Source organism: Oncorhynchus tshawytscha, linkage group LG10, assembly GCF_018296145.1.
Source record: "Oncorhynchus tshawytscha isolate Ot180627B linkage group LG10, Otsh_v2.0, whole genome shotgun sequence".
Classification (NCBI taxonomy): domain Eukaryota; kingdom Metazoa; phylum Chordata; class Actinopteri; order Salmoniformes; family Salmonidae; genus Oncorhynchus; species Oncorhynchus tshawytscha.
In genome coordinates, this window is record NC_056438.1 from 13,792,314 (window position 1) to 13,852,223 (window position 59,910).

General features: G+C 42.6%; 2 protein-coding genes and 2 non-coding genes across 5 annotated transcripts; 2 read left to right on the forward strand and 2 right to left on the reverse strand.

Moving 5' to 3' along the window:
• Positions 1-34,840: 34,840 nt before the first annotated feature.
• Positions 34,841-34,922, reverse strand: trnas-uga. The gene has a single exon. It is a non-coding gene; the product is annotated as a tRNA-Ser (tRNA).
• A 6,684-nt stretch (positions 34,923-41,606) lies between these two features.
• On the forward strand, positions 41,607-44,569 carry tm4sf21b (transmembrane 4 L six family member 21b). 2 transcript variants are annotated; one of them, XM_024434392.2, is made up of 5 exons: positions 41,607-41,990; positions 42,787-42,852; positions 43,594-43,745; positions 43,917-44,103; positions 44,222-44,569. In XM_024434392.2, exons 1-5 carry the CDS (start codon positions 41,796-41,798, stop codon positions 44,222-44,224), a joined length of 603 nt encoding a protein of 200 aa, XP_024290160.1. In that variant the 5' UTR covers positions 41,607-41,795; the 3' UTR covers positions 44,225-44,569. The 2 variants fall into 2 exon arrangements, with proteins under 2 accessions (XP_024290160.1, XP_024290158.1); XM_024434390.2 differs by having other exon boundaries at positions 44,225-44,569.
• Positions 44,570-45,496: 927 nt separating this feature from the next.
• trnaw-cca lies at positions 45,497-45,568 on the reverse strand. Its single transcript has one exon. It is a non-coding gene; the product is annotated as a tRNA-Trp (tRNA).
• Positions 45,569-46,285: 717 nt separating this feature from the next.
• On the forward strand, positions 46,286-57,571 carry LOC112259749 (lysophosphatidic acid receptor 6-like). Its single transcript, XM_042328170.1, has 5 exons — positions 46,286-46,434; positions 52,423-52,548; positions 52,786-52,950; positions 54,581-54,779; positions 56,037-57,571. Exons 2-5 carry the CDS (start codon positions 52,443-52,445, stop codon positions 56,524-56,526), a joined length of 960 nt encoding a protein of 319 aa, XP_042184104.1. The 5' UTR covers positions 46,286-46,434; positions 52,423-52,442; the 3' UTR covers positions 56,527-57,571.
• The last annotated feature ends 2,339 nt before the right edge of the window (positions 57,572-59,910 follow it).

Genomic DNA, 59,910 nt, shown 5'->3' on the forward strand with positions numbered 1-59,910 from the left:
ACACACACCCCTCGCCCCCCTTCATTTGGTACATTCCTTATTAGGTTGTCAATGGAAATCTGGTTTGACGGCCCACTCCATTTCCTTTGAAGAGGGATGAGATGAGCATGGGAATGGGAACTCACTCTGGAACATTGGTAGTCACGCACTGTTCTGTTACTACAGGCAACAGACCAGGGGTTCTCTGTAAAAGGAATTAGGCCTAACCCAAAACACATTTTGGATGAAAGACAAATAGCTTTTATGCAACATATAAACTCCCCTTTCTGAACCACTTTCCCCCCAAAATTTGTTGAACATTTGTTTCAATTCTACTTAGGTTAATCAGGCCTGAAGGTAAACCAAAAAGATGCGGTTTTAAGGAACTGTTTTAGGCCTACCGATTGAGCAATTGGGAAAGAGATGAAAGATAAACTGTCATATATTTGAAATATGTATTGAGAAATCATCAGTGAAATTTTGGGTGTTTCTACAATTCCACAGGGAAAGAGGAACCGGTAAGCTTCTGCGGTTTTAGGGAACAGTTTTAGGCCTACTCATAGAGCGAAGTAGAAAGAGAGAAACATATGATATACACTGCATTGAGAAATCATTAGCGTCAGTACAAATGCACTCATGCAGTTTGACAAGATACATTGTTTGATCATCATATGATCATCACAGTCACACACATTTGTCACGCACATTTCATCACACATTCTTATCTGCAGTGGCTCATATCTAGATTCACTGGAACATTTTGGGGCGTAATTTTACATGATGGGGGTCTAATATAAATCAGGAGTAATCACTGTAATCCATCTGTTATCACTATCAAACTCCACGTGAAATCAGTAGAGCTGGTCTAAAATCCATTTTGAGATAAATTGCCTGAATTGATGCTATAACGATAAATAGAATGATAAGTTTACAACATTGTGTGTAATATGAATTTGTTTATTATGCTTTAAAGTACTACTACTATTTTGATTGGTAGCCATCAATTGTCCCATTAACAATCTTCCATAATAGTAAACTTCTTTCATTTCAAACTTCTCATTTCTCTAGTTTAGACTACTTATCGTAATGAAAGATATCGGCAAAATACCCGGCAATAACTCGGTATGGTCGGTGTCGATCATTTTCAGTTTATCTTCCAAGCTCTAATATACAGTGCAACTCATAGACAGATGAACTGCTACATTAAAACTGAGCTCTCTCACATTCACAGAGAAAGGTATTCAACATGTGTTGATTTCTACTGCATGATGTGTAGATACATACGACTGATATACTACCTACCATTTAGCAGACACTTTCATCCAGAATGACTTACAGTCATACCTTTTAAGTATGGGTGGTCAAGGGAATCAAACCTATTATCACGACCGTGCACCAAACATGCTCTACCAACTGAGCTATAGAGGTCAGCTCTAGACGGGATATTTTCGGCCCTGAGTCAGCTGGCCTGCAATCACTGCAATTATTTGTCGTCTCTATAAAATGATATATGTGCGCTGTGTATTACAACTCATAGACATCTGGTATGATTGTTTGAGTAGAGAATAAAATCTTGTTAAAGTCAGGTAGCCTAGCGGTTAAGGGTGTTGGGCCAGGAAACCGAAAGATTACTGGTTTGAATCCCGAGCTGACTAGGTGAAAAATCTGTCAATGTGCCCTGAGCAAGGCACTTAACCCTAATTTCTCTGGATAAATCCTATTCTTAATGTAATCTCATAAGGCATGTTATTCTTAATGTAATTTTACAGGGCATATTATTCTTAATGTAATCCCTTAAAACATATTATTCTTAATGTAATCTAATAAGGCATATTATTCCTAAAAATGCATTTGTCATCATCAAACTCCATACATAGGCCGTTCAAATCAAATCAAATCAAATGTTATTGGTCACAGACACATGGTTAGCAGATGTTAATGCGAGTGTAGTGAAATGCTTGTGCTTCTAGTTCCGACAGTGCAGTAATATCTAACAAGTAATCTAACAATTTCACAACAACTACCTTATACAACACAAATGTAAAGGGATGAATAAGAATATGTACATATAAATAAATGGATGAGATATGGTGGTGCGGCATAGGCAAGATGCAGTAGATGGTATAGAGTAGAGTATATACATATGAGATGAGTAATGTAGGATATGTAAACATTATTAAAGTGACATTGTTTAGGTGACTAGTGATACATTTATTATGTCCATTTATTTAAGTGGCCAGAGATTTGAGTCTGTATGATGGCAGTAGCCTCTCTATGTTAGTGATGGCTGTTTAACAGTCTGATGGCCTTGAGATAGAAGCTGTTTTTCACTCTCTCGGTCCCAGCTTTGATGCACCTGTACTGACCTCACCTTCTGGATGATAGCGTGGTGAACAGGCAGTGCGACATCTTGTGGTGTAGGTGTCCTGGAGGGCAGGTAGTTTGCCCCCGGTAATGCATTGTGCAGTTGCTGTACCAGGCGGTGATACAGCCCGACAGGATGCTCTCGATTGTGCATCTGTAAAAGTTTGTGAGTGTGTTAGGTGACAAGCCAAATTTCTTCAGCCTGCTGAGGTTGAAGAGGCGCTGTTGCACCTTCTTCACCTCGCTGTCAGTGTGGGTGGAACATTTTAGCATGTCTGTGATGTGTACGCCGAGGAACTTAAAACTTTCTACCCTCTCCCCTATTGTCCCGTCGATGTGGATAGGGCAGTGCTCCCTCTGCTGTTTCCTGAAGTCCACAATCATCTCCTTTGTTTTGTTGACGTTGAGTGTGAGGTTATTTTCCTGACACCGCACTCCGAGGGCCCTCACCTCCTCCCTGTAGGCCGTCTCGTCGTTGTTGGTAATCAAGCCTACTGTAACAGATTTCCTCCTCTTCGTCTGAGGAGGAGTAAGGATCGGACCAAAGCGCAGCGTGCTAAGTGTCCATAATGTTTTTTTAAAGACATGAACTGAACACTACAAAACAATAAACGTGAAACGAACGAAACCGAAACAGTACCGTGTGGCAACAAACACTCACATGGAAACAAACTCAAAACTCAACAGTGAAACCCAGGCTACCTAAGTGAAACCCAGGCTACCTAAGTGAAACCCAGGCTACCTAAGTATGATTCTCAATCAGAGACAACTAACGACACCTGATTGAGAACCATACTAGGCTGAACTCAAAACCCCAACATAGAAAAACACACAGACTCACGCCCTGGCCATACTAAATAAAGACAAAACAAAGGAAATGAAGGTCAGAACGTGACACCTACTACTGTTGTGTCGTCTGCAAACTTTATGATTGAGTTGGAGGCGTGCTTGGCCACGCAGTCATGGGTGAACAAGGAGTACAGGAGAGGGCTTAGAACAGTGTGATGGAGATTGCATCGTCTGTGTATCTATTGGGGCGGTAAGCAAATGGAGGTGGACCTAGGGTGACAAGTAAGGTAGAGGTGATGTGATCCTTGACTCGTCTCTCAAAGCACTTCATGATGACAGAAGTGAGTGCTACTAGGCGATAGTCATTTAGTTCAGTTACTTCTGCTTTCTTGGGAACAGGAACAATGGTGACCATCTTGAAGCATGTGGGGACAGCAGACTGGGAATGGCGAGAGATTTAATATGTCCTTAAACACTCCAGCCAGCTGGTCTGCGCATGCTCTGAGGACGTGGCTAGGGATGCAGTCTGGGCCATCAGCCTTGCGAGTGTTAACACGTTTGAATGTTTATACCATGTGTGTGTGAGGGATACTATTCCTATTAACTTCTATGCTCAACCTCTTCCAATCAGCCCACTTCACCGTACTACTACAATGGAACTGCTATTAGGCCAGGATTCAAACTGGACCGTGGAAGACACTTTTTGTAGTGCCGTTGACATGTATAGATCATTTCCTATCGAGCAAACACCTGCAGTGTTTACATTGAATGCGATCTCCGTGACGACGCTAACATTGGCCATAAATGGTGCAGAGACGAAAAGGGTCGAATGGATTGAATCTAGGCCTTAATGTATTTCAATACATCAGCTCCTGTACCTTTACAGTATCTCTCGAATAAAAAATAAATAATGATAAATAAAGTTGGCAGTGGTATGTGAAAACAACATTGACTCAAGACTGTGGAGAAGAGCTAAGGCCATTTCCCTTCAGCATACTGTGAAGGGAAATGACAAAACGGGATGTTTTTCTTCTTCTTCTCATCTTCCTGCTGTTATGATCCATGTTTCAGTAGTTGACCTGTTCAAACTGTTTTCTGAATGTAGTGTTATATTGCGTTTGTGTTACTCTTGTCTGTAACTGTTCTGTACTGGGTCATGTGGTTGATGTTTTGTGTGGACCCCAGGAGCAGTAGCTGCTGCAGGATGAACAACTTAATAAATAAACCAAATTAAACTGAACATACTTTACAGCCAAGGTATGAGAAAACCACAACCACACAATGACTCAACACTATACAATAGTTCATCCAAATATAGACTAAAATAGACTACTGGTTCCTATTTCCTTCTCGGTGCTTATTTAGGCTAGTTGTCAAGATAACACATACACACTTAAAGTATTTTGCAATGTAACCAAGAGGACAGCTGGATACTATTATTATTAATGTGGTCGTGATAGCAAACAAATAGACAACTGTGAAAAAGAGGAGAAGAATGGAGAGATTGTGGGTGAAAGGTCATAGGTCGTGGGACCAGATGGTCTGGGAGAATGAGGGATGGAGGATGGAGGATGTGATGTGTGAGGGAGGAATAACTGGATGAGGGAAGGAGGGCAGGTAATATTAAAAGGGTGATGACAGAGGGCTGAGAGGGGAACACATGTTGAGTAGGTGGAAAAGGGATTCCCTGGAAGAGAGGCCAGCCCAGCCATACATGCAGACCTCTGCATTTCCCTGACTCCCACTCAGCCTTCGTATTTGGCATTGAGTAAGCAATGATACGTTTTCCACCAGCAGCGAAGACATACCCAAAGAGGCCAAAGGGCTTTTTACATTACTGAGCATCACCAAGCTGTTCTGAGCTGGCCTCGTTACGCATCCATCGCAGTTAGGATGGTGCAGTATATCATCGTTGTGTTTATTCAGTCCACTAATAATGTTCTGTGGACTGGGGACTCCCTCACGGAGAGATCTGCTGAACCACATCTTCCTCGTCTCTTACTGGTTGAGTAATACAGTGGATTAAGTTTTCCTTCCACAGCGATGTGACCGAAGGTTGCAGTAGTACTAGACAGTAATATCATTGAGTTCACCCACAATATCCTATGAATCGAAATGACAAAGAATGACCAACTGAGAGTGTTACTGAGCAGCATGTTAAAAATGAGAGTGATCTGTTCTACTATATGTTAAAGGTCATGGCGGGGGGGGGAAAGGTCAACTTGCTTACGATGATCTGACCTCGCTATGTTAATTCTGCTTTTCAATGATGACCCTTTAATAACACTTTCATGTAAAGTTCAAGGTTCTTCTGACGTTGTTATTTCTTTTTTGACGCATGTCTTGTCAGATAATGGCGGTTGGTTGCCCAACGAACAGTACTCAACAACAGGAAGTGAATAAGAAGGTGAAACAGTCAAGGGGGAAAACAACATTTCCTGAACACATCCCAGAGTGAGAATAGATATGATAAGTAATATCCTTTGACATTATTACACGCACGCACACACACACACACACACACACACACACACACACACACACACACACACACACTACACACACACACACACACACACACACACACACACACACACACACACACACACACACACACACACACACACACACACACACACACACACACACACACACACACACACACACACACACACACACACACACACACACACACACACACATAACTAGAAATGTGTGGAATTCTACAGGAGGGTCAACAAAGCATGAATGGTCATGCAGACACCATTGTCTGTTGGAGATTTCAAGCAAAGATGTCTCAGAACTACTGGAAGGGAACATGTTTTTCTAATCAATGGCTGAGACCCAAATGGGACTCTATTCCCTATATAGTGCTCTACTTTTGACCAAGCCGCTGTGTAGGGTATAGAGTGCCATTTGGGACTCAGCCAATGATGATACAAAGAAGAGGAGGGAAGACATTGTTTTGATGCTGATAATTGTGGACTGCGGACAGAGTCTAACGCCTGAAGAATTCAGCGAGACAACGCACTCACTCTCAAAGAAAGTTCCAGACCAATGACTGGAATAATTTCTAAATGGTTGACGCCGTGCAATTAGCTCAATCATGGAGAAATACTAGGGCCCTTCTGAGCACATGACCAGACCAGGAAAACTCCAAGCCCTATTACAGTTTTTTTCGATTGCTAAACGACAGTGGACACAACTGGAGTCACATGTGCAAAACTCTAACTACAGTCTGCACAGCAGCAGTTCATGTGGACCAAACTCTAGTTTGTTTTTCATTGCTTGAACACAGTTTTCAAAACTCTACACACTTATCCCATGACTTTAACCACAACCTGCACAACACTGTGGATTTACAGCACTTTGTTCAAATGCTAACACACTGCTGTCAAAACTGTGAACCACACATTCAAAATGGAATAGATTTCAGCCTTGTGCCTTTCAAACACTGCTGATTGCAATTTCAGCTGAAAGGCTAAGCAGGTGTCTTGTTTTAGACTTGTTAGTGAACACACACACATATTACAGTATATATAGGTAGAGCTCAGAAAAGACTCATTTTGGAAATGGAACAAGGAAGATGGGTTCGTGGAGGGAGAAGGGTGGCAGGGAGAGGGCGGATGGAGGAAGACAAAGAAGACAAAGAGCTGTTATTTCAGATGAAATAAGGGCTACAATTATAGACCATGTCGTGAACCATGGTCTCTCATTGAGAGAGGCAGGGTTGAGGGTGCAACCCAATCTGCAAAGATCCACAGTGGCATCTGTAATGCGAATTTTCTATCATGCAAACAGGTGAGAGTTACATCCTTACAGTAAATGAAAACATTACAGGAATCTATTTTGTATTGCAATTATAGAATATTTACACAGATATATATTACAGTAAGTTTAACTGTAAAATATATTTTTACAACAGGACCCAAAGGCTGCCCCCAACAGGGGGAAGAGGAAAAATATTTTCAGATGCGCAGGAAAATGCTATTGTTGACATGGTTGTTGTCAACAATGCAATAAAACTGCGGGAGATTCAAGATAGAGTGCTGGCTGATAATGATATATTTGAAAATGTTCATTCTGTCAGCACAACTACTATCCTAAAGAAACACCAAGTTACAATGAAACAGTTATACACTGTACCGTTCGAGAGAAACAGTGAACGGGTAAAAGAGCAAAGATACCAATATGTCCAGGTAAGACGTCTGAGGTTACGTACACAGCTATACAAAATATTTACAGTAAAAAAACACTAGCATTTCTCCAGTAAAACTGTGCACTTACTGTTTTTCAGAGAGTAATGGAGGTGGAAGCACTGGAAAGACCACATTCATTTGTATTTATTGATGAAGCTGGATTTAACCTTGCCAAAACACGGCGCAGAGGAAGGAATGTTATAGGTCAAAGGGCCACTGTGGAGGTTCCAGGCCAAAGGGGGAAATATCACCATGTGTGCTGCAATGGCCAATGATGGTTTGCTTCTCAACACACCACTCATTGGCCCATACAACACAGAAAGGCTTATAGCTTTCCTAACAGCTCTATGCTCAGCTAGTGCCAGCAGAACAGGGGGAGCCAGTAAGAAACCCCCAAGTTTTTGTCATAGTTTGCGATAACGTTGCTTTTCACCACTCTGCAGCTGTCACAGATTGGTTTGCAGCACATCACAGATTTATGGTTTTGTGAGGACACGGGTCCAGAGGACTGCCAGGGATGGATAAGGCACTCCAGAAGGTTCTTCCCCAGGTGCATGGCAAGAGAAAACATTAGATGTGATGTTGAAGAAAACCTGTGGCCTGATGCTAGAGAAAGGCAGGATTAGCCCCTCAATTATTTGTTTGAATTACAGTATGTACTTTTAGTTTCTACCTTTTTTTCTCATTACTGTAATTCCGTAAATTACTACAGACTATTGAAGCAAACTGCTAATTTTCATTTATCTTAAAGAATTGTTATGTTCTAAATATTTTAATAAATCATGTGAAAGAATGTCACTCTTTTCTTTGAAGAAAATATTACTTTGTATGAAGTCACTGAAATTGTTCAAACTGTAAAGATGAAAAGTTTGTATTTTCTGTATTGGTGTTTGATGCTAATGTTTTTACTCTCAGTGTGTTCTGAGTGACAGTGTGTGTTATCTCAGTGAGGGTTGTGCATTGTGTTTGGCTGCACTGAGCGTGTTTTGAGCCATGTGTTAAGAGTTGTGTTGCTTGGAATGAGTTTTGCAGGTGATGTGAACTGTTTAGCTCAGGTGACTGTTGGTAGTGCAGACTGTAGTTAGAGTTTTGCACATGTGACTCCAGTTGTGCCCACTGTCGTTTAGCAATCGAAAAAAACTGTAAAGGCTACAACTCTTTCAGTGTATATTACAGGCTGCAACTAGGACCCCAAGACTTTCCTAATCATGTCGCCACTTCATGTCTAGGTGCAGGCAAAATGGAGTAGAGGCTCAACTCGAACTGGTAGATTCAACATTTATTGTAATTTGCTTTGTCATATTTGGCCTGTCCCACATGAAAAGGTACTATACTATGGTATAAATACTGTGGTATTGCTATATTTATTTACTACAGTATTTACTGTAGTGTTTTAGCAGGCATTACTGTAGTATACTGTAGTATTTACTGTAGTGTTTTAGCAGACATTACTGTAGTATACTGTAGTATTTACTGTAGTGTTTTAGCAGACTTTACTGTAGTATACTGTAGTATTTACTGTAGTGTTTTAGCGGACTTTACTGTAGTATTTACTGTAGTGTTTTAACAGACATTACTGTAGCATTTACTGTAGTGTTTTAGCGGACTTTACTGTAGTATTTACTGTAGTGTTTTAACAGACATTACTGTAGCATTTACTGTAGTGTTTTAGCGGACTTTAGTATAGTGTAGTATTAACTGTAGTTTTAAGCAGACATTACAACTATCACAGCAAAATATCAACTTAATTCTTATCAAAACATCATTAGACATGTCAATAATATTTACTTTATTTTTTATAAAAATAGATTGTTATTTTAGCAAAATTACAGTTAATTTTCGAATTCTGTAAAATTAAAATGTACTTTTCCCCTTATATATTCTGAAGCTTTTTTCCAAAGCACAATCCACATTTACCATTATTTTGGTTGTGGTATCATTTGGCTTTTAAAATTTTGAAGTAGATATTTAGTAGAAAATAGTTCCTTTTAAATGAGTTGTACACCAACATTTGAAATATACTTAATTTTATTGACAAAAAGTGATTCATCCATTGACCCTGAGATTAAATGACCAAAAATACGGCTTAACTTTATTTACTCATTACCACGCTGCTAGTGAAACAAGGGAATGGTAGGGCCTATGGCAGGATGCTTAAAAAAGCATACCTGTAACGGTTTTCCTCCTGGGAAGGAGAAGCGGACCAAAACGCAGCGTGGTCAGGGTTAAACATCTTTAATCAAGACGAAAAACACTACAAATATACAAAACAATAAATGTGAAAACCGAAACAGTCCTGTGTGGTGAAACAAACACAGACACGGAAACAACCACCCACAAAACCCAACACAAAACAGGCTACCTAAATATGGTTCCCAATCAGAGACAATGACTAATACCTGCCTCTGATTGAGAACCATATCAGGCCAAACATAGAAATAGACAAACTAGACATACAACATAGAATGCCCACCCAGCTCACGTCCTGACCAACACTAAAACAAGGAAAACACACACGAACTATGGTCAGAACGTGACACTACCCAAATCCTCAAAGTCACTTCAAACCAAATGTTATAGCAACCAAAGTACCATAACAAGTTGCCCATATAGAATATTGGAGAGTATTATAGGAATTCTGGTATTTATATAACATTTTCTGTAGAATAACTATTTTTAAGAGAATACACACCAATGCAGTACTATGGGTTCATTCAGACTGTAGCTGGTTTCTGTATTACAGTTCTGCCAAGTATTCATACCACTGACTTTTATGAACTGTTTAGACTGCTACTAACCATATATCTAAGGCCATTTAGATTTTGTGCACGATCAAACCTAGTTATAACCGTTAATAACCATAGACGAGGTCAGGGTACTCCATCTCTGCAGGTGATCTGTCTATCAGGTCAAGATCCCTTCAACAGGTCCCCCTGAGGATATGAATAGCTTCATATTATGCCTCCAGAGAAACCAGGATTCAAATAAATACAAGTTTTATATTTTCCTAGAAAATCGACTTATCGGAGATTATACACCAATACAGCTCTCTGTGTAGACTCAGTGTAGCTGAGTTCTTCTGTATTGCAGATCTATCAAGTATTTATATCACTGGCAGATATTTTATATGCACAAAAACGAGGTAGTTTTGGTTTTGTAAACAGTCATACGATATTTGGTATAGAAAAGTACAATCTCAGGCGAGTACATGGGGAGCTATATCTCTGCAGATGATTTGATACAGGTTCACCTTCAACTATCTGGTGGTATGGATGTCTCCAGAGAAACCTGTATTCAAGTAAGGGTCCTATCTATCAAATTACTATACGTGGAATTTGGTGTGTTAGGCTGGGGTGAAAATGCTGATACAGAAACACTAAACAATGTTTTGGATTTATTAAGAACGAGTTGATTGACAAAGTCATACAACATTGGAAGAATTGAATGAACCACCTTTGTGCTGTGATAAAAAAAAATGCCTCTGGGGTCTTTAGTTTGAGGGTTAAGTTACTATGCTTGTATTAGCTCTATTGAGACAGCATACTAAGAGTCTGTTTCTGGTCTAACTTGCTCTTTACTAAATGTCTTTATTAGGACTAATAATGAGGTTATTAAGGATTGGCCAGTAATGCATTACTTTTAATGTCTGAATATGAACCCTTAATTAAGGCCTTAATTAAGGCCCATCATATGGTGGCAGGGTAGCCTAGTGGTTAGAGCGTTGGACTAGTAACCGGAAGGTTGCAAGTTCAAATCCCCGAGCTGATAAGGTACAAATCTGGCATTCTGCCCCTGAACAGGCAGTTAACCCACTGTTCCTAGGCTGTCATTGAAAATAAGAATTGGTTCTTAACTGACTTGCCTAGTCAAATGAATAAGACATAATAAAGGCCTTGTATACATACTTATGAACTACAAGTTAGTACCTAATATGTGTTTCTCATAATATTATACAGTAAAGCACTTCACAATCAAGGGATCACTACAGTGTATAGTATTCTACAATTCTATAGTAGGTGCTACAGGACCAAGGAATACAACATACAACATACACCAATACATTGTGTAGTATGTTATTCTACAGCAGGATTCCCCAAACTCTGTGAAGGAGTTCAACTAACATAAATCAGGATTGACTGAAGAATTGCAATATTTACCTAGAGCTAACTCCGCAAATAGCACTGCTGGGTGATTTGAAGTCATAGTCAATCAATCAATGTAATAATACTCTTAGCAAAAATGTTTATCTTTAATTTACAATCTGCAGAAACTATGAGAATAGAAAGGTTCCAAACTTTTGTGAAACATCACAGCACAGTTGAAAAATATATGGCAAACAGAAATCAAAACTGGATGGTGTTCAGAGATAGATGGGAGGGGTTGAGTGGAGCTGAAGGATGGAACTGGATGGTATTCAGAGATAGATGGGAGGGGTTGAGTGGAGCTGAAGGATGGAATTGGATGGTATTCAGAGATAGATGGGATTGAGTGGAGCTGAAGGATGGAATTGGATGGTATTCAGAGATAGATGGGAGGGGTTGAGTGGAGCTGAAGGATGGAATTGGATGGTATTCAGAGATGGATGGGATTGAGTGGAGCTGAAGGATGGGACTAAAAACAAATCAGAGATAACAATTGTAAAATATGCTGTGTCTGTAAAATGTATACAGTATGTATGTATAAACTGGAAGTAGAAGCCTAAGTGTTGTTGTACATTACTTTACTCCAATTAGGGGAGGGGTGGTAGGGTTAGTTGAAAATAATTAAGTTAAATATATCTATATATATACAGTGGGGAGAACAAGTATTTGATACACTGCCAATTTTGCAGGTTTTCCTACTTACAAAGCATGTAGAGGTCTGTAATTTTTTATCATAGGTACACTTCAACTGTGAGAGACGGAATCTAAAACAAAAATCCAGAAAATCACATTGTATGATTTTTAAGTCATTAATTTGCATTTCATTGCATGACATAAGTATTTGATACATCAGAAAAGCAGAACTTAATGTTTGGTACAGAAACCTTTGTTTGCAATTACAGAGATCATACGTTTCCTGTAGTTCTTGACCAGGTTTGCACACACTGCAGCAGGGATTTTGGCCCACTCCTCCATACAGACCTTCTCCAGACCCTTCAGGTTTCGGGGCTGTCGCTGGGCAATACGGACTTTCTGCTCCCTCCAAAGATTTTCTATTGGGTTCAGGTCTGGAGACTGGCTAGGCCACTCCAGGACCTTGAGATGCTTCTTACGGAGCCACTCCGTAGTTGCCCTGGCTGTGTGTTTCAGGTCGTCTTCAATGCTCTTACTGAGGGAAGGAGGTTGTTAGCCAAGATCTCGCGATATATGGCCCCATCCATCCTCCCCTCAATACGGTGCAGTCGTCCTGTCTCCTTTGCAGAAAAGCATCCCCAAAGAATGATATTTCCACCTCCATGCTTCATGGTTGGGATGGTGTTCTTGGGGTTGTACTCATCCTTCTTCTTCCTCCAAACACGGCGAGTGGAGTTTAGACCAAAAAGCTCTATTTTTGTCTCATCAGACCACATGACCTTCTCCCATTCCTCCTCTGGATCATCCAGATGGTCATTGGCAAACTTCAGACGGGCCTGGACATGCGCTGGCTTGAGCAGGGGGACCTTGCGTGCGCTGCAGGATTTTAATCCATGACGGCGTAGTGTGTCTGTGGTCCCAGCTCTCTTCAGGTCATTGACCAGGCCCTGCCGTGTAGTTCTGGGCTGATCCCTCACCTTCCTCATGATCATTGATGCCCCACAAGGTGAGATCTTGCATGGAGCCCCAGACCGAGGGTGATTGACCGTCATCTTGAACTTCTTCCATTTTCTAATAATTGCGCCAACATTTGTTGCCTTCTCACCAAGCTGCTTGCCTATTGTCCTGTAGCCCATCCCAGCCTTGTGCAGGTCTACAATTTTAACCCTAATGTCCTTACACAGCTCTCTGGTCTTGGCCATTGTGGAGAGGTTGGAGTCTGTTTGATTGAGTGTGTGGACAGGTGTCTTTTATACAGGTAACGACTTCAAACAGGTGCAGTTAATACAGGTAATGAGTGGAGAACAGGTGGGCTTCTTAAAGAAAAACTAACATGTCTGTGAGAGCCGGAATTCTTACTGGTTGGTAAGTGATCAAATATTTATGTCATGCAATAAAATGCAAATGAATTACTTAAAAATCATACAATGTGATTTTCTGGATGTTTGCTTTAGATTCCGTCTCTCACAGTTGAAGTGTACCTATGATAAAGATGACAGACCTCTACATGCTTTGTACGTAGGAAAACCTGCAAAATCGGCAGTGTATCAAATACTTGTTCTCCCCACTGTATATATATATAAATATATATTTAAAAATATATATATATGGGGGATTGGAAATGATGCAGACAATTACATTGGTGGAAGCAACAATCTATCTGCAATATGATAGATGGTCTACCCCCCCAAAATGTTCACGTAATGATGCTGTCTCTACTTACTCCTGAGAATGGGTGAAAAGAACATCCCCGCAGGGGATATTTTCATTGTGGACCACAACTGGCAACAATTCAAGTGTTTATTTGCTAAACGAGTGGAAGAAAATGTTCTATTTGGTGGCTGGCTGACTTGTGTGAGCCTGCATGCTGGTTCTGGTGAGTTATTGGGAGAGGGTGTGGTGGTGATAACCATAACAAGTACAGACGGAGGACGAGTGATGTACACACACACACACACACACACACACACACAGGATGGACGGAACACACCCACCCGGAACACACCCACTCTTACATAACGTGTCTAAGTCAAATCGGACATGACACACACACCTGGACACACACACCTAGGCGGGAGAAACAGTGGCCCTCGTCAGTCTAGGACAGGGGCCTGGAAACCCCATACAGTCTGGGTCCTTGGTGACGACCACATTATACTGTATTCACCCACCCAACAGCAGACTCAGTCTAGACTTGCCCTGTAGAGATTCAGGAGATAGACTGGCATTAGAATGGTCTCCTGGCATTTCTAGTCAACACAACAAATGTTTTTTCCACAACATGAAACACGTGGGTGACTCTTCAAGTGGGTTTTGAGAAATTAAAGTGATAGTGAAGAGCTAAACCAATGGACCAGTGTGTGCCTCTGAGTTGTCTCACTGAGGGAAAACTTAAACAGTTTTTTAAATATTATTTTTCTACAAATCCCTTTATTCCCCTCTCCCTAACTCTCTCTGCCACCATCTCTCTCTATCTATGTGTCTGTCTGTCTGTCTGTCTGTCTGTCTGTCTGTCTGTCTGTCTGTCTGTCTGTCTGTCTGTCTGTCTGTCTGTCTGTCTGTCTGTCTGTCTGTCTGTCTGTCTGTCTGTCTGTCTGTCTGTCTGTCTGTCTGTCTGTCTGTCTGTCTCTCCCTCCCTCTCTCTCTCCTTCACTCTCTCTCTCTCTCTCTCTCTTTCTCTCAATTCAATTATATTACATTTAAGGGGCTTTATTGGCATGGGAAACACATGTTTACATTGCCAAAGCAAGTGAAATAGATAATAAATAAAAGTGAAATAAACAATAAAAAATTAACAGTAAACATTACACATTACAAGTTATCTCTCTCTGTCTCTCTCTGATTAAGGGGTGTGTTTTGTGGGTACTACAAGTGTGAGTCATTAACCCTCTGACATTACACTACCCAGCAGGACTGCTGAGTCACAGTGTCCACGGGCGCGTGTGTGTATAAGCGTATCTTTCCACATGGTTTGTCCGTGCCGCCCATTTCATCTCTCAGCACCTCGATAAGGGTTTGGCAATCTCATGTTTGTAGGTCTGCAGGAAAACAACAGTCTGTCTGGACCAATAGAAAAAACACAAACACCATCCAACCAATGACGCCTCCCAGCACTCCATTAACCTTTGACTTAATCAAAGCATCCAATGGCAAGTAGCCAAATCATAATGTTTGAGACTGGAAGACATGGGTTGTAAAATGGGATGTAAAAACAATTATCCTCTTCGTCAATACAGTCTGTCTGTCTGTCTGCCTGTATGTCTGTCTTTCTGGATCTATCAGCCCTGACTGACAAACCCTGATTTTCTTTCTTAACCTATACCCAACCCATTCCCCAAAACAACATCACACATCCCGGTGACTCATTTATCGTACCTCTGTGGAAATGCGCGTCAGTCAACCTGAAGGCCCCTTAGCTCTGTACATTTCCAGGCAGTCATTCCGCAAAGTAAAGTTTATTTAAAGATCTCTATCTTTCCATCTGTCAAGACGAGCAAAAACACGACCTGCTGAAATGTTTCCTGTCACTTGTTTTACGTGCTCCTCTGAAAAAGCTAAAAAAAAAAAAAACATCCACACTTCTACTGTTATGATACTCCTTTTACGACCAGATGAAAATTCCCAAAAGCTGCTTTTGTGTGCTGCTATAATTTTCTCCCAGACTCTTATTCGGTAACAGCTACAATATTCACATTACAGTAACTTACTGACAAGAAAAAAACTCCCCACCTTCAGCCAATACCGCCTCCTTCTAAATCAAATAACATTTTATCAAATCTAATTGTATTTTTTACACTCTGCGAGTACAACAGGCCTAGGCCTTACAGTGAAACGCTTACTTACAAGCTCTTTCCCAACAAAGTTAAATAGGAAAAATGTAAAACACTTTCCACACTGCGAGCAGGCTAACTCAACCCTACACCCAACCCACTGCACTAAACTGATGTGATAGAGTGTGCTTCTTCAATTAGACCTAGTGTAATAGAGGGGAGACCTCAATCAATCATTCACACTACAGTGTTGCATTTGTTTTTCCCATCTCTCCCCTCTCTCCTTTGAGGTACTTCCCAGGGAGTGTGTGTGTGTGTCTCCATGATTCAGAGAGATGTGGGTTTTGGTGTGTGTCAGAACGGAGACAGGGAGTTATAGTATCCCAGTGAGACCAGAGACCTTTGACCAATGAGTACACAGTCTCTCAGTCTGACTCAAACTCAATGGAGGCCTCACTACGGTTATAACTCTCCTCTCTCTCTTTCTCTTTTAAAACACTCTTTCTCACTCTCTCCTTCTCACACTCTATCTCTCTCTCTCTTTCACTCACTCACTCACTCACTCACTCACTCTCTCTCACTTTCTCTCTTTCTCTCTTTATATCTCTCTCTCTTTCATCTCACTTCCTTTCTCTCTCTCTCCTCACACTCATTCACTTTCTCCCACTTCTCCTTTCTCTTTCTCACTCTCTCTCCCTCTCTCTCTCTGGCTCTCTTTCCAGCTCTCTCCCCATCTCTATCTCTCTCTGTCTCTCTACCCATCTCTCTCTCTCTCTCTCTCTCTCAACCCATCTCACTCTCTCAATTCAATGACTGTCTATTAATTTCATTACAATGATCTAACTATCAATTGATACAACTGATCAAAATGATAAGTAACTGTTGCATTACTCTTAATGCATAGTTTTATGGAAACTGACAAACAATATTCCATGTTTAGATCATGAATGTTTCAGGATAACGAGATCCATTGACTCCAATTAGTGAAACATGAACCAATTGGACTACATTATCTATGGATGTAATATTTAATCATCATTCTTTATCAGACATTTATCAGACATTGTCCCATGTACCACTTTTCCAGACCATGTTTTCAGATTTGACATTACTGTACACTCACCGGCCACTTTATTAGGTACACCTATCTAGTACTGGGTAGGACCCCTTTTGCCTCTACAACAGCCTGAATTATTCATGGTGTTGTACGTTAAGATTTGCCCATCTGCACACCACTGTTTTAAACAGCTGTTATTTGAGCATTTGTGGCCTTTCTGTTAGCTTGAATGAGTCTGGACATTCTCCTCTGACCCCTGTCATTAACAAGGTGTTTTTGCCCACAGAACTGCCGCTCACTGAATGTGTTTTGTTTATCGCACCATTCTCTGTAAACTCTCGAGACTGTAGTGTGTAAAAATCCCAGGAAGGCAGCTGTTTCTGAGATGCTAGAATCACCATGTGTGGCATCAACAATCATACCACGCTCAAAGTTGCTTAGATTATGCATCTTGCCCATTCTAATGTTTGGTCGAACAACATCTAAAGCTCTCTATTTTATATACAATATATATTGAGTTGTAGGCAGCCACATGATTCGCTGTTTGAATGTAACCCTCTTTGATGAGCTAAATCAGGTCTGTAGAGCTGATGGCATGACCTACGTCATTGTGTAGGATAATGTCAGGTTCCACCATGCTCAAATGGTGCAAGCATGGTTTCAGGCCCATCCACAATTTACCAGCATGTACTTACCCCCATACTCTCCTTTCCTTAACCCGATTGAGGAATTTTTCTCCACATGGAGGTGGAAGGTATATGATAGGCGCCCTCACGAACAAGCCACCCTTCTCCAGGCCATGGATGACGCATGCAATGACATCACGGCAGACCAGTGTCTGGAAAAAAATCCATTGTGATGTGGATGAGTACCTGTGGCCATATCCACAAGACAGGGTTGATGGAAATATAGAAGTACAGTAATCAATCTTTTGTTTAGCTTTTTACAGTAAGCCAGGAGAGGAACACTGCAGTGATGTTTTACAGTAAGCCAGGAGAGGAACACTGCAGTGATGTTTTACAGTAAGCCAGGTGAGGAACACTGCAGTGATGTTTTACAGTAAGCCAGGAGAGGAACACTGCAGTGATGTTTTACAGTAAGCCAGGAGAGGAACACTACAGTGATGTTTTACAGGAAGCCAGGTGAGGAACACTGCAGTGATGTTTTACAGGAAGCCAGGTGAGGAACACTGCAGTGATGTTTTACAGTAAGCCAGAGAGGAACACTGCAGTGATGTTTTACAGTAAGCCAGGTGAGGAACACTGCAGTGATGTTTTACAGTAAGCCAGGAGAGGAACACTGCAGTGATGTTTTACAGTAAGCCAGGTGAGGAACACTGCAGTGATGTTTTACAGTAAGCCAGGTGAGGAACACTGCAGTGATGTTTTACAGTAAGCCAGGAGAGGAACACTGCAGTGATGTTTTACAGTAAGCCAGGAGAGGAACACTGCAGTGATGTTTTACAGTAAGCCAGGAGAGGAACACTGCAGTGATGTTTTACAGTAAGCCAGGTGAGGAACACTGCAGTGATGTTTTACAGTAAGCCAGGTGAGGAACACTGCAGTGATGTTTTACAGTAAGCCAGGAGAGGAACACTGCAGTGATGTTTTACAGTAAGCCAGGTGAGGAACACTGCAGTGATGTTTTACAGTAAGCCAGGAGAGGAACACTGCAGTGATGTTTTACAGTAAGCCAGGAGAGGAACACTGCAGTTGACCTTTAACTGTTTTTTCTTTTTTTGTAGCAAATTATTTTTGCTTTGATTCAAAGAAACCTATGTTCTGATTTATTGCATTTCATCAATACATTTCATCTTTTTTTTCACTGATTCCACTGTGTCTGTAGTATTCTCTCCACTAGTCCTTTTACAGTGATGTATTTACGTGTAGTAACATAATGAAACATGTATCACATATTTTGTACTACAATATTTAATGATTGTATGAACAACTACACAGTGAAACTATCGGTATCTTGTGTGTGGGTGATCTAAACGAATGTTCAAATCAAATCAAATCAAAATGTATTTGTCACACACACATGGTTAGCAGATGTTATCGCCAGCGTAGCGAAATGCTTGTGCTTCTAGTTCCGACCATGCAGTAATATCTAACAAGTAACCTAACAATTTCACAACAACTACCTTATACACACAAGTGTAAAGGAATGAATAAGAATATGTACATACAAATATATGAATGAGTGATGGCTGAACAGCATAGGCAAGATGCAGTAGATGGTATAGAGTACAGTATATACATATGAGATGAGTAATGTAGGGTATGTAAATATTATATAAAGTGGCATTGTGTAAAGTGGCTAGTGATACATTTATTACATCAAGATGGCAAGATGCAGTAGATGGTATAGAGGACAGGTTTCCCCCGGTGATGCGTTCTGCAGACCTCACTACCTTCTGGAGAGCCTTACGGTTATGGTAGGAGCAGTTGCCATACCAGGCGGTGATACAGCTCGACAGGATGCTCTCGATTGTGCTTCTGTAAAAGTTTGTGAGTGTTTTTGGTAACAAGCCAAATTTCTTCACCCTCCTGAGGTTGAAGAGGTGCTGCTGCGCCTTCTTCACCACACTGTCTGTGTGGGTGGACCATTTCAGTTTGTCCGTGATGTGTATGCCGAGGAACTTAAAACTTTCCACCCTCTCCACTACTGTCCCGTCGATGTGGATAGGGGGCTGCTCCCTCTGCTGTTTCCTTAATTCCACAATCATCTCCTTTGTTTTATTGACATTGAGAGTGAGGTTATTTTCCTGACACCACACTCCGAGGGCCCTCAGTTCCTCCCTGTAGGCCGTCTTGTCGTTGTTGGTAATCAAGCCTACCACTGTAGAGTCGTCTGCAAACTTGATAATTGAGTTGGAGGCGTGCATGGCCACGCAGTCGTGGGTGAACAGGGAGTACAGGAGATGGCTGAGAACGCACCCTTGTGGGGCGGGGCACCTGTGTTGAGGATCAGCGGGGTGGAGATATTGTTACCTACCCTCACCACCTGGGGGCAGCCCGTCAGGAAGTCCAGGACCCAGTTGCACAGGGCAGGGTCGAGACCCAGGGTCTCGAGCTTAATGACGAGTTTGGAGGGTACTATGGTGTTGAATGCTGAGCTGTAGTCAATGAACAGCATTCTTACATAGGTATTCCTCTTGTCCAGATGGGTTAGGGCAGAGTGCAGTGTGATTGCGATTGGAGTGGGTCTAGGGTGTCAGGTAGGGTGGAGGCGATATGGCCCTTGACTAGTCTCTCAAAGCACTTCATGATGACAGAAGTGAGTGCTACGGGGCGGTAGTCATTTAGCTCAGTTACCTTAGCTTTCTTGGGAACAGGAACAATGGTGGCCCGCTTGAAGCATGTGGGAACAGCAGGCTGGGGTAAGGATTGATTGAATATTTCCGTAAACACACCAGCCAGCTGGTCTGCGCATGCTCTGAGGAAGTGGCTGGGGATGCCGTCTGGGCCTGCAGCCTTGCGAGGGTTAACACGTTTAAATGTTTTCCTCAAGTCGGCTGCAGGGAAGGAGAGCCCGCAGGTTTTCATAGCGTCCTCAAAGCGAGAAAATAAGTTGTTTTGTCTGTCTGGGAGCAAGACATGTTGGTCCGTGACGGGGCTGGTTTTTCTTTTGGAGTCCGTGATTGACTGTAGACCCTGCCACATACCTTTCGTGTCTCAGCCGTTGAATTGCGACTCTACTTTGTCTCTATACTGATGCTTAGCTTGTTTGATTGCCTTGAGGAGGGAACAGCTACACTGTTTGTATTTGGTCATGTTTCCGGTCACCTTGCCCTGATTAAAAGCAGTAGTTAGCGCTTTCAGTTTTGCGCAAATGCTGCCATCAATCCACAGTTTCTGGTTGGGGAATGTTTTAATAGACGCTGTGGGTACAAAATCACCGATGCACTTGCTAATAAACTCGCTCACCGAATCAGCATATTCATCAATGCTGTTGTTTGACGCTATGCGGAACATATCCCAGTCCACGTGATCAAAGCAATCTTGAAGCATGGAATCCGATTGGTTGGACCAGTGTTGAACAGACCTGAACGTGGGTGCTTCCTGTTTTAGTTTCTGTCTATAGGCTGGGAGCAACAAAATGGAGTCGTGGTCAGCTTTTCCGAAAGGAGGGGAGGGGAGGGCCTTATATGCATCGCGGAAGTTAGAATAACAATGATCCAGGGTTTTGCCAGCCCGGGTTGCGCAATCGACATGCTGATAGAATTTAGGGAGCCTTTTTTTCAGGTTAGCCTTGTTAAAATCCCCAGCTACAATAAATGCAGCCTCAGGATATGCTGTTTCCAGTTTACATAGAGTCGAATGAAGTTCTTTCAGGGCCGTCGATGTGTCTGCTTGGGGGGGAATATACACGACTGTGATTATGATCGAAGAGAATTCTCTTGGTAGATAATGTGGTCGGCATTTGATTGTGAGGAATTCTAAGTCAGGTGAACAAAAGGACTTGAGTTCCTGTATGTTGTTATGATCACACCACGTCTCGTTAATCATAAGGCATACCCCCGCCCCTCTTCTTACCAGAGAGCTTGTTTCTGTCGGCGCGATGCGGGAAGAGTCCAGGTGTCTCGAGTGAGCCATGTATCCGTAAAAACAAAGAACGTTACAGTCTCTGATGTCTCTCTGGAAGGCAACCCTTGCTTGGATTTCGTCTACCTTGTTGTCAAGAGACTGGACATTGGCGAGTAGTATGCTCGGGAGCGGTGCGTGATGTGCCCGTCTACGGAGCCTGACCAGAAGACCGCTCCGTCTGCCCCTTCTGCGGCGCCGTTGTTTTGGGTCGCCGGCTGGGATCCGATCCATTGTCCTGGGTGGTGGGCCAAACAGAGGATCCGCTTCGGGAAAGTCGTATTCCTGGTTGTAATGTTGGTGAGTTGACGTTGCTCTTATATCCAATAGTTCCTCCCGACTGTATGTAATACAAAGATTTCCTGGGGTACCAATGTAAGAAAGAACACATAAAAAACAAAATACTGCATAGTTTCCTAGGAATGTGAAGCGAGGCGGCCATCTCTGTCGGCGCCTGAAGTCCTATGGTATTTCATGATAAATGAGTTACTTGAACCAACAATTCTGCAAGTGCAAGGTTTCTTTAAAGATATGAATGCACAATGCAATGTTTTGAACATTGGACAGTCTGTGTTACAAGTGACGACCGTTTTGAGTTTTGTGTCTAGTTTTGAAAAATGACCAAAAGGTCCTGAAATTAGTGCCAAAGTGATTGTTAAAAACTGTATGTAAAAGCGCTGCTCTTACTAACACATCATGATTTAGTATTGTTAAGAATATTCAGGTTTACAATGGATAGGAAGTGACATGAAACAGCTGTTATCTACATAGAAATGTAAGTGTATATTTTAGGCTTTGCTAGATCATGTTACTGTGTGTGCATGTATGTATGTGTGTGCATGTATGTATGTGTGTGCGTGTGCGTGCATGTGAGTGTGTGTGTGTGTGCATGCATCTGAGTGTGTGTGTGTGTATGTCTGTGTGTGTGTGTGTGTGCGTGCGTGTGTATTTTCTGTGGGTGCATGTGAGTGTGTGTGTGTGTGCATGCATCTGAGTGTGTGTGTGTATGTCTGTGTGTGTGTGTGTGTGCGTGCGTGTGTATTTTCTGTGGGTGCATGTGAGTGTGTGTGTGTGCGCGTGTGTGTGCGTGCATGTGAGTGCATGTGTGTGTGCATGTGCATGTGTGCATGTGTGTGTGTGCATGCATCTGAGTGTGTGTGTTTATGTCTGTGTGTGTGTGTGTGTGTGTGTGTGTGTGTGTGTGTGTGTGTGTATGTTTGTGGGTGCATGTGAGTGCGTGTATGTGTGTGTGATGCTACCATCATAAGCCTGCGTCATTTCAACGGAAAGAGTTCTTTAAAACACCTGCAATGATGCGGTGCAATTACTGACTGATTTTCTCTCTCAGTCTCTCTTTATTTCTCTCTCTATAGCCTCTCTCTCTCTCTCTCTCTCTCTCTCTCTCTCTCTTTGTCACAGCTTTTAAATGGATCGCCACCCCGGTAAATTGTATAATTTCATATAATTTTGTATGACGTTCTTTTAAGAAGTCAAGTTTTATTCCATTTCCTGTTTGAATTAAATAATAAAAAATGGCCCCCTATATTACATAGAGAGAGTAGTCAAGGATGATATCACCTCTACCTTACCTGTCACTCTAGACGCACTTCAATTTGCTTACCGCCCCAATAGATCCACAGACGATGCAATCACCATCACACTGCACATTGCCCTATCCAATCTGGACAAGAATGCTGTTCATTGACTATAGCTCAGGATTCAACACCATAGTACCCTCCAAGCTCATCATTAAGCTTGGGGTCCTGGGTCTGAACCGCCTTGTGCAACCAGGTCCTGGACTTCCTGACGGGCCGCCCCCAGGTGGTGAAGGTAGGAAACAACACCTCCACTTCGCTGATCCTGAAGACAGGGGCCCCACAAGGGTGCGTGCTCAGCCCCCTCCTGTATTCCCTGTTCACCTATGACTGTGTGGCCTTGCATGCTTCCAACTCAATCATCAAGTTTGCAGATGACACTACAGTAGTAGGTGTGATTACCTACAATGACGAGACAGCCTACAGGGAGGAGGTGAGGGCCCTCGGAGTGTGGTGTCAGGAAAATAACCTCTCACTCAACATCAACAAAACAAAGGAGATAATCGTGGACTTCAGGAAACAGCAGGGGGAGCACCACCAATCCACATCGACGGGACAATAGTGGAGAAGGTGGAAAGCTTCAAGATCCTCAGAGTACATATCACTGATGATTTGAAATGGTCCAACCACACAGACAGTGTTGTGAAGAGGGCGCAACAGCGCCTCTTCAACCTCAGCAGGCTGAAGAAATTCAGCTTGGTCCCTAAGACCTTCACAAACTTTTACAGATGCACAATTGAGAGCATCCTGTCGGGCTGTATCACCGCCTGGTACGGCAACTGCACCGCCCTCAACCGCAAGGCTCTCCAGACGGTAGTGGTGTCTGCACAATGCATCACCGGGGGCAACCTGTCCTCCAGGACACCTACAGCACCCGATGTCACAGGAAGGCCAAAAAGATCATCAAGGACATCAACGACCTGAGCCACAGCCTGTTCACCCCGCTACCATACAGAAGGTGAGGTCAGTACAGGTGCATCAAAGCTGGGACAGAGAGACTGAAAAACAACTTTTATCTCAAGGCCATCAGACTGTTAAATAGCCATCACAGTATATACTGTATTCTACTGTATTTTAATCAATGCCACTCTGACATTGCTCGTCCTAATATTTATATATTTCTTAATTCCATTCTTTTACTTTAAGATGTGTGTATTGTTGTGAATTGTTAGATACTACTGCACTGTTGAAGCTAAGAACACAAGCATTCCGCAATAACATCTGCTACATACTGTATGTGTATATGATTTGATTTGATCTGAATAAATCAAATCAAATGTTATTTGTCACATGCGCCGAATACCTTACAGTGAAGCGCTTACTTACATGCCCAATGCAGTTTTAAGAAAACACCTAAAAAAGAAAGAGATAAAAATAGCTAATAATTAAAGTGCAGCAGTAAAATAACAGTAACGAGGCTATATACAGGGGGTACTGGTACAAGGTCAATGTGTGGGGGTACAGGTGTCAAGGTAATTGAGGTAATATGAACAGTTGAAGTCGGACGTTTACATACACTTAGGTTGGAGTCATTAAAACTTGTTTTTCAACAACTCCGCAAATTTCTTGTTAGCAAACTATAGTTTTGACAAGTCGGTTAGGACATCTACTTTGTGCATGACACAAGTCATTTTTCCAACAATTGTTTACAGACAGATTATTTCACTTATAATTCACTGTATCACAATTCCAGTGGGTCAGAGGTTTACATACAATAGGTTGACTGTAACTTAAAACAGCTTGGAAAATTCCAGAAAAGGATGTCATGGCTTTAGAAGCTTCTGATAGGCTAATTGACATCATTTGAGTCAACTGGAGGTGTACCTGTGGATGTATTTCAAGGCCTACCTTCAAACTCAGTGCATCTTTTCTTGACATCATGGGAAAATCAAAAGAAATCAGCCAAGACCTCAGAAAAAAATTGTAGACCTCCACAAGTCTGGTTCATCCTTGGGAGCAATTTCCAAACACCTGAAGGTACCACATTCATCTGTACAAACAATAGTACGCAAGTACCACGCAGCCGTCATAACGCTCAGGAAGGAGATGCGTTCTGTCTCCTGGAGATTAACGTACTTTGATGGGAAAAGTGCAAATCAATCCCAGATCAACAGCAAAGGACCTTGTGAAGATGCTGGAGGAAACAGGTACAAAAGTATCTATAACCACAGTAAAACGAGTCCTATATCGACATAACCTGAATGGCTGCTCAGCAAGGAAGAAGCCACTGCTCCAAAACCGCCATAAAAAAGCCAGACTACGGTTTGCAACTGCACATGGGGACAAAGATCGTAGTTTTTGGAGAAATGTCGTCTGGTCTGATGAAACAAAAATAGAACTGTTTAGGGCCTCCCGGGTGGTGCAGTGTTTAAGGGTGCTGTACTGCAGCGCCAGCTGTGGCATCAGAGTCCCTGGGTTCGCGCCCAGGCTCTGTCGTAACCGGCCGTGACCGGGAGGTCCATGGGGTGACGCACAATTGGCCTAGCGTCGTCCGGGTTAGGGAGGGCTTAGTCGGTAGGGGTGTCCTTGTCTCATCGCGCACCAGCGACTCCTGTGGCGGGCCGAGCGCTGTGTGCGCTAAAGAAGGTGGCCAGGTGCACGGTGTTTCCTCTGACACATTGGTGCGGCTGGCTTCCGGGTTGGATGCGTGCTGTGTTAAGAAGCAGTGCGGCTTGGTTGGGTTGTATATCGGAGGACGCATGACTTTCAACCTTCGTCTCTCCGGAGCCCGTACGGGAGTTGTAGCGATGAGACAAGATAGTAGCTACTACAACAATTGGATACCACGAAATTGGGGAGAAAAAGGGGTAAAATTCAGAAATATATATTTAAAAAATAAAATTAAAAAATATAACTGTTTGGCCATAATGACCATCGTTATGTTTGGAGGAAAAAGAGCCGAAGAACACCATCGCAACCGTGACGCAGAGGGGTGGCAGCATCATGTTGTGGGGGTGCTTTGCTGTAGGAGGGACTGGTGCACTTCGCAAAATAGATGGCGTCATGAGGGAGGAAAATTATGTGGATATATTGAAAAAGCAACTCAAGACATCAGTCATGAAGTTAAAGCTTGGTCACAAATGGGTCTTCCAAAGTTGTGGCAAAATGTATCATGGACAACAAAGTCAAAGTATTGGAGTGGCCATCACAAAGCCCTGAACTCAATCCTATAGAAAATGTGTGGGCAGAACTGAAAAAGCGTGTGCGAGCAAGGAGGCCTACAAACCTGACTCAGTTACACCAGCTCTGTCAGGAGGAATGGGCCAAAATTACCCCAACTCATTGTGGGAAGCTTGTGGCAGGCTACCTGAAACGTTTGACCCAAGTTAAACAATTTAAAGGTAATGCTACCAAATATTAATTGAGTTTATTTAAACTTCTGACCCACTGGGAATGTTGTGAAAGACATAAAAGCTGAAATAAATCATTCTCTCTTCTATTATTCTGACATTTCACATTCTTAAAATAAAGTGGTGATCCTACCTGACCTAAAACAGGGATTTGTACTAGGATTAAATATCAGGAAAACGGAGATGAAATGTATTTGGCTAAGGTGTTTGTAAACTTCCGACTTCAACTGTACATGTAGAGTTATTAAAGTCAATAATTTCTCACATTGTAAATAGTCTGTCATTGTTTCGAAGAAAAAGTCTTGACAGTGAGAAAAGGATGCATCATTTCAGGAAATGCAATATAGTATTAGAGTTAAATGAGGGGGAGAGAGAGAGAGAGAGTAATGCAAGATTTCATATTTAAGTTATGAGTCGATAACGAGTAAACTCAAGTGCTCATCTCATAAGGTACAGCTGTGGAAGTCATTTTGTGAGTTATATTTAATTTGTACAGATGGAGAGGTGTATTAGTGAATGATAAAGACATCTACAGTGCCTGAGGTATAAAGGAATTTTTTTAACTCACATTTAAAAAAATCTTAAATTAGCTTAAAACCTGGTGAATTAGGTATTTTGTAAAATAGAGAGATGAGGACATAGAGAGAGAGAGAGAGAGAGAGAGAGAGAGAGAGAGAGAGAGAGAGAGAGAGAGAGAGAGAGAGAGAGAGCGATGGGAGAGAGAACGGAAAAACATTCAAAAGAAAAAAAAAACATAATTTTGCTGGAGGGGCTTCAGTCAAGGGTCCTTCATGTAGAATGAGTCAGTCCCTCCACTAATGTCTTCCCCATGGCAATACGTTCTATGAACCCCACGGTTTTCTCAGCCAAATAGCACTGTACAGTAGATCATGATATATGACACCCACGCACATAAACACACACACATGAACATAAACATAGACACACTCACCCACATGTCATAATATCTTTGGCACTCTGGGAAATGACAACAGGAAATTACATCATGGTAGTTCTAGAATGAGAAGAGCATATGCATGCGACAGATTAGACACATATCCTGAGACAAGACAAAAAAGCAGGAACACACATAGAAGCATAGACACACACACACACACACATAGAAGCATAGACACACACACACACACACACACACACATAGAAGCATAGACACACACACACATAGAAGAATAGACACACACACACATAGAAGAATAGACACACACACACACATAGATACACACACATACACACACACACACACACACACAGAGATAGAAGCATAGACACACAAAAAAAAACATTTGTATTTCACCACTTTTCCCAGCAATATGTCCCTTGATTACCAGTAAAAGATCCTTATCCTTACTAAAGCACCATTTATATGATGTTATGAAAAGTACACTAATCCAGGCATCATTACAAAAACCTTTGAAACAACACAATAGATTGCATCATAAAGAGAATGTTTTTCCTCAGAACATACAGTAGGCCTATAGGACCAACAAATATGCCAAGGTCGTTAGGCCTATGGGACTGCGGTAAAATCGAACAGAAAATTACCAGTAAAATAACATTATTCTTACTAATATCCAATTGACAATAGGCCTACTGTATTCAATTAGTATTACTGTCATGTGTCACGCCTGATCCCGCTCCCCCTCTCTGGTGCTTGAGGGCGCCAGGCTGCCCATCATTACACACACCTTTCACCATCGTTACGCGCATCAGCACTTCATGGGACCCACCTGGACTCTATTACTTTATTGATTACCCCCCCTCATATCTGTCACTTCCTCAGTTTCTTCCCTGTGTCTGCATTAATGTTGTTATATTCCGCTGTCCAGACACTGTCCGTGTTCTGTTTCATGTCCGTTGTTTATTAAATGTTCACTGCCTGTACTTGCTTCTCGTCTCCCAGCATCAGTCCTTACAGATTGCAGACGATATTGGAAGCACCAGCAAATGTTTATTTATTTTTTTGGGGGGGGTTGGTGACGTCGGGTCTCAGGGCTGAGCTGGAGGCAGCGAAAGCCGAGAGGCGGTGGTATGAGGAGGCAGCACGGCAGCGCGGCTGGAAGCCCGAGAAGCAGCCCCAAACATTTCTTGGGGGGGGGACACGGAGAGTGTGGCGAAGTCGGGTAGGAGACCTGCGACAACTCCCCGTGCTTACCGTGGAGAGAGAGGGACCGGGCAGGCACCGTGTTATGCCTTGAGGCGCACGGTGTCCATCGGTGCGCAGGCATAGCCTGGTGCGGTACTTAGCAGCGCCTCGTATCGGCCGGACTAGAGTGGGCATCGAGCCAGGTGCCATGAAGCCGGCTCAGCGCATCTGGTCTCCAGTGTGTCTCCTCTGGCCAGGGTACATGGCACCAGCCTTACGCATGATGTCCCCGGTTCGCCAGCACAGCCCAGTGCGGGCTATTCCACCTCGCTGCACTGGACTGGCTACGGGGAGCATTCAACCAGGTAAGGTTGGGCAGGCTCGGTGCTCGAGAGCTCCAGAGAGCCTTCACGGTCCGGTCTCCCGCACCAGGCTGTCTCTCCGTCTCCTCCCTACAGGTGCTCCCGCATGTCCAGTGCTGCTAGAGTCTCCCGTCTGTCCTGAGCTGTCAGAGTCTCCCGTCTGTTCTGAGCTGCCAGAGTCTCCCGTCTGTCCTGAGCTGCCAGAGTCTCCTGTCTGTCATGAGCTGCCAGAGTCGCCCGTCTGTCCTGAGCTGCCAGAGTCACCGGTCAGTCAGGAGCTGCCGGAGCCGCCGGTCAGCCAGGAGCTGCCGGAGCCGCCTGTCATGCCGGCGCTGCCGGAGTCGCCCTTCACTCCGGAGCTGCCGGAGTCTCCCGCCTGTCCGGTGCTGCCGGAATCTCCTGTCCGTCCGGTGCTGCCGGAATCTCCCGACCATTCGGGACCCGTGGCTTGGGTCCCCAGTCCGAGGTCGGCAGCGAGGGTTGCCGCGTTAGAGGCCACGGAGGTGGGTAAAGAGGCGGAGAAGGACTATGGTCGAGTGGGGTCCACGTCCCGCACCAGAGACGCCCACCCAGACCCTCCCCTATAGGTTTAGGTTTTGCGGCCGGAGTCCGCACCTTTGGGAGGGGGTACTGTCACGTTCTGACCTTAGTTCTATTATTATGTCTTTGTTTTAGTATGGTCAGGGTGTGAGTTGGGTGGGTTGTCTATGTTCCTTTTTCTATGTTTTGGGATTTCTGTGGCCTGGTATGGTTCTCAATCAGAGGCAGCTGTTTATCGTTGTCCCTGATTGAGAACCATATTTAGGTAGCCTGGTGTCACTTTTGAGTTGTGGGTGATTATTCTCCGTGTTTGTGTTTGTTACCACACGGGACCGTTTCATTTGTTTTACTTGGTTATTTTTGTAGTGTTCAGGTTGTCTGATTAAAATGGACACTTACCACGCTGCAAATTGGTCCGACCTCTCTTACTCCTCATCAGAGGAAGACGACGAACGTTACACTAAGCTTTAAACAACATGCTAGACCTCTAAGCTTTATACAACAACATGCTAGACCTCTAAGCTTTATACAACAACATGCTAGACCTCTAAGCTTTAAACAACATGCTAGACCTCTAAACTTTATACAACAACATGCTAGACATTATAACTTTATATAACAACATGCTAGACCTCTAAGCTTTAAACAACATGCTAGACCTCTAAACTTTATACAACAACATGCTAGACATTATAACTTTATATAACAACATGCTAGACCTCTAAGCTTTAAACAACATGCTAGACCTCTAAGCTTTATACAACAACATGCTAGACCTCTAAGCTTTAAACAACATGCTAGACATTATAACTTTATATAACAACATGCTAGACCTCTAAGCTTTAAACAACATGCTAGACCTCTAAGCTTTATACAACAACATGCTAGACCTCTAAGCTTTAAACAACATGCTAGACATTATAACTTTATATAACAACATGCTAGACCTCTAAGCTTTAAACAACATGCTAGACATTATAACTTTATATAACAACATGCTAGAAGTCTAAGCTTAATACAACAACATGCTAGACATTATAACTTTATATAACAACATGCTAGACATTATAACTTTATATAACAACATGCTAGACATTATAACTTTATATAACAACATGCTAGACCTCTAAGCTTTATACAACATGCTAGACATTATAACTTTATACAACAACATGCTAGACATTATAACTGTATATAACAACATGCTAGACCTCTAAGCTTTATACAACATGCTAGACATTATAACTGTATATAACAACATGCTAGACCTCTAAGCTTAATACAACAACATGCTAGACCTCTAAGCTTTAAACAACAACATGCTAGACATTATAACTTTATACAACAACATGCTAGACATTATAACTTTATATAACAACATGCGGGAACTCTAAACTTTATACAACATGCTAGACCTCTAAGCTTTATACAACAACATGCTAGACCTCTAAGCTTTATACAACAACATGCTAGACCTCTAAGCTTTATACAACAACATGCTAGACATTATAACTTTATACAACATGCTAGACCTCTAAGCTTTATACAACAACATGCTAGACCTCTAAGCTTTATACAACAACATGCTAGACATTATAACTTTATACAACATGCTAGACATTATAACTTTATACAACATGCTAGACCTCTAAGCTTTATACAACATGCTAGACCTCTAAGCTTTATACAACATGCTAGAAGTCTAAGCTTAATACAACAACATGCTAGACATTATAACTTTATATAACAACATGCGGGAACTCTAAACTTTATACAACACTGTATTTCACTGATTCTGTTCAGGGTGAAATAAGATTAGGAATGGTGATTGTCGGTGATGACGGCGTTGAGGCTGCTGTTAGCCAAGCGGTTAAGAGTGTTGGGCCGGTAACTGAAAGTTGGCTGGTTTGAAACGCCTAGCCGACCAGATTAAAAATCTGTTGGTGTCCACTTGAGCAAGGCACTTAACCTTAATTGCTACTGTAAATTGCTCGGGATAAGTGCGTCTGCTAAAATCACACAGCAGAAGATATTACCCAGATGATGAAACTTTTGTTCTAAATTACTAAAATGAACGTAGAGGAAATTCCTGAATGACTACTCTGGCTACAGTAGAGGTTTAAAGTGAGTGTTTGGTTAGAGCAGAGGTTAGCTTGATGGTCTCTGTAATGGATTAGTAAGAGACCTCCAGGGGAAAGTAAGAGAGGGTTACTGATTTGGAAAGAATTAGAAAAATGAGTCTAACTGAAACTACATAGTGGCACCAGGCATGATTTGTAGTTTATGTGTGGGGTGGGGTCAGGGGGAGCGAGAGAGAGAGAGAGAAAGAGAGGAGGAGAGAGAGACACGGTGAACCTTACTCTCAGACCTCTAAGCTTTATACAACAACATGCTAGACCTCTAAGCTTTATATAACAACATGCTAGACCTCTAAGCTTTATACAACATGCTAGACCTCTAAGCTTTATACAACAACATGCTAGACCTCTAAGCTTTATACAACAGCATTCTAGACATTATAACTTTATATAACAACATGATAGACCTCTAAGCTTTATACAACAACATGCTAGACCTCTAAGCTTTATACAACAACATGCTAGACCTCTAAGCTTTATACAACAACATGCTAGACCTCTAAGCTTTATACAACATGCTAGACCTCTAAGCTTTATACAACAACATGCTAGACCTCTAAGCTTTATACAACATGCTAGACCTCTAAGCTTTATATAACAACATGCTAGACCTCTAAGCTTTATACAACAACATGCTATAGACCACTAAACTTTATACAACAACATGCTATAGACCTCTAAACTTTATACAACAACATGCTAGACCTCTAAGCTTTATACAACAACATGCTAGACCTCTAAACTTTATACAACAACATGCTAGACCTCTAAACTTTATACAACAACATGCTATAGACCTCTAAGCTTTATACAACAACATGCTATAGACCTCTAAACTTTATACAACAACATGCTAGACCTCTAAGCTTTATACAACATGCTAGACCTCTAAGCTTTATATAACAACATGCTAGACCTCTAAGCTTTATACAACAACATGCTAGACCTCTAAACTTTATACAACAACATGCTAGACCTCTAAACGTTATACAACAACATGCTATAGACCTCTAAGCTTTATACAACAACATGCTATAGACCTCTAAACTTTATACAACAACATGCTAGACCTCTAAGCTTTATACAACATGCTAGACCTCTAAGCTTTATATAACAACATGCTAGACCTCTAAACTTTATACAACAACATGCTAGACCTCTAAGCTTTATACAACATGCTAGACCTCTAAGCTTTATATAACAACATGCTAGACCTCTAAGCTTTATACAACAACATGCTAGAAGTCTAAGCTTAATACAACAACATGCTAGACCTCTAAGCTTTATACAACATGCTAGACCTCTAAGCTTTATATAACAACATGCTAGACCTCTAAGCTTTATACAACAACATGCTAGACGTCTAAGCTTTATACAACAACATGCTAGAAGTCTAAGCTTAATACAACAACATGCTAGACCTCTAAGCTTTATACAACATGCTAGACCTCTAAGCTTTATATAACAACATGCTAGACCTCTAAGCTTTATACAACAACATGCTAGAAGTCTAAGCTTAATACAACAACATGCTAGACCTCTAAGCTTTATACAACATGCTAGAAGTCTAAGCTTTATATAACAACATGCTAGACCTCTAAGCTTTATATACATGTCGCCACAAGAAAAGGGCAACCAGTGAAGATAAAACACAACACATAATTATGTTTATTTATTTTCCCATTTGCACATCGTTACAACACTGTATACAGACATAATGTGACATTTAAAATGTCTTTATTCTTTTGGAAGTGTAATGTTTACTGTTCGTTTTTTATTTCACTTTCATTTCACTTGCTTTGGCAATGTTAAATTGAATTGAGTTGGTTTGAAAGTCTCTTTGACTACACTACCCCCGTCTGGAACAATCGTGATATTACATGACACGAGGAGATCAGACTCACTGCTCTAATGAAACCCGTCTTTAGAAAACGTTAAGAACAAATTCTTATTTACAATGACTGCCTAACACGCCCGGATGTAATACAGTCTGGATTCGAACCAGGGGCTGCAGCGACACCTTTTTGTGCTGAAGTGAAGTGCATTAGATGGCTGCGACACTCAGGAGTCCAAATTTCAATCGAGTTTACGTTAGCTATTCGCAAAAAACATTGACGACTTTGTGGAAGTGTACAATTGTAAATACATTTCGTGTTTGCGGCACCCAAATGCGCCGTGGCTAAGCGCCTGTCTAATAAACAGAAGATCATGGCTCGAATCCCAGAGGTGCCTTTTGCTTTTGGTTCACCACCTTTCGCTGACCTCGTTGCGTCGAATTCTGGATTTTGATTCCAAAATGTGTTACCGTTAGTTTTTCGTACTCCACATACGGCATGAGGGTGGTGTAAAAATCCAAACAACGTAAAAATACTCACAATTCAAAAGCGCCGAGAGTTCAATCAAAGAGAAAAGCTTACCCTTTTGAAAAGAAAATCGTGGTCAGATTGCAGTATAACTGCAGTAACCTGTAGTATAACTTTTGAATCAAAATTGCAGTCAGATTGCACTTTAACTGCGGTGAACTGTAATATAACTGTAGTTAGAGTGCATTATAACTGCAGTGTACTACAACTCTGCGTCCAAAATAACACCGTTTTTTATGCAGTGTTAAAGCAGTTACAGTGCAGTATAACTGCAGTTCAACAGCAATACACTGCAATTACTGCGTCCAAAATATCACAGCGGAGTGCTTTTACGGCAGTTTCAAAACTACAATCTTTTTTGTAAGGGTGTGCATGTTTCAAAATACTGTGGTTAAAAAATCCTGAAGGGAATAGGCAAAGCCAATCAGTAGCCTATGTCCCAAAATCTTTTAAATATCTCAACTTTTTCTGCGGACTGCAAAACGGAGGGCCCTGGACTAGTCTTTTACTTTTAAAACAATACAACTGTATGTGATTTTGTTCTCAGGATATGTTTAGCAATATCACATATAGTCTACCCCAGAAGTTAATACATTCAAAGTTATATATTTATTCGGAATACAGTTTGGACGTGAGCTGTTAATCACATGAACTAACTCACTTTCGCTTCGAGTTTTCACAACATCCCTGTCTGAATTTTTTGGGTGATCAATGTGAATTGACCTTGATATTCTCTCGTTGGACCGTCTTCATTGGAGTAGCTGGTGCAGGTACCCATATAAACTGCTGTAAACAGAGAACCCATGTATACGAACGAAGTGTAGTTACACGATGAGGCATTTCACTTGCGCAAAATGTTAACCAACAATCGCTGCGAGCAGGGTTCGAACCTGCGCGGGAAGATCCCATTGGATTTCAAGTCCAACGCCTTAACCACTCGGCCATCGCAGCTGCTGTTGTAGTTGAGTAGGAGTTGTATATAAAAGAATGTCTTACCTGTCAGTGAACAATTTGTTACACTGTTATTTCCAGTAACTGTTGGAATTATGTAGCTACGTGTACGTCTATCTGTTTGTACCTGTCTACTTTTACAAATTGCCATGTGGTACAGCGCGCATAAATACACACTCACTGCGTGCACAGGCACAATATAGCCTACACAACGAGAATCATGCGCCATTTTGTTCGAATCTGTATTTAGGTGGCAGTAGTGAGCTATGCATAAACGTTCATTACTTTAGATAGTGTTCTGGCCTGTGCATGAACCATTGACATAGATAAACTATCTCTGGTTTAACCTAACCCCGTTACACAATGTATATGCAAAGTCAGTATCTCTCTCTCTCTCTCTCTCTCTGTCTCTCTCTCTCTACAACCCACACAAGCATCTTGGGACTCATCTCATGTTGGTACAGCCAATCTGCCAATTTTTATTTCCAGGTGATGCTGGTTGCCAAGAGTGTGCAAAACTGTCATCAAGGCAAAGGGTGGCAACTTTGAAGAATCTGAATGGTTGGTTACTACATGATTCAATATGTGTTATTTCAGTGTTGATGTCTTCACTATTATTCTACAATGAAGAAAATAGTATTGAAATCATCAGATCAGAGTAAGGTTATTATAGTCAAGGAAAACGAAAATGAAAACTAATCATGATAAAACAATTTAGAGAAATACACTAATTAACAAATACGTTTGAAAAAACAATAACTATACTGAAACTATTATCTTTGACTCCAAAACCGAAATAAAATAAAATAAACACCATTAATTATGTTCACTTTCAGTTTTTCTAAACTTTGGCAGAAATGTAAATGCGTTTTCAAGCTTTTAGGGGTTTACTGAACCTGGACGGTCAATGTGGCCAAGAGATGGTGATGTTTCAAATAGGCCTAGCTTGTACATCATTATCACTAAGTATCAATAGAAAAACGGAATAGAAATATACACCAAAAAACAACATTTTTTTAAATAATTAAAAAATATATATAAATAAAAATGAATATAAAAACACTATAATGAATACCCTTGGATCAGAGGAACACCTCTCTTTCCATCTACGTCAATGGTTTTATTCATATATTACCAGGCTTTTATTATTACCATATTATCACACATATGACACACTTATTACCTAGTGTGTGTGTGTGGTTGTGTGTGAGTGTGTGTGTGTGCCTGTGTGCGTGGTAGGGCTTGTACCAGGCACAAGCTGGTAGATAGGGTGCGGCGTTCATGCAACAGGGGCCATAAACCTTATTGGCATCCGCTTCAGAACTGACTGTAACCTGTTATGTTATCTGTCTCCTACAGTCACCAAACAATAAACTGTCCATTGATATTTAAAACATGTTTTAATGATGCAATTGCCGTTTGAATTTGAGGAAATTCCACTTCTGTAGTCAAAACACTTCTGTAAAAGAATTTAGTGTAGAGAAGTTGATGGAAAACAAGCATGACAAAATGATTGCTTTCTGTTGTCTCGCCAAACATACAGTAGGCTATAGCTTGTCTGTCACGACTTCTGCCGACGTCGATGCCTCTCCTTGTTCGGGCGGTGCTCGGCGGTCAACGTCGCGGTCTTCTAGCCATCGCCGATCCATTTTTCATTTTCCATTTGTCTTGTCTTGTTTTCCCACACACCTGGTTCTCATTTCCCTCATTATGTGTTGTGTATTTAACCCTCTGTTTCCCTCATGTCTTTGTGTGGTATTATTTATTCTGTTTCATGTATTGCACACATTAGTCTGGGTTATGGGTTATGTTAACCCATATTGTTATTTCGTGTTCACTTTGCAGTTCACTTTGCATTATGTCATTGGCTACACCATATCTGCTCTCCTGCACCTGACTCCTTTACAACCATTTACGCATAGCTGACATTGTCAAAGGATGAATGAGAATAAGATGTTGATTGAACATTTCTCACTGCTCTAACTCAAGTGTAGTATGTGGTTTAAAACCAGTAGTCAAATCCAGACTAGTCTATAACCTTAATCCCTATTTGCCAGTCATTCTGTTGCTGCTAATTGTACACCGATTTACGAAGATAATGAAAACAAAATATTTTCTTTCTCTGTGGACATTTCAATGTGTCTGTGAACATATTATTCATAATCAAATGAGACCTATAACCTTTAACCTTTAGCCATGAGGTCTTTTATAATCAGTGGTGGAAAACGTACTAAATTGTCATACTTCAGTAAAAGTACAGGTACCTTAATAGAAAATGACTCAAGTTAAAGTAATAGTCAAACAGTAAAATAATATTTGAGTAAAAGTTGAAAAGTATTTCGTTTTTAAAAAAAATACTTAAGCATCAATAGTAAATTGAATTGCTAAAATGTACATAAGTATCAAAAGTAAAAGTAGAAATAATTTCAAATTCCTAATATTGAGCAAACCAGATGGCACAAATGTCTTTATTTTGTATTTTTATTGATGGATAGTCACACTCCAACACTCAGACATGAATTTACAAACGAGGCATTTGTATTTAGTGAGTCTGCCAGATCAGATGCAGTAGGGATGACCAGGGATGTTCTCTTGAAAAGTGTGTGAATTGGACAATTTTCCTGTCAAAATGTAACGAGTACTTTTGGGTGTCAGGGAAAATGTATGGAATAAAAAGTACAAAAAAATATTTTGGAATGTAGTGAAGTAAAAGTAAAAGATGCCTAAAATATAATTGTAAAGTAAAGTAAAGACACCCCCCCAAATACTTAAGTAGTATTAAGTACTTTACACCACTGTTTATAATGAGATCCTTATAATGAGCCCAACAGTGCAGTTAAAACAAATATGGATAAGAATAAGAAATAAAAGAAACAAGTAATTAAAGAGCAGCAGTAAAAAATAACAATATATACAAGGGGGTGCCAGTACAGAGTCAATGTGCGGTTGCACCGGTTAGTTGAAGTAGTATGTTCATGTAGGTAGAGTTAATTAAAGTGACTACGCATAGATGACAACAGAGTAGCAGTGGTGTGGAGGGGGAGGGGGGGGGGCAATGCAAATAGTCTGGGTAGCCATTTGACTAGATGTTCAGGAGTCTTATGGCTTGGGGGTAGAAGCTGTTTAGAAGCCTCTTGGACCTAGATTTGGCGCTCCGGTACCGCTTGCCGTGTAGTAGCAGAGAGAACAGTCTAGGACTAGGGTGGCTGGAGTCTTTGACAATTTGTAGGGCCTTCCTCTGACACCGCCTGGTATAGAGGTCCTGGGTGGCAGGAAGCTTGGCCCCAGTGATGTACTTAGCTGTTCGCACTACCCTCTGTAATGCCTTGCGGTCGGAGGCATAGCAGTTGCCATACCAGGCAGTGATGCAACCAACATGCTCTTGATGGTGCAGCTGTAGAACCTGTTGAGGATCTGAGGACCCATGCCAAATCTTTTCAGTCTCCTGAGGGGGAATAGGTTTTGTAGTGCCCATTTCACGACTGTCATGGTGTGCTTGGACCATGTTAGTTTGTTGGTGATGCTGACACCAAGGACCGTGAAGCTCTCAACCTGCTCCACTGCAGCCCCGTCGATGAGAATGGGGCGTGCTCAGTCCTCTTTTTCCTGTAGTCCACAATCATCTCCTTTGTCTTGATCACGTTGAGGGTGAGGATGTTGTCCTGGCACCACATGGCCAGGTCTCTGTCCTCCTCCCTATAGGCTGTCTAGTTGTTGTCGGTGATCAGGCCTATGCCCCCTACCACTGCTGTGGTAGGGGGCATAGCGGGATTTCTTATAAGCTTCCGGGTTAGAGTCCCGCTCCTTGAAAGCAGCAGCTCCAGCCTTAAGCTCAGTGAGGATGCTGCCTCTAATCAATGGCTTCTGGTTGGGGTATGTATGTACAGTCACTGTGGGGACGACGTCATCGATACAGTTATATACTTCTGCTTTTGGCCTCTCAAGGGGCGCAGAGGTCTAAGGCACTGCTTCTCAGTGCCATGGTTCATAGTTCAAAACCAGCCTGCATCACATCCGGCTGTGATTGGGAGTCCCATAGGGCGTTGCCGGGGTAGGCTGTAATTGTAAATAAGAATTTGTTCTTAACTGACTTGCCTAGTTAAATCATTTTTTAAAATAATTGCTGACATTTGGTATGCTGTTTGTTAGTCAACTATATGTCTTCTGTCATAACTTGTTGCCCCAGAAGACAAAATAAAGTAGTGTTCACCAGAATAATGTCTTACATCGATAAGAGTGAATGCATTGGTTATCTAGTTAACACCGCTAAAGTGGTGAAGTTGTCTGTTTCGTTTAGGGACCAGGGAGGAAACGCAGTAACTCCAAAACAAAAGATTATTTCTGTGCAAAATGTTCAAATGTCATCAGTTTGACCGGTTTCAAAGAAATGAAAAGCTGAGAAAAGGACTAAAAAATCATTTCTGATAAGACAGTTCATCATGGGTGCATATTGACTTGGTTGAAATACTGTCTGCTTGCATAACAGTGTCTAAGATAACACATTACACAAGCATTCACGTTCTTCTCAAAAGATGCTGAAATAAATCCTATTTCTCCACTCCTGTTCCTGAAACAAAATAAACATTTGCTGAATACTTTCACTGCAACAAATGCATAATTCTGCAGGACTTAATATTTTATTACACTACATGTGAGAGGTTATAGTCCCACAGTCAGTGTCCATACTTCATTGAATCCATGTACTGTAGTTAAATGAGGAATATTCTGTTTATTCATAGTAACAGGGATACTCATGAGTGGCATATCAAAGGTGTATGTTAGCTGCTTATCCTGAATAAGACCCAAAATGGGATATGATCTACTATCCGCAATACTGTGCGCGTGTAAACGTGGCCAATAACTTACGTCCAGGAATCTGGTCCTATAAATGTTTTGAATGATATTTCACCTTGTCATGATTAGTTGAAAAAAATGTTTTTCTGCCATGACTTTTCCCCACTGGATTAAAGTCTCCTTAAAAGTGCAATGGAAAATGTGTCCTTGGTCTTTGATAAGACGCCACAGGTCTTGTCAGTTTTTCCCATCATGCTTTATGGTCGTCATCTGCGTGTGTGTGTCTGATATGGTTGTATCAGTATATTATGGTTCCCTATTCTGACAAGCTGCAATACAGCAGAAGATAGGGTCCAGAGATCACACACACACACACACACACACACACACACACACACACACACACACACACACACACACACACACACACACACACACACACGTATGTCAAGGACACACAGATTCTCACATCACATTATACATCTCACAGACACACAGATGAAACACACGCCCAATCCTCCAACCCTCCCCCGGTACTAGATTACCGCTTATCAGTAGCTATGGTGATGGACCATAGTACTCTGATGAATACACAGATACTGCATACTCTAAAACCACAGGTACACTCTGGAGTATATTCAGGTAGAGGTTACCCATTGGACAAAATGTAAATCAAATTGAAGTAATAAACTGAGCATTACTATCACTGTTCAGATTCCAGAACATGTCACAGGGTTAAAAATGTGACATTACCAAGTTTACGGATGTTTGAACAAATTGAACCACTAAAAGCGTTTAGCCACCTGACATGTGCAACTTTAACAGGAACATTTCGACCAATGGATAGATCAGCAGTGAATTGGAAATGAGTGGAACAGCAGTGAATGTTCTGAGTGACAGGTGCCGTAGCCAATACAAGCATCCATATCTAATTTGGAATGTTCAATTTATTGACCGTTTTCACATTGTAACTCTGTGCCACATCGAAATTCGACACCAACTCCAGCAGTTTCCATTGGCCCACTCTATTGGGTGTCAGCTACCCAGAGCAATAGATATATATTCATTTATGACTGTACCAACACACAGAGTCTACTCTAATACATCTACGTGGAGGAGACAAACTGTGAAGCAACCCAACCCTGTTTCTCTCTCTCTCCAGTAATGACCCAAGATACCTTTACATCCCTTTAAGCTAGGGGATTCAAACCAATGACCTTTCAGTTGCTTGGCTAATATTGTTGTCTCTACCTTCTTGCCCTTTGTGCTGTTGTCCGTGCCCAATAATGTTTGTACCATGTTTTGCTACCATGTTGTGCTGCTGCCGTGTTGTGTTGCTACCGTGTAGCTGCCATGCTATGTTGTTGCCTTAGGTCTCTCTTTATGTAGTGTTGTGGTGTCTCTCTTGTCGGTGATGTGTGTTTTGTCCTATATTTGTCTTTCTCATCCCAACCCCCGTCCTGCATGAAAAGAAGGGCAAGGGGCATACCTAGTCAGTTGTACAACCGAATGCATTCAACTTAAATGTGTCCCTCTGAATCAGAGATGTGTGGAGTGGCCTCTTGCCTTTTGGTAGGCCGTCATCGTAAATTAGAATTTGTTCTTAGCCGACTTGCCTAGTTAAATAAATGTTGAATTAAAGAAATAAGGCTCTCAACCACTAGCTCTATACATGAGCTAGTTATTGAGCTCCCTCGTAAAAGAGGTCTTCTGACCCCAACAGGACTTTCTTGATAAATGGCGGTTAAATAGAAAGTGGACGAAAGAACCCAGTTTTATGACTCAACGCTCAGGCCACCTGAAGGTGATGTAATCACCGGGGTGTGGAGCCAGTCTTATCGCCTAACTAACCCCTCCTCTACCAAGCTTCCCTTCACCTCAGGATTTAAGCAGCTTCGCATCCATCACTAGAGCCACGCTGGACCTAGGCTGAGAAGAGAGTGAAGGAGGAGCAGTCTGGAAATTCTTTTCAACTTCTGAAATCGTCTCATATCTCTTTCTACGAGGACATAGAGTCTTGATTTATCTACGCAACATTCTTGAGTTGTCCACCGCTGAAGAAAGCGTACAACCAGCAACATGTGTACAGGAAAGTGCTCTAAGTTCATTGCAATCCCGCTCTATGTCCTGGCGGGGGTCTCAATCATCTGTAACATCATTGCGTTCTTCCCTGGCTGGTCGACGAAGTACGCTCAGGAAGACAGAGATGGGAATGGAGACCGGATCACAGATGAGGTTAAATATATGGGAGGGTTCATCGGCGGCGGACTCATGGTGAGTTTAATTTTGGCCATTAGGTAACATGATTGGTTTCATTCTGATGATTACATAACATGATTAGTTTAATTTGGACCATATTATGATATGATTGGTTTAATTTTGTCCATTATGTTACATGATTGGTTTAATTTTAAATATTATGTAACATGATTGGTTTAATTTTAAATATTATGTAACATGATTGGTTTAATTTTAAATATTATGTAACATGATTGGTTTATTTTTAAATATTATGTAACATGATTGGTTTAATTTTAAATATTATGTAACATGATTGGTTTAGAAGACCAGTGTTTAGGTCAGTTCCATTTTTTAACTCCAAAGTTTCTTATTGAAAAACAATACTGACCGAATAGAAATGGAATTGACGCCAATCTTGGTTTAGACATGCTGATTCCATAGAGCATTGGTCATACCATGATCACAGGTTTGTTTAGTACTTTTTAAGAAAAATAAAAGTAATAATCAACAGTTTCCTAAGTTTCCTAAGTGTGAATTCATTTGAATGCTGAATGGATCTGTACATCTGAAATATGCTGCCTCAATATGCTACTCCATGACAAAACAGTTGAAGAAGAGTGTGTGTGTGTTTTCTCTCTCTCTCTCTCTCTCTCTCTCGCTCTCTCTCTCTCTGTGTCTCTCTCTCTGTGTGTCTCTCTCTCTGTGTGTCTCTCTCTCTCTCTCTCTCTCTCTCTCTCTCTGTGTGTCTCTCTCTCTCTCTCTCTCTCTCTCTCTCTCTCTCTCTTTCTCTCTTTCTCTCTCTCTCTCTCTCTCTCTCTCTCTCTCTCAGTGCCTTATCCCAGCCATCCACATCCACCTGACCAGCAGTAATGGTTGCTGTGCCAACCGCTGTGGGGTAAGTCAAACAACAGCCCCTAACCACAAACCTAGGATCAGATTAAACTCCCCCAATCCTAACCTTAACCATTAAAGCAATGGTTCTCAATCCTGGTGCTGGGGTGCACCTTTTTGTTTTGCCCTAGCACTACACAGCTGATTAAAATGATCAACTCATCAAAAGGCTTTGATGATTTGAATCAGGTGTGTAGTGCTAGGGCAAAACAAAAATGTGCTCCCCTTTGGGTCCCCAGGACCAGGATTGAGAGCCACTGCATTAAAGGGATGAGTAAATATCTAAACCTGTATCAGTCTCCCTACTGCAGCACACAACATTAGGTTTGGGTATATGGGTGGGCCAATGACAGCCTGTGTATTATAAATAAATCACAATAGCTCAATAATAAAAAACACCTTGACTTCACCAGCCCCTACCTGTGAAACGTGTAATGTCAGGAAATAATAAACTGTCCGTTTATGGTTCTGTCCGGTGAAAGCAGTTTGTAAAAAGTGATAGATTACTCGAAGAATCACTCAAGCAGAAACTCATGGCTCAGAAACACACCTGCCTTGGATTAGATTTATTTGCCATACCATATTGAAAACGAGTTTGTAGAAGCCTGATTAAGAACAAAACCTATTTTCCACGTGGTAAATACACAAAAAAGCTAACATTTGCTATAAAATCTCCCTTCTCTTCCCCTGACCTCCTCCCTAACGTCTCTGACCTCTGACCCCTGTGTGTGACTCTTCTCTTCAGATGTTCCTGTCCATTGGCTTTGCTGCTGCTGGGGTTGTTGGAGCTCTGTACAGTTTGGCTACGGCTGCCCTGGTCCTGGCCAACGGGCCTGTCTGCTTATTCAAGGCTCCAGGTGACAAAGATGCAAGTTGGGGGAGGCCCTTCTTGAACAAGTACGTCTTTTTATATTTTTATGATAACACAACTATTCTTATTTCTATCTCTTTGGATACTTTACCTAGCTACCGTAAATAACTTTATGATGCCTGCCGATGTAAAAACATCAATACAATTGATTGCTTGATTGCTTGATTGATTGATTGCTTGAATGTTCATCGTTGCAGCAACGGCAGCTACCTGGGTGACAGTGAACTCTGGACGACTTGTGAAGAGCCAGAGAATGTTGTGGAGTTTAATATCGGCCTGTTCGCCACTCTACTTGTGGCTGCTAGTGTGGAGCTGGTGCTGTGTGTAATACAGATGGTCAACGGGCTGTTCGGATGCATCTGTGGTACCTGTGGCGGAAAGGAGGTGAGAGAGGGGGAAGGGGGGAGTGGGGGGAGGGGGGAGGGTGCGGGGGGAGAAGGGGAATGGGGAGGGAGTAAGAAAGAAAGTGTTCACCTAACCTTTGACCTTTATCTCCTGCCAGTAGGAAGCGTGATGATCAATGATGACCATCGACTGTGACCATTTTTCAACCACGACCACTTGAGGACTGTAAAGAACTGACAGCAACAACCCCCCACCCTTTTGCTCTCCTTCGTCAAGAGGAATGAATGGTTATTTGAAGAGTGATTATATTAACTTTATCTTTGCTCTGGGGCCTAGAGTATTTATGATATACACATCAGTGACTGTAATATGTAGCCTATAGTCATGTTTATATTGGTATGACATTTGCATCTTCTGTAAATTGTGTTTCTCATGTTTTAATTTAATTCTATGCAGATTTTAATTTGTTTCATTTTGTAATAAAGGCTGAAAAATGTTTCTTCAACTTCTTTATGTCCTAGTTATTATTTTCTCATGAAAATATTTGAAGGCTAAATTGTAATTAAACAATATGTTATATACACCTGACACACACACACTCAAACACACACTCATACACACAAGCCTACTCCTTCCACTTGCGTACTCATGCACACACTAACACACACTCACAGACAAGCAGATGAAGAACACAGGGAATCCCCAAGCCATAGCACTAGATTACTTCTTATTGGTAGCTATGGTGATTGACCCCAGCGTTCTGATTAATACACAGATACTGCATACCTGTCATTTATCCGTGTTCTATACATGAAACAACTCCAGCCGTTTCCATTGTCCCACCAAATTGGGTGCAGGTAGGCTACCTACAGTGATAGAGACACAGATACATCTATATTTTGGACTCGCTACTGCATTTACAACAGACCATGGGGATCCTAAAAACAAAACTATTCATTTGCAATCCAAGATCCACAGAGCAGGGACTTTGTCTGTTCTAGTATGTCTAAGCCTATATACTGTAAACAACCCACGGAGAAACGCCCAACCCAGTATCTGACACAAGATCAATACATTTGCATTTATGACGGTTGGTCTAGTAGACAAACTCAAGGTACATAGAACGAGGGACTTTGTTCTAGTAGAATAAGAGTTAAAGCTAGTTTGCTAGCTCCTCCTAAGCATTTCACTGTACAATTTACACCTGCTTGCTGTATCCTGTCCAAGTGATGAATAAACTTTGATTTGGTTAAATTATAATTGTTTTAATCTAAATAGTATATAGATTATATGCTCATAGTTGGAGTTTATTCAATAGAACATATATGTTTTATTACCATTCATTACGTAATCACAGCATTGCATTGGAAAAAATGATCCGATGGTAAATCCATACGGTTTATAAGGGAAAGATAAATTGTGGAAAACATTTTGACCCCGACGTGATTTGAACACGCAACCTTCTGATCTGGAGTCAGACGCGCTACCGTTGCGCCACGAGGTCCGTATCAAACGTTGGTTCTTGTTCGCTATTAGTGGTAGGAAAGTACGTTGTGGCCGTTATTTGTTATATTTTAGAAAATGGTTCTCCTGGTTTGGTCGGACAATTTTCGAAATGTTGGCCTAAATAATATATATTAAAAAAATATTCTCATACCGACAATGTTCTAATCGGATGTAGACTCAAATAATCTTTAGATTTAAAAACGTTGTTTTTCTTAAACCAAATTATAGCTATGTCATGATTAACAGAAGCCTTGTCATGTGAATTTAAATGCCCTCTCCTTCTCTTTCCAGTCACGTAAAAGTCAGTGGCTTTTCCTGGCAGAGTGTCAGGGCAGACCTTTTATATGGACTGTTACAGAGTGTGTGTGTGTGAGTGTGAATAAATTAAGAGCTTCCCCATAAATGCAGAAAATGAACAGTCAGTCATGTCACAGACAGAGAGATACACATTCACTAACACAGATATGGATAGAGTGAGAGAAGAGAAAGAGTTGCAATATATAGAACAAAATAGAAGGGGTAAATCAGAGAGAGAAAACAAGAAGAGGAAGAAACATGAAGAAAATGAGAGAGAGAGACAGAGAGAGAGACAGAGAGAGAGAGAGACAGAGAGAGAGAGAGAGAGAGAGAGAGAGAGAGAGAGACAGAGAGAGAGAGAGAGAGAGAGAGAGAGACAGAGAGAGAGAGAGACAGACAGAGACAGAGAGAGACAGAGAGAGAGAGACAGAGAAAGAGAGAGACAGAGAGAGAGAGAGAGAGAGAGAGAGCGAGGGTTCTCATCATCTCTCTCTCTTTCATTTCCTGACAAAGGCATTGTATTTGGAACTCAAGACCAAAAATATTCCACTCATAAGCATCAAACGGGTGAGTGCTTCTCAGAATATCCTACAGTGTATTACTCTAGTCTGTGTGTGTACCATGCCAACATCATATTCACTTCACACGGGTACTGTAACTGTATCACAACACCAATAACAGACGGGGTAACAGGATAACTTGGTCACCTGTGTGTGTAATTGTGCTTCGACTACTGTTATTGAGAGAAAGAGAAAATGAGGAGAGTAAAAAGGCTTCTTAAAAAGTTTTGGTTTCACTCTCTCACTCGTGGAAAATACAGTTACAGATACCATTGCAATTGAGGTGAATGAATAGTGAACGCAAATGCAAAAAAATATACACATAACGTTATGTTCATTTCTCAACTCTTCTGCAATGCTAGCAGCCATGTGTCTGCTTCTGCTTTAACTGGGGAAAGGTAGGTTCACAGTTTCCATAGAGACCTCAATGAAGTCATTTATTTAGCTTTCACTGAAGTCAGAATGAAAGTGGACAAAATGTCTTCTTGTTCCTCTTTGGTGAATGCAAAATAAGCATCTGAAACTGAAACAGTATTCCACTGTAAATATTGATAGAGGTTCTTGTACATAAACAGGGTCTATCAGACAAAGATCTTTGTAGCGTTAAATATAACTTCCTCCCTCACCGACTGGCTGTTCAGCTTCCTTAATTCATCAGCAGTTTTACCCTCTTTGCATGCATAAGACGACAACAGTAAAAATAGGGGCGCATCCCAGCCTCCCAAATGGAACCCTACTCAAATCAAATCATATCAAATTGTATTTGTCCCGTGCGCTGAATAGAACAGGTGTCGGTAGACCTTCCAGTGAAATGGTTACCATGAAATGGTTGTTCCCCTTATAGTGGACTACGTTTGAGCAAAGCCCAAATGAAATAGGGTGCCATTTGCAGTCTTTGTGTAGTGTCGACCAGGGGATACCACTAAGACAGGCTAAAAATACACAGACGGACGGTTAGGGAAATGGTGCCTATGTCACAATAACTACAGAGGAACGTTACAATACAGATCAGGACAGGAAAAGGTGTTTTGCAAGTGTGAGACAAAGAGATGAAGAAGAGAGGAATGGAGAGTGTGTAACGTCTGCTTCCAGCTCACTCTCTCAAACACGTAGATCCCCTGAACGCTGCTCACCTTCCAGCTCACTCTCTCAAACACATAGATCCCTGAACACAGCTCACCTTCCAGCTCACACTCTCAAACACATAGATCCCCTGAACGCTGCTCACCTTCCAGCTGAACACAGCTCACCTTCCAGCTTACTCTCAAACACGTAGATCCCCTGAACACAGCTCACCTTCCAGCTCACTCTCTCAAACACGTAGATCCCCTGAACGCTGCTCACCTTCCAGCTCACTCTCTCAAACACATAGATCCACTGAACACAGCTCACCTTCCAGCTCACACTCTCAAACACATAGATCCCCTGAACGCTGCTCACCTTCCAGCTCACTCTCTCAAACACATAGATCCCCTGAACACAGCTCACCTTCCAGCTCACTCTCTCAAACACATAGATCCCCTGAACACAGCTCACCTTCCAGCTCACTCTCTCAAACACGTAGATCCCCTGAACACAGCTCACCTTCCAGCTCACACTCTCAAACACATAGATCCCCTGAACGCAGCTCACCTTCACACTCTCAAACACATAGATCCAGCTTCCAGCTCACTCTCTCAAACACGTAGATCCCCTGAACACAGCTCACCTTCCAGCTCACTCTCAAACACATAGATCCCCTGAACGCAGCTCACCTTCCAGCTCACACTCTCAAACACATAGATCCACTGAACGCAGCTCACCTTCCAGCTCACTCTCTCAAACACATAGATCCCCTGAACGCAGCTCACCTTCCAGCTCACTCTCTCAAACACATAGATCCCCTGAACACAGCTCACCTTCCAGCTCACACTCTCAAACACATAGATCCCCTGAACGCAGCTCACCTTCCAGCTCACACTCTCAAACACATAGATCCCCTGAACGCAGCTCACCTTCCAGCTCACTCTCTCAAACACGTAGATCCCCTGAACACAGCTCACCTTCCAGCTCACTCTCAAACACATAGATCCCCTGAACGCTGCTCACCTTCCAGCTCACACTCTCAAACACATAGATCCCCTGAACGCTGCTCACCTTCCAGCTCACTCTCAAACACGTAGATCCCCTGAACGCTGCTCACCTTCCAGCTCACTCTCAAACACGTAGATCCCCTGAACACAGCTCACCTTCCAGCTCACACTCTCAAACACGTAGATCCCCTGAACACAGCTCACCTTCCAGCTCACACACTCAAACACGTAGATCCCCTGAACACAGCTCACCTTCCAGCTCACACTCTCAAACACGTAGATCCCCTGAACACAGCTCACCTTCCAGCTCACACTCTCAAACACGTAGATCCCCTGAACACAGCTCACCTTCCAGCTCACACTCTCAAACACGTAGATCCCCTGAACGCAGCTCACCTTCCAGCTCACACTCAAACACGTAGATCCCCTGAACACAGCTCACCTTCCAGCTCACACTCTCAAACACGTAGATCCCCTGAACACAGCTCACCTTCCAGCTCACACTCTCAAACACGTAGATCCCCTGAACACAGCTCACCTTCCAGCTCACTCTCAAACACGTAGATCCCCTGAACACAGCTCACCTTCCAGCTCACACTCTCAAACACGTAGATCCCCTGAACGCTGCTCACCTTCCAGCTCACACTCTCAAACACGTAGATCCCTGAACACAGCTCACCTTCCAGCTCACTCTCAAACACGTAGATCCCCTGAACACAGCTCACCTTCCAGCTCACTCTCAAACAAAGATCCCCTAGATGCTCCCAGAACACAGTTCACCTTCCAGCTCACACTCTCAAACACGTAGATCCCCTGAACGCAGCTCACCTTCCAGCTCACACTCTCAAACACGTAGATCCCCTGAACACAGCTCACCTTCCAGCTCACACTCTCAAACACGTAGATCCCTGAACACAGCTCACCTTCCAGCTCACTCTCTCAAACACGTAGATCCCCTGAACACAGCTCACCTTCCAGCTCACACTCTCAAACACGTAGATCCCCTGAACACAGCTCACCTTCCAGCTCACTCTCAAACACATAGATCCCCTGAACGCAGCTCACCTTCCAGCTCACTCTCAAACACGTAGATCCCCTGAACACAGCTCACCTTCCAGCTCACTCTCAAACACGTAGATCCCTGAACGCTGCTCACCTTCCAGCTCACACTCTCAAACACGTAGATCCCCTGAACACAGCTCACCTTCCAGCTCACACTCTCAAACACGTAGATCCCATGAACACAGCTCACCTTCCAAACGTAGATCCCTGAACACTCTCTCTCAAACACGTAGATCCCCTGAACACAGCTCACCTTCCAGCTCAAACACGTAGATCCCCTGAACACACTCTCAAACACGTAGATCCCCTGAACACAGCTCACCTTCCAGCTCACTCTCAAACACATAGATCCCCTGAACACAGCTGCTCACCTTCCAGCTCACTCTCAAACACGTAGATCCCCTGAACACAGCTCACCTTCCAGCTCACTTCCAGCTCACACTCTCAAACACATAGATCCCCTGAACACAGCTCACCTTCCAGCTCACTCTCAAACACATAGATCCCCTGAACACAGCTCACCTTCCAGCTCACACTCTCAAACACGTAGATCCCCTGAACACAGCTCACCTTCCAGCTCACACTCTCAAACACATAGATCCCCTGAACACAGCTGCTCACCTTCCAGCTCACACTCTCAAACACGTAGATCCCCTGAACACAGCTCACCTTCCAGCTCACACTCTCAAACACATAGATCCCCTGAACGCTGCTCACCTTCCAGCTCAAACACATCCCCACTCTTCAAACTCTCAAACATAGATCCCCTGAACACAGCTCACCTCCAGCTCACCTTCCAGCTCACACTCTCAAACACATAGATCCCCTGAACGCTGCTCACCTTCCAGCTCACACTCTCAAACACGTAGATCCCCTGAACACAGCTCACCTTCCAGCTCACACTCTCAAACACGATCCCCTAGACCTTCCAGCTCCACTCTCAAACACATAGATCCCCTGCTGCTCACCTTCCAGCTCACACTCTCAAACACATAGATCCCCTGACACAGCTGCTCACCTTCCAGCTCACACTCTCAAACACGTAGATCCCCTGAACACAGCTCACCTTCCAGCTCACACTCTCAAACACATAGATCCCCTGAACGCTGCTCACCTTCCAGCTCACACTCTCAAACACATAGATCCCCTGAACACTGCTCACCTTCCAGCTCACACTCTCAAACACATAGATCCCCTGAACGCTGCTCACCTTCCAGCTCACACTCTCAAACACATAGATCCCCTGAACGCTGCTCACCTTCCAGCTCACACTCTCAAACACATAGATCCCCTGAAAGCACCTCACTTTACAGCCCACTTTCCAGCTCACACTCTCAAACACATAGATCCCCTGAAAGCACCTCACTTTACAGCCCACTTTCCAGCTCACACTCTCAAACACATAGATCCCCTGAACGCAGCTCACTCTCCAGATCCCAATCACCTGAATTCTGATCACCTGTTCACATACCTGTATGTCATTATCACACACTATTTAGGTCAGTTCTTTGCACCCCATCATTGTGAGGTATTGTTTATTTTGTAACACACTCAGAGCTCTGTTTCTCCTGTAATTTACTCCTCCTGTGTATGATTGTTTTTGCCTGCCTCACTAACGGCTCCTTTTGCCTATTCACTGCCTGTACTTCATCGGATTTCCTGTTATCAACCTATTGCCTGATCTCCCGGACTTCCTAGCCTTTTCCCTGCCTGTACTGTTGTCTTTCTGGACCCCCTCTGTATGACATTGCATCATAACAGACACAATCCTGTATCATTTCTATACCCTGCTAATCCCTCTCTTTCCCGCCCGCCCTCTCTCTCTCCCTCTCTTTCCATCCGTCTCTCTCTCTCTCTTTCCATCCGTCTCTCTCTCTCTTTCCATCCGTCTCTCTCTCTCTCTTTCCATCCGTCTCTCTCTCTCTCTTTCCATCCGTCTCTCTCTCTCTCTTTCCATCCGTCTCTCTCTCTCTTTCCATCCGTCTCTCTCTCTCTTTCCATCCGTCTCTCTCTCTCTTTCTCTCTTTCATCCTTTCCATCTCTCTCTCTCTTTCCATCCGTCTCTCTCTCTCTCTCTTTCCATCCGTCTCTCTCTCTCTCTTTCCATCCGTCTCTCTCTCTCTCTCTCTTTCCATCCGTCTCTCTCTCTCTCTCTCTCTTTCCATCCGTCTCTCTCTCTCTCTCTCTTTCCATCCGTCTCTCTCTCTCTCTCTCTCTTTCCATCCGTCTCTCTCTCTCTCTCTCTTTCCATCCGTCTCTCTCTCTCTCTCTCTTTCCATCCGTCTCTCTCTCTCTCTTCTCTTTCCATCCGTCTCTCTCTCTCTCTTTCCATCCGTCTCTCTCTCTCTCTCTTTCCATCCGTCTCTCTCTCTCTCTCTCTTTCCATCCGTCTCTCTCTCTCTCTCTCTTTCCATCCGTCTCTTTCTCTCTCTCTCTTTCCATCCGTCTCTCTCTCTCTCTCTCTCTTTCCATCCGTCTCTCTCTCTCTCTCTTTCCATCCGTCTCTCTCTCTCTCTCTTTCCATCCGTCTCTCTCTTTCCATCCGTCTCTCTCTCTCTCTCTCTTTCCATCCGTCTCTCTCTCTCTCTCTTTCCATCCGTCTCTCTCTCTCTCTCTTTCCATCCGTCTCTCTCTCTCTCTCTTTCCATCCGTCTCTCTCTCTTCTCTCTCTCTTTCTCTCTCTATCTTTTCCCCTCTCTCTTTCCCTCTCTCTCTCTCCCTCTCTCTCTCTCTCTCTTTCCCTCTCTCTCTCTCTTTCCCTCTCTCTCTCTCTCTTTCCCTCTCTCTCTCTCTTTCTCTTTCCATCCGTCTCTCTCTCTCTCTCTATCTATCCCTCCCTCCCTCCATCTCTCTCTCCTCAGAAACAACAAAAATAGTAGTCATGAGCAGCAACACCACTCATAACTGCACAGAGCCCCAGAGTAACTGGCTCTTTGTTGGGGTCTACTCCATGGTCTTCATGGTTGGCCTCATCCTCAACCTCACAGGTATTATGGAGCGAATGTTCTTACATTATTATCTTCTTGTCTATATCAATGAAAATGTGTTTGGAGCCAAGATCAAACACGTATATATATATTTTTAACAGGCCATAACTCACTTGGTAATAAGTGGCAATTTAAGCTTTGTTTCATGTTTGAATGGCATGTCTTTAATAGCTAGACGTCAATGCAATGCTGCAGCTTTGTTATGCCACAATACGTCCATTTTCTTATTCCTCACAGCACTAGTGGTGTTCTTCCGCTACACCAAGTCTCGGTCTCACACCACCGTCTACATGACTAACCTGGCCATCGCAGACCTTCTTCTGGTCCTCACTCTGCCCCTGAGGATCTACTACCATCTGGGAATGTCTGGGTTACCTCAGTTACCTCAGGTCCTGTGTGAAGGTAAAGGCTTGTCTAGGTTACAACAGGTCCTTTGTGAAGGTAAAGGCTTGTCTGAGTTACCTCAGTTACCTCAGGTCCTGTGTGAAGGTAAAGGCTTGTCTGGGTTACCTCAGTTACCTCAGGTCCTGTGTGAAGGTAAAGGCTTGTCTAGGTTACAACAGGTCCTTTGTGAAGGTAAAGGCTTGTCTGAGTTATCTCAGTTACCTCAGGCCCTGTGTGAATGTAAAGGCTTGTCTGAGTTACCTCAGTTACCTCAGGTCCTGTGTGAAGGTAAAGGCTTGTCTGAGTTACCTCAGTTACCTCAGGCCCTGTGTGAAGGTACATGCTTGTCTAGGTTACAACAGGTCCTTTGTGAAGGTAAAGGCTTGTCTGAGTTACCTCAGTTACCTCAGGTCCTGTGTGAAGGTAAAGGCTTGTCTGAGTTACCTCAGTTACCTCAGGTCCTGTGTGAAGGTAAAGGCTTGTCTGAGTTACCTCAGTTACCTCAGGTCCTGTGTGAAGGTAAAGGCTTGTCTAGGTTACAACAGGTCCTTTGTGAAGGTAAAGGCTTGTCTGAGTTATCTCAGTTACCTCAGGCCCTGTGTGAAGGTAAAGGCTTGTCTAGGTTACAACAGGTCCTGTGTGAAGGTAAAGGCTTGTCTGAGTTATCTCAGTTACCTCAGGCCCTGTGTGAAGGTAAAGGCTTGTCTAGGTTACAACAGGTCCTTTGTGAAGGTAAAGGCTTGTCTGAGTTATCTCAGTTACCTCAGGCCCTGTGTGAATGTAAAGGCTTGTCTGAGTTACCTCAGTTACCTCAGGCCCTGTGTGAAGGTAAAGGCTTGTCTAGGTTACAACAGGTCCTGTGTGAAGGTAAAGGCTTGTCTGAGTTATCTCAGTTACCTCAGGCCCTGTGTGAAGGTAAAGGCTTGTCTAGGTTACAACAGGTCCTTTGTGAAGGTAAAGGCTTGTCTGAGTTATCTCAGTTACCTCAGGCCCTGTGTGAATGTAAAGGCTTGTCTGAGTTACCTCAGTTACCTCAGGCCCTGTGTGAAGGTACATGCTTGTCTAGGTTACATCAGGTCCTGTGTGAAGGTAAAGGCTTGTCTAGGTTACATCAGGTCCTGTGTGAAGGTAAAGGCTTGTCTAGGTTACCTCAGGCCCTGTGTGAAGGTAAAGGCTTGTCTGAGTTACCTCAGTTACCTCAGGCCCTGTGTGAAGGTACATGCTTGTCTAGGTTACATCAGGTCCTGTGTGAAAGTAAAGGCTTGTTCAGGTTACCTCAGGTTCCGTGTGAAGATAAAGGCTTTGTCCAGGTTACCTCAGGTTCTGTGTGAAGATAAATGTTGACTCTTTGCTGTTATGTTAGCTTAGTCACAATATCTGTTTGTGCTATCATGCCAACTCATTAATGTCATTGTCAAGCCAAACATGTTTATCATCACATTGAGTGAATCTACAATCTAGGAGTTTTGTCCTTGAATGTTATACATTGCACTCTCGGTTTTGTCCGTCCGTGTCCTGTTTTTTTTTACAAAGATCATTTTAATTGCTTTTCTTATGATGTGTAAAACAAATTCCCATATGGCAGTAAAGGTTTTATTTTTCTCCATTCACACATTCATTAATTTATAAATTCATGTATTTATTCCAGGGGTGGGCCTGGTTCTGCTGGTCAACATGTATGGCAGCATCTTTCTCCTCACCTGCATGTGTTTCGACCGTTGTGTAGCCGTATGTTTCCCCATGTCTTGCCGGATTCGGGAGGGCCGAAAGAAAGCCCCATTGGTCTGCCTCGGTGTCTGGGTCCTTACCATCGGAGCCAGCCTCCCATTCTACATCTCCAAACGCAGGTACAAATAGGACCCAGATATTCTCCTCATCAGGTCAACTAGGACCCAGATATTCTCCTCATCACGTCAACTAGGACCCAGATATTCTCCTCATCACGTCAACTAGGACCCAGATATTCTCCTCATCACGTCAACTAGGACCCAGATATTCTCCTCATCAGGTCAACTAGGACCCAGATATTCTCCTCATCAGGTCAACTAGGACCCCGATATTTTCCTCATCAGGTCAACTAGGACCCCAATATTTTCCTCATCAGGTCAACTAGGACCAAGGTATTCTCCTCATCAGGTCAACTAGGACCAAGGTATTCTCCTGGTCAGGTCAACTAGGACCAAGGTATTCTCCTGGTCAGGTCAACTAGGACCAAGGTATTCTCCTGGTCAGGTCAACTAGGACCAAGGTATTCTCCTGGTCAGGTCAACTAGGACCAAGGTATTCTCCTCATCAGGTCAACTAGGACCAAGGTATTCTCCTGGTCAGGTCAACTAGGACCAAGGTATTCTCCTGGTCAGGTCAACTAGGACCAAGGTATTCTCCTGGCGAGGTCACAAAAACAAATTGCCCTATAGACCCTTTTCCAGTGTACGTCACACTGACGTCACGCACAGATACGCGCGACTCTTGGCGGCCGTAAGAAAGCCATCGCCATCTGTGCCCATTCAACATCGCCTAGATTTCCTTTTTTATTGCTTATAAACTAAATTTATTGGGTTCTCATGCGCTTACAATTATGTTTTTATTCTTGTTTGAACAGTCGCTAAGATTATATTTGGTTGTGATCGTTGCAAAATAACTATTTTGGATGCAGCAGTTGTTAGCTAGAATGCTAACACTCATTGATATAGTCTGTAGCAAAACCTAGCTAAAGAATAATTTTACTGGTTGAAGTGTTTTTTAAGTATAATGCAGTTGATTTGCGATGATGACACACACATTATATTAAGCAGGACATTCGTATGAGCATTAAAATCCAATTATAATCCAAAAGCAGTGTGAAATGCACCCATTAGCAACATGTAAATAGAGGCTTTTTTTGCTGGCGTTCTATAAGAAGTCCCCCTTGTTCTGCCACCAACTTGCGCTCATCTCCCTCGTGCGGCAATGTTTGCAAACACAGAAAGGGTTCTGTAACATCACATCAGACCCAACCCTGTATCATTTATATATCCTGTTATATTCCCTCTCTCTCCCTTTCTCTCTCTCTCTTCCTCCCTCTTTCTCCCTTTATCTCGCTCTGTCTTTCGGCTGAAACATAGAGAGGCATCCAATGAGATGCAGGACCTTTGTTTCGGGAACCTTCCAGTCTACGCCACACAGGCAACGGCAGTCGCCTCGACACTAACCATCGGCTTTGGCATCCCCTTGGTGGTGATGTTGGTCTGTTCCTCGGCGTTGATCCGCACCATCACAAGGAGCGCTGTAGCCCAGACAGAACTCATCAACTCTGGGAAGATCCAGAGGATGATCACCACCAACCTGGTGATATTTCTGGCCTGCTTCCTGCCCTACCATGGGAGTCTGGTGCTCCTCTATGTCCATAGGAAAGCGGTACCATGCCCCCTACTGTCGGCATACCGCTATAGCCTAATGGTGGCCTGTCTGAACGCCATTTTGGATCCACTGGCGTACTATTTCACCACGGAGACGTTCAGGAAGAAGGTGGATATGGATGCCATGAGGAGGATGTTCCCACTCAACAGTCAGAACTCTGAGGGGAACACCTCCAGAGCCCCCTTCAACACTTAATGTTCTAAAGAGACAGTCTGGGATTTGAAAAACAACAAATCCGTCACCCCGCCGGCCGCCAATTGTTTTGGTAAAAATGTATGAAAGCACGTTCCATGTACTGCTAAGATATAGAATGGTGATTAAATTGGATTTATGATGTGTAGTTCTACGCCAAGCTAACATCCAAGGTGTTAAGATATTGGATCATCCATGTGCAATCAGTTGGTTCTCATACTGAAGTTTCGGACTATGCAGTGGCATGTATTCAGGGATGCCAAAGGAAGGCAGGCTTCCCCAGAACAATCACCAAGAAAAAAAGAAAAAATATAATAAAAATAAATGTATCTTTCATAGTTTTACTTCAATTTGCAAGAGGCTTAATCTACAGTAGCTCACAGGTGCTACTCTGTTTCTGTATGTGTAGCTCATCTATCTGATGCTTTCTGGTCAAAAATAGTATAATATTGTTGCCGCCTGTAGCATTGAATACAAGGGATTAATAATTATTAATAATAATAGCCAATCAGCGTTGAGCTAAACTGAGTGAGCTCAGCTGTGAATGGTCCTGGTGCACCAAAAGAAAGTGTAAAGGGAAGCCAGTTCAGATTTGGCTTCACACCAGTCACATCACATCCAGCCAAACATCATTGACAGAAAAAACGTGATTTGTTGTATCTAGTTTCCTAAATTAGCCAAGGACAGAGATAGGGATTTTGTGGTTTTACTTCATTCTCCACACTGGCCAATTCTGCGATTCTGACACAACCATTAATTCATACATTGTGTCCCTGGACTGACAGGATGGAAGTTCAATATGTAGAAGGCTAATGTGAACGAGCAAATGTTGTCATGAAAGGAAATTAGGCTAGCAAGTAACTTTTTAGCCAGGTAGTCTAGGACAACATGAATGAGGAGGATGGCATTGGCCTTTCTTTACAAGTAGGTTGAGTCAACACATGTTCTACTTACGCACACAAACACACAAATCAGTACCATGGACAGCCACATGATAGGTAAGAATGTACATATTTTCCCATTAATAAAACGATATCCTAACATCCAATATATTTCAACATTTTTTAAAAACACATCAAGACTCCAAACCAAGTAAAAAATGTAACTTTTTAGAATCATCCAACAGCAACATCTGCAATAAACACTGATCCAAAAGTTTTTTGTTTTTTTTACAGCTAATCAGAGCTCAAATACAAATGCAGTTTATTTTACAGTTTTTAAAGAGACTACAATCAATTGTTAAATCTAATCAAAGTAATAGTAACATTCGTTACTATTTTGCAACATTACACATTTTAAACAGCCTTGGATCAATTTCAGGTGGCTGAACATTTGCTTATGTTGATTGGACTAAATCGTTTTTGGAATATTCTAGATGTCACTGTATTAGACTAAGCATAGGTGATTTCATGATGTTGAAATGTTGAAGTTGAAATGGTGCTGGAATAGTGGAGGCTATAACGATACAGGGCAAGACCCAGATGCAGACACGGGAGGCAGAGGGTTCGAGTCTCTGATATTTATTATAAAACAAGGGGCAGGCAAGAGACAGGTTGTGGACAGGCAGAAGATCTTAAGGAGGTACAGAGTGGCAGGCAGGCTCGAGGTCAGTGCAGGCGGGCTCAGTGTAAAGGCAAGCAAAGGTCAGAACTGGGACGACTAGAAAAACAAAGACTTCACAAGAAAAACGCTGGTTGACTTGACAAGACGAACTGGCAGAACAGAAATGTTATCTACGTGGTAAAAACAAAGTGCTGTTCTAGAACTTTGAAAATTCTACTTGGATAAATCCACCCTTGTCTGTAGACAGAGCTGCATCGGCGAGAGCTTTCATAGATGCTGCGAACTTGCAACTGGAAGACAGTGATACATTTCATGGTAGAGAGAGAGAGATTGCATTTAAACAAACTACAATCGATAGTCTGAATCATGTGTTAATTTGACACTTAGATTTATTTATAGATTTCACACAGCTACAGAAAACATGCACAGTGGGGAGAACAAGTATTTGATACACTGCCGATTAAGCTGGTTTCCTACTTACAAAGCATGTAGAGGTCAAAATTTTTTAATCATAGGTACACTTCAACTGTGAGAGACAGAATCTAAAACAAAAATCCAGAAAATCACATTTTATGATTTTTAAGTAATTAATTTGCATTTTATTGCATGACATAAGTGTTTGATACATCAGAAAAGCAGAACTTAATATTTGGTACAGAAACCTTTGTTTGCAATTACAGAGATCATACGTTTCCTGTAGTTCTTGACCAGGTTTGCACACACTGCAGCAGGGATTTTGGCCCACTCCTCCATACAGACCTTCTCCAGATCCTTCAGGTTTCGGGGCTGTCGCTGGGCAATACGGACTTTCAGCTCCCTGCAAAGATTTTCTATTGGGTTCAGGTCTGGAGACTGGCTAGGCCACTCCAGGACCTTGAGATGCTTCCAGTTACCCTGGCTGTGTGTTTCGGGTCGTTGTCATGCTGGAAGACCCAGCCACGACCCATCTTCAATGCTGTTACTGAGGGAAGGAGGTTGTTGGCCAAGATCTCGCGATACATGGCCCCATCCATCCTCCCCTCAATATGGTGCAGTCATCCTGTCCCCTTTGCAGAAAAGCATCCCCAAAGAATGATGTTTCCACCTCCATGCTTCACGGTTGGGATGGTGTTCTTGGGGTTGTACTCATCCTTCTTCTTCCTCCAAACACGGCGAGTGGAGTTTAGACCAAAAAGCTCTATTTTTGTCTCATCAGACCACATGACCTTCTCCCATTCCTCCTCTGGATCATCCAGATGGTCATTGGCAAACTTCAGACGGGCCTGGACATGCGCTGGCTTGAGCAGGGGGACCTTGCGTGCGCTGAAGAATTTTAATCTATGACGGCATAGTGTGTTACTAATGGTTTTATTTGAGACTGTGGTCCCAGCTCTCTTCAGGTCATTGACCAGGTCCTGTTGTGTAGTTCTGGGCTGACCCCTCACCTTCCTCATGATCATTGATGCCCCACGAGGTGAGATCTTGCATGGAGCCCCAGACCGAATGTGATTGACTGTCATCTTGAACTTCTTACATGTTCTAATAATTACGCCAACAGTTGTTGCCTTCTCACCAAGCTGCTTGCCTATTGTCCTGTAGCCCATCCCAGCCTTGTGCAGGTCTACAATTTTATCCCTGATGTCCTTACACAGCTCTCTGGTCTTGGCCATTGTGGAGAGGTTGGAGTCTGTTTGATTGAGTGTGTGGACAGGGGTCTTTTATACAGGTAACAAGTTCAAACTGGTGCATTTAATACAGGTAATGAGTGGAGAACAAGAGGGCTTCTTAAAGAAAAACTAACACGTCTGTGAGAGCTGGAATTCTTACTGGTTGGTAGGTGATCAA

What these genes read in the sequence shown, in the direction of transcription:
- LOC112259749 (XM_042328170.1), top strand. Translation starts at nt 52,443, where the DNA reads ATGAGCAGCAACACCACTCATAACTGCACAGAGCCCCAGAGTAACTGG. An exon ending in ACCTCAGGTCCTGTGTGAAG is followed by an intron (nt 52,951 to 54,580) that starts GTAAAGGCTTGT and finishes TATTTATTCCAG; the next exon opens with GGGTGGGCCTGGTTCTGCTG. An exon ending in TTCTACATCTCCAAACGCAG is followed by an intron (nt 54,780 to 56,036) that starts GTACAAATAGGA and finishes GCTGAAACATAG; the next exon opens with AGAGGCATCCAATGAGATGC.
- tm4sf21b (XM_024434390.2), top strand. Translation starts at nt 41,796, where the DNA reads ATGTGTACAGGAAAGTGCTCTAAGTTCATTGCAATCCCGCTCTATGTC. An exon ending in TCATCGGCGGCGGACTCATG is followed by an intron (nt 41,991 to 42,786) that starts GTGAGTTTAATT and finishes TCTCTCTCTCAG; the next exon opens with TGCCTTATCCCAGCCATCCA. An exon ending in GCTGTGCCAACCGCTGTGGG is followed by an intron (nt 42,853 to 43,593) that starts GTAAGTCAAACA and finishes TCTTCTCTTCAG; the next exon opens with ATGTTCCTGTCCATTGGCTT.